Consider the following 72,089-nt stretch of genomic DNA (forward strand, 5'->3'; position numbering starts at 1 on the left):
GCCAAGCTGTGGCAGAGCAGGCGATGCAGAAACCCTCTCCATAACAACTCAGAAAAGGCTGAGACAGGCCTTCATGACAGCTTTGACATCGGATGCCTTCATGACAGCTTTGACATCGGATGCCTTCATGACAGCTTTGACATCGGATGCCTTCATGACAGCTTTGACATCGGATGCCTTCATGACAGCTTTGACATCGGATGCCTTCATGACAGCTTTGACATCGGATGCCTTCATGACAGCTTTGACATCGGATGCCTTCATGACAGCTTTGACATCGGATGCGTTCATGACAGCTTTGACATCGGATGCGTTCATGACAGCTTTGACATCGGATGCGTTCATGACAGCTTTGACATCGGATGCGTTCATGACAGCTTTGACATCGGATGCCTTCATGACAGCTTTGGCATCGGATGCCTTCATGACAGCTTTGACATCGGATGCCTTCATGACAGCTTTGACATCGGATGCCTTCATGACAGCTTTGACATCGGATGCGTTCATGACAGCTTTGACATCGGATGCCTTCATGACAGCTTTGACATCGGATGCGTTCATGACAGCTTTGACATCGGATGCCTTCATGACAGCTTTGACATCGGATGCCTTCATGACAGCTTTGACATCGGATGCCTTCATGACAGCTTTGACATCGGATGCGTTCATGACAGCTTTGACATCGGATGCCTTCATGACAGCTTTGACATCGGATGCCTTCATGACAGCTTTGACATCGGATGCCTTCATGACAGCTTTGACATCGGATGCCTTCATGACAGCTTTGACATCGGATGCCTTCATGACAGCTTTGACATCGGATGCCTTCATGACAGCTTTGACATCGGATGCCTTCATGACAGCTTTGACATTGGATGCGTTCATGACAGCTTTGATATTGGATGCGTTCATGACAGCGTATGACAGTGGATACATTCATGACAGTGGATACATTCATGACAGCGTAGGACAGTGGATACATTCATGACAGCGTAGGACAGTGGATGCATTCATGACAGCGTAGGACAGTGGATGCATTCATGACAGCGTAGGACAGCAGATGCATTCATGACAGTGTAGGACAGTGGATGCATTCATGACAGTGTAGGAGAGTGGATGCATTCATGACAGCTTTGACATCGGATGCGTTCATGACAGCTTTGATATTGGATGCATTCATGACAGTGTAGGACATTGGATGCATTCATGACAGCGTATGACAGTGGATACATTCATGACAGTGGATACATTCATGACAGCGTAGGACAGTGGATGCATTCATGACAGCGTAGGACAGTGGATGCATTCATGACAGCGTAGGACAGCAGATGCATTCATGACAGTGTAGGACAGTGGATGCATTCATGACAGTGTAGGAGAGTGGATGCATTCATGACAGTGTAGGACATTGGATGCATTCATGACAGTGTAGGACAGTGGATGCATTCATGACAGTGGGTGCATTTATGACAGCGTAGGACAGTGGATGCATTCATGACAGCGTAGGACAGCGGATGCATTCATGACAGTGTAGGACAGTGGATGCATTCATGACAGCGTAGGACAGTGGATGCATTCATGACAGTGTAGGACATTGGATGCATTCATGACAGTGTAGGACATTGGATGCATTCATGACAGTGTAGGACAGTGGGTGCATTTATGACAGCGTAGGACAGTGGATGCATTCAGGACAGTGGATGCATTCAGGACAGTGGATACATTCAGGACAGCGTAGGACAGTGGATGCATTCATGACAGTGGATGCATTCATGACAGCGTAGAACAGTGGACGCATTCATGACAGCGTAGAACAGTGGATGCATTCATGACAGCGTAGGACAGTGGATGCATTCATGACAGCATGGGACAGTGGATGCATTCATGACAGCGTAGGACAGTGGATGCATTCATGACAGCATAGGACAGTGGATGCATTCGTGACAGTGGATGCATTCATGACAGCGTAGGACAGCGGATGCATTCATGACAGCGTAGAACAGTGGATGCATTCATGACAGCATAGGACAGTGGATGCATTCATGACAGCGTAGGACAGCGGATGCATTCATGACAGCGTAGGACAGCGGATGCATTCATGACAGCGTAGGACAGTGGATTCTTGATGCAGTTGCAACCACAGGTTAATAACACTCATCTCTGTAACGACACTGAGCAATACAGTAGCGTACCTGTCTCTGTCTACCCAGGGTTAGTGAATATGTCAGCTCTCTGGAGCACAGCCATTTCAGCGACGGAAGCTCCCAGGCCACCATGACCATCACCCAAGCCCAGCAGGCCGTAGATCTGGGGCTGGATTTGTAAGGCAAGGCCAGTCCGGACAGAGAGCTGGACCTGAGCAGCCAGCCGGTCATTCAGCCCCAGTCCATCCAGGAGCTGCTGAGGGAGAGCAGCAGGGGGAAAGACCTGGACCGCAGCCTGATGACGGGGACCAGTGCAGTACCGTATTATAGGCTACAGGACTGTAATGTTTTGTCCACGGTCTCTAAATCACATACTCGGTTTCATATTGTGATTTCTGTTTCATTGACTTTCATGTCTGAATAGCAATATAAAACAATGTAGTTGCTGTTGAGGAATGCTACTAGGCTGAAAAACAAATGTTGTAATTTAAGTCAGTAACAAAACAGCCAGCCATGTAAAGAAAGTAGCCACCAGGTGGCAGTGTGGATCAAGCGCAGCTCAAATACTTGAAAGTATTTGACTGTATTTGACCCAGGCCAGTACTGCTGCATTTACACATGCAGGCCAAATCTGATATTTTTCCACTAATTGGTCTTTTGACCAATCACATAAGATCTCTTCATTTCAGATCTTTTTTAGAGGTGATCTAATTTGTCAAAAGATCAGGATTGTCTGCATGTGTAAACGCAGTACTGCTACTATTGATTGTACAAAGAGTCACATGGTCATGCAGCATGTTCTCTTCTGGACATAGGCCATGATGGATGAGCTATGATGGTTGAGAGAATGCCAAGCTGTCATCAAGGCAAAGTGTGGCTACTTTGAAATATATAAAATATATTTTGATTTGTTTAACACTTATTTGGTTACTACATGATTCCTTATGTGTTATTTCATAGTTTTGATGTTTTCACTATTATTCTACAATGTAGCAAATATTAAAAATAAAGAAAAGCCCTTGAATGAGTAGGTGTGTCCAAACGTTTGACTGTTACTGGGCTTCTTTTAGTGAAAATAATAAAACCCCTTTTATCTAGCAGATGTTCCACTGTCCTAATAGTCCCACAGATTTCCAATTGGCTTGTGGTGATTCCATTCTGCTGTTTGAAGAATACATTGACAATCATTTGCTCTTCACTATGTGTCCTTTTTTGCAGGTTATTTGAGGACTCCGTCTATAAGCTGAACCTGGTTGGCCTGGTGGGTTTCCTGCACCAGCTGAGGAAGGCATCTCAGTCCCAGCTCTTTGAATCAGTCACTGAGACAGGAGACTATTCCTTAGCCATGTCAGGTACCAAACACAACACGCTGTCATTCCCTACAGACCCAGGTCAAAACCCTGGGTCAAATTAGCCCAGTACAACGGAACAGTCCCAAAAGTGGTAATCAAAAGTTAGACACAGGTCTGATCCACAATGTTCATGGAAAAATTCCCTTTTACAGGAGCATTGAACCATTATGTTGCCTTTGTCTTTGTAGGAGAGGCCAAGGCCACCATGGACAGGTGTAGCGCCCTGCACCTGTTCCGCCTGGGGGAAGCCATGCTGCGGATCGTGAGGAACCACACCTGGTGGAGGTAGGAACAACACACCGGTAGAAGCACAACACCTGGGTAGGAGAAACACACAGGTAGGAGCACCACACCTGGGTAGGAGCACCACACCTGGGTAGGAGAAACACACAGGTAGGAGCACCACACCTGGTGGAGGTAGGAACAACCTGGGTAGGAGAAACACACAGGTAGGAGCACCACACCTGGTGGTGGTAGGAACAACACACAGGTAGGAGCATCACACCTGGTGGCGGTAGGAACAACACACAGGTAGGAGAAACACACGGGTAGGAGCAACACACCTGGTGGAGGTAGGAGCACCACACCTGGGTAGGAGCAACACACAGGTAGGAGAACCACACCTGGTGGAGGTAGGAGCACCACACCTGGGTAGGAGAAACACACCTAGTGGAGGTAGGAGCACCACACCTGGGTAGGAGAAACACACCTGGTGGAGGTAGGAGCAACACACCTAGTGGAGGTAGGAGCACCACACCTGGGTAGGAGAAACACACCTGGTGGAGGTAGGAGCTCAGGGACTGCGTCTCAACTGTGTGGCCTCCTTTGCTTATGTCCTCTCCTCCACGATCACTGATCTGGCGTGGCATAACAGGTTACTCTTTCTGCAGATTAAATTAGACATATATTGTTCTGAGTTCTGTTCATCTCTCTGTCATTTCCGAGGCTGCCTGCCACAAAGAGCACCATGTATCCAAGAAGGCTGTGTCCTTCATCCATGATGTTCTGATGGAGGTTCTGACCAGCTGGGCAGAGCTTCCTCACTTCCACTTTAACGAGGCACTCTTCAGACCCTTCCAACACATCATGCAGCTGGAGCTGTGTGACGAGGACGTGCAGGATCAGGTTAGTTGTCTCCCACACACACAAGGCCTCCTTAATACCCTCTTATAATTAGTTGACCCGGTAGTTAAGGTCCTACTGTTTGTCTGTCAGGTGGTCACGTCCATAGGGGAGCTGGTAGAGATGCGTTCCGCTCAGATCCAGTCTGGCTGGAGACCTCTATTCAGTGCCCTGAGGACCGTGCATGGGACAGACATGAAAGACTACCTGATAGGAGAATACTCCATGGGTATGTATGTCTGACAGGCAGCCTAGTCATAGAGTTTATTACATCTCAATGTTTCTGTGTATTATTGTATTCCCTAATGTACTGCACTGGTAACATATTTCTGTTGTCACATACTGTTTCTCTGGGTTGTCTGTGGAGTTATGTTGGAGCCTTGTCTCCTCTCTCTAAGGAGGTTCCTGTCTCTTTATCGAGGTTGTTTTCTGCATTGTCTCTAATGCAGGGAAGTCTCAGGCACCTGTGTTTGATGTCTTTGAAGCGTTTATCAACACAGACAACATTCAGGTGTTCGCCAACGCAGCAACTGACTACATCATGTGCTTTATCAACTTTGTCAAAGGTTTAGGTAAGTCAGGTAAATTAGATGGTTACATTATTTTCTCTGTGGGTGTGTAATACTATTGTCATGATCATCACATTTCTAGATGGAGACATTGAATGTTCATGTTATTTGGTAAGATATAATGGAAAAACAATTCAACCAGTTTTTGTTCAGTGGGACGGCCCCAGATCCTGGTTGTTCCTCTGTTCATATCCTTCATATCTCTGTGCTCCTATGGATATTGGCTATGAGCATCTGATCAACCTGATGCCGAAGGACCTCTTCAAGCTGCTGGTGGCCTGTGTGGCTGAATCTGCTGAGACTATATATATATATTATTATATATATTTTTTTATTTTTTATTTTACCTTTATTTAACCAGGCAAGTCAGTTAAGAACAAATTCTTATTTTCAATGACGGCCTAGGAACAGTGGGTTAACTGCCTGTTCAGGAGCAGAACGACAGATTTGCACCTTGTCAGCTCGGGGGTTTGAACTTGCAACCTTCCGGTTACTAGTCCAATGCTCTAACCACTAGGCTACCCCTATAATTATTTTTTTTCCTTTTCTCCCCATGTCAGATTATATTTTCCATTTTTTTATTCTAATGGAATGGAGTAGAACAGCAAACACACACACATGGCCACTGCGCCTGCTACTCCTCTCCATTTCCATATGAAATAGCCATTGGGTGCTGTTCAGGAGAGGGAGTTGAATGGAACAGCACTTCCCCTTAGTGACGGTTCCCTCTGCTCTATACAATATATATATCTGTTTATTTTATGTGATAAAAGGCTCATACAATCCAAATATTTTTTTAATGTTTTCTTTCACAGTGATAGCCCTCTTGTGTTATCCATCAAAATGATCTCCAGCATCCTATCTGACTGTGTGTCTATTCTAGTACATGTGAAAGATGATACTACAACAATAAAAGACAGAAAACGTATGCTCTTTCTTTCTCTTTTCTTCCACCAGATCGACTGTGTTATATTCTCCTATATTCAATTAACATTTCCACAAACTTCAGAATGTTTCCATTCAAATGATACCAAGAATATGCATATCCTTGCCTCTGGGGCTGAGCTACAGGCAGTTAGATTAGGATATGTCTTCAGGTGGAAATTGAGAACAAAGGGATGCAGCCATAACAGGTTTTAAATTCATGTCAGTTCTTAAACATTTGCAGAGTCTTCTGAAGGAAAATGTTTTTTTTTCTGCCCTGGGATAATCGATGTTCTAGTGGACACTTACATGGCCATTTTCCCCCTATGGAGTGGAATACTGCTGGGTAACCTTACAAGATATTGTAATGTGACCAACACAACATTGCAATCAGTGAAATCACAGGACACCAACTGCTATGTGGAACAGTGGTTCTGGATAATGAAGCATTCCATTTTGCAAAAGAAGAAATTCCTCCATCCAGCTGAATTCATTTGAAAATGCATGCCACCCTCCAAGGAAGGTATAGGGAGCACATAATAAAATATGATCTGCCAGAATCACCGTTCACTAAATCCCCCTACCACAACAAGCCGTTGGACCAGGAAGAGGAGCAGTGGGCCAAGAGACAAAGAAAATACTCACCTCAAGTGCAGGTCAAAGTATTTCCAGCCTCCCAGACAATTACCTGAGCCAAAGAAGGGTAAAAAGAAACCAGCAGGGAAGGCACACCACAAGAATATATGAAAGCAGGGATGAGGCAACATCACTCCAAGACAACGAGGCTACAGGCCAGGTATGTTTTTTTTATGTTAAAGGATTGTGATAGTTTGTTTTCAGTTCATGTTTAAGCAGACAATAACTCTTCTAAATGTGTTTAATTTGCATATTGCAGGTCACAGCTCTGTGGCGAAATAATTGTGAGGTGGTGGTTGCTGTCGTGAGGTCCTCTTTCCTTCTCCATCATTCAGAGTTTAAACCTCTGCAGCCCCACAAATGGCTTGTGGGTGAGGTAATAAATACCAGTCATAACATGACAATAACAACAATGCTGTCATTGATTTCTTGAATGTGAACCAGAACCACTGGAAGTTCATTGTGAGTCAAATCCTTTTTCCAAAATTGATTTAGGTACATTTTTGTGAAGAGGTATGAGGGTTGTGATATGGGTGATTTAATAGTAAAATCATTTAAGGGATCAATACGTTCCTTCCCCAGTATCTGCATGAACCAACAGGCCAAGTGTTTTTGGTTGACCCTGCTGGACAAAAAGAGAAGGAGGAATTGGAACACGCTGCATTCAAATTCAGGTCTTAGTTATTCCATTGTACTGGATCTAATACATATGAGCATTTTACATAAGTGTTATAATGTTTTATGACATACTGTGAAAAACTCTTGGCTGCTGGCTCTGTCACTTTCAGACATGCGCAAAGCAGACTGAAAGGGGAAAGGTAGCTATTGACTTGGTTATGCAATATGGGTGTATATCGACTGCAGACTTCTTAGGTGTGTAATTGACATGACCAAGGAGCTATTGAAATTAAACTATCAAATTACACCAGATGATTTCACAGTACACAAACAAGAGTGTGCAATATAGAAGGCTAGTCCGTGGACATTCTAGTTTGAGTCCAGTAGGTCACATGACCAAAGAGCTATTGAAAATTTACATTTGGAAAAATTCATGTAAAACCATGTGAGATGAAAATGGACAAACTAAAGGGTGTGCAATGTGTAGGCCCACTGAGTGGACATTCTGAAACTTGTTTGAAGTCAGTAGGTTACATGACCAAGGAGCTATTGAAATGTTAAAGTTTTAAAAATTAATGTAAAATCGAGTGAGATGAAAATGGACAAACTAAGGTGTGTGCAATATATAAGGGTAGTCAGTGTACATTCTGAACCTTGTTTGAAGTCAGTAGATTACATGACCAAGGAGCTATTGAAATGTTAGTTTTAAAAATTAATGTAAAATCGAGTGAGATGAAAATGGACAAACTAAGGTGTGTGCAATATATAAGGGTAGTCAGTGTACATTTTGAACCTTGTTTGAAGTCAGTAGGTTACATGACCAAGGAGCTATTGAAATGTTAGTTTTAAAAATTAATGTAAAATCGAGTGAGATGAAAATGGACAAACTAAGGTGTGTGCAATATATAAGGGTACAGTGTACATTCTGAACCTTGTTTTAAGTCAGTAGGTCACATGACCAAGGACTTATTGAAATGTTAAAGTTTGAAAAATTCATGTAGAAATGTGTGATATGAAAATGAACAAACTAAAGGGTGTGCAATGTGTAGGCCCACTGAGTGTTCATTATGAACCTTGTTTGAAGTCAGTAGGTCATACGGCCAAAGAGCTTTTGAAATTCAAAAAAGTAAATACATAATTTAAAATAGTGTGAGATGTAAATCGACTAAATGTTTTTGGTCCCTAACTGCTGTTGGAGGACGTAAGGAAACCTACAGGCGAATATCCAACCTGAAACTGTCTTTACCTCGGTTTCCCCATGACAGTCAGACTCTGTGCTGGCTGTTTTTGTTTCCCGCCGAAAGACAGATCATGATTTGGCCAGATTACAAAACAGATGCAGCCGGAGACAGTCAAACATCCTGACCCTGGCTGTTAGCCCAGTTAAACCCTTAATTTGGGGGTTAACATTTCCATACATCAGCAATAGTTCGGGGCTCTTCCAATGCTCCATCCATCCTACGCTTCAAACACGAGTCTTGTTAGCTACAGTAGCTAGCTGGATAGCTAGCTCGCTTTAAAGCTAACGTTAGGTCAATTAAATACCGGTCGTTCGGAATACGTTAGCTGCGAGTTGCTGTATTTTGGTTAGTGCTCTTACATTTAAACAATGTAAATGGAACATTAACTTACCATATCATAAACGTTCAAAATGATCATTTCGTTTGCCATCAGGAATTTCTTCGGGTTCTGATACACTTTCGCCAGTTTTCTTTTTCGATCCACACACTCTAACTAGTTATTTTTACTTATTTGTTGCGCTGGTTTTACCTAGTTAGCTAGCTTCCTAACTACTAGGTTAATAGTACAAATAGGCAAATTATACCTTCAGTTCAGCAAGTAGTTCACAAGAGTCCCGCATCCGAAAGCTTTGTGCAATTTTCTCCATAAGCAAACAGCTGTGCAAGGCAGTCGGCTGGCTGGCAATATAGCTACAGTACTGACTGGGGACAGTTTGCGATGATATAGAGTTGTTAGTGAGCGTGCATCTTTTCTGCGTGAAATTGCCATTCAAACATCAAAATGAAATATCTTCTATTAACTATTTTCGAAGTTGAATATTATTTCCCCACAAAAATATCCAACTGAAAATGTACACAATTCTCAGATAACGGGTGACCACTGTCGTGCTGTAGTGAAGCGCTTTGTAACGATCCATCGAGTCGTTTAATCAACCTGGAAATCGCTGATTTCACAGCTATCCATTAATCAACCTAACATTTATAATACATTATATGAAGACTGAGAAACGTCATCAAATAGCTATTGCTTTAAATAATCCATCTAATCTATCAAAATAGTAATGAATGACAACTGAAGGTTAGACATAACTGCTCAGCTTTGGTTTATATTCTCCTTGGTTGATTATACCATTTTTGAAAAAGCACCAAGAAATCAAGACAAAAAGTTCAAAGTTAAACATTACTTTTGGGATTGGTTCTTAAACATCTTATTTCAATTCCATTAACTGCAGAGACATGTTGGAGACCATAACAATCTATAAAATACATGACTCAAAAATGCATAACTGATATTAAACATAAAATTACAAACAGTAAGATTTAAATAAAACCACTTTTAGTGAAAGTATTTGAATTACCTATTCATATTTATGCCTTTTGGTTGCCAGCAGATTCCTGAAAATAGTCACATATCGACAGTAACTGTAGCCCAGTATACAGAGTGAGAAAAGGGTAAAAACAATGGCCACATATGTAGTTAGATGCTGATACTTCCTGTAATGAAAAAGAATGCAAAGATAGTTGGTGCGCAATTGACCTAGAACATTTAAGCAATGCTGAAAAGCAATATGTCAGGTTATTTATCATAGCCATTTGCCCCATAACTTACGGAATTGTAATGCCATAGGTCTGGACTGCAAACACAGCATGAAGGTCACAGAAGCTGAGAAGAGAAAATAGATGAAGCTGGTTGAAGGCAGTGTTCCATTTTATTTTAATCTTTGGTATAGAAAAATTAATTTTAACAGGACCTGCTGAAAAGCAACGACAGACATGAGGATAAAATGTGTTTGACAGCTGCCACCTTGTGGCCGCCACCTGTTACTACAATAAATTATCAGCAGGGACCAATGACTTTCTAGGCATGGACACATGTTAGTCACACAAACAAGTCCACTCAACAATGTCACCTAAATACATTTCTGAGGTGTATACTACAAAGCGGGATCAATGACTTAGCCAGCTTACTTGCCAAAACATTCTGATATAATGTTAATTTGAAAGATAAGCTTGAAATGTGATTAATCGAATTGATTCAACAACCAAAAACATATCTAAGATTCCAACACCATCATTAAGTTTGCCGACAACACGACGGTGGTAAGCCTGATCACCAATGATGATGAGGCAGCCTATAGGGAGGATGTCAGAGACCTGGCAGTGTGGTGCCAGGACAACCTCTCCCTCAACGTGGGCAAGACAAAGAAATGATTGTGGACTACAGAAAACTGAGGGCCAAACACGCCCCCATTTACATTGACGGGGCTGTAGTGGAGCGGGTCGAGAGCTTCAAGTTCCTCAGTGTCCACATCACTAAGGATCTATCATGGTACAAACTCACCAACAGTTGTTAAGATGGCACGTCAACATCTCTTCCCTCTCAGGAGGCTGAAAAGATTTGTCATGGGCCTTGAGATCCTCAAACAGTTTTGTAGCTGCACCATTGAGAGCATCTTGACTGGCTACATCAATGCTTGGTATGGCAACTGCTCGGCATCCAAACGCAAGGCGCTACAGAGGGTACTGCGTATGCCCCAGTACCTCCCTAGGGTCAAACTCCCTGCCATGCAGGACCTCTATACCAGGCGGTGTAAGAGGAAGGTCCTAAAAATAGACTGATCTCTCTGCTACCACATGGCAAGCGGTACAGATGCGCCAAATCTGGGACCAAAATGCACCTGAGCAGCTTCTACCCCCAATCTGTGAGACCGCTGAACAGTTAATCAAATAGCTACCCAGACAATTTACACTGACCCCCTTTATTATTTATCTTAATTATTTTGCACTGTCTTGATGCAGTCACTCGACTCTACCCACACACTCACATACTACACTGACACTCCCAACACACACATGCTTATTGACGCCACACTCACATAAGACACTTTCACACACGCTGCTGCTACTCAGTTTATTCTACATTGAACTAAAATAAACACAACATGTAAAGTGTTGTTTCACGAGCTGAAATAAAAGATCCCAGAAATGTTCCATACTCACAAAAAGCTTACTTCTCTCAAACAAAGTTGTTTACATCCGTTAGTGAGAATTTCTACTTTGCCAAGATAATCCATCCACCTGACAGGTGGAGCATATCAAGAAGCTGATTAAACATGATCATTACACAGGTGCACCTTGTGCTGGGGACAATATAAGGCCACTCTAAAATGTACAGTTTTGTCACACAACACAATACCACAGTTGACAAGTTGAGGGAACGTGCAATTGGCATGCTGACTTCAGCAATGTCCACCAGAGCTGTTGCCAGAATTGAATGTTCATTTCTCTACCATAAACTGAAAATGTCCCAGTTCTTCCATGGCCTGCATACTAGCCAAACATGTCACCCATTGAGCATGTTTGGGATGCTCTGGATCGTTGTGTATGACACCGTGTTCCATTTCCCGCCAATATCCAGCAACTTCGCACAGGCATTGATGAGGAGTAGGACAACATTCCAAAGGCCACGAATCAACAGCCTGAACAACTCTAGATGGAGATGTGTTCACACCAGATACTGAGGTTTTCTGATCCACGTCCCTAATTTTTTTAAAGGTCTCTGTGACCAACAGATGCATATCTATTCCCAGTCATGTGAAATCCATTGTTTCGGGCATAATGAATTTATTTAAATTGACTGATTTCCTTGAACTGTAACTCAGTAAAATCTTTGAAATTGCGGGATGTTGCGTTTATATTTTTGTCAGTGTATATTCTGATGGCCTAGTCACTTTTACCCCTACACACGTGTTCATACTGTATTACCTCAATTACCCTGCACATTGACTCAGTCCTGGTACTCCTTGTATATAGCCTTGTTATGGTGTAACTATTTCCTTCTTTATTAAGCAAATATTTGTCTTACTTTTTAACTCTGCATTGTTGGGAATGGGCTCTTAAGTAAGAATTATACTGTGAAGTCTACACCGGTTGTATTTGGAGCATGTGACCAATAAAATTAGATTTGTGTGCGTTTGTTTCGGTTCAAAGGGGATGGAGTAAGTTATTTGTTCTGCAACCACTGGGGTGGTCCCAATAAAACCACAGGACAGTGGCAGGGTTGGAATGCATTCCACAAATTAAATTCTCTCTCCTTGTAAATTCAATTTAATTAAATTCAAATTCCAGGTCAGTCTTTGAATTCAGAGATCATTAAATTCCTCTCAATTCCAATGTCAGGTAAATTCCCACAACTCTATTCCCAATTCAACATTATCCCCCAACAATTGCACAAATTATAATTCAATTCCCCTCAGGGTTTCAGGCTGATCATGCCACCGTTCAGCCTAGCTATACTGGAATTATATACCGGTAAATGCAATTTGAAATTATTATTATTATTTAAATCCTGCAGTCAACTTTTAAAACTAAGTCCATTAATTCCATTGACTGGGAAATGTACAAATATCAAATTCCAATTCAATAGATTAAATGTTTTTATAATACTAATTCAAACAGTCCAAACAGTCTAATTCCAATTCCATAACTTGAAGGTTGTTGACATTTAAAATGTAATTCAACATAAATTCTCCACTTGATGAGTGAATTTCAAATGAAATTGGAATTGACCCCAACCCTGGACAGTGGTCATTCACCTGTAATTGGGGTCCAGTATCTTGACATTAAACACATAGGTAGCACTGTCCACCTGGGAAAATGTCAGAAAGTTTTTGGAGCTTCTGTTCATTATTTCATAAGGCTGGTCCAGGTTCCCCAACTTGCCAGGGCTGACCTTAAAACAAGTCCTATAGCTCTGGAACGGGGATAAGAAGAATATACGTTTATAGAACAACGTTTCTGGCATTGCGGCATTCTGGGATTCAGGTAGAAATGTATACAGATCATGAGAACCACAGTATATAAAGAGTACAGCTCTGTACCTCCGGACCCCAGGCCTCCTCCAGGCTTTTCCCCCCAGTCAGCATGGAGATCCAGGTCTGAGATTCACGGAGACAGGCAACCTGAAGGAGCCCCAGTGAGCATACCGGTAAGGAAAAGTCAAACCCGCCCCAAACACACTCCAAGTTGACTTATTTGATAGAGGAGTATAAAGTGTACCTGGCGCATGGTTGCATTAAAAGAATAGTCCTTCCGACCAAATCTGTCCCATACTATGAAGTTGGCGTCGACGTTTCTAACATAGTTGTCTCCATCGTACCTGAATACATAAAAAAATTTAATCACGCATAGAAATATGTGAACCAATAAGAATTTCTCTGATAGTTTTAGTCATTCCTGTTAATGTATAATTTTATTTTTTTGACTTACAGGTCAATGCTTGGGAGAAATGGATTTTTATAGTGCGTTTTGAGTAGACATCCAAATTTCTCCCAGTCGTAATGCACAACCTATAACAATAATAAATGCATAATCAATGATGAAGGCAATTTAACTTTTATAAAAAATGACATACCTTACTGTAAACATCACATTTAACTACAACACTAAAATGTCAAAATGTTAATACTCAAACTATTTCCATTTCTAGCCTCAGGTGCAATATTAGCTATAGTAGTTACAGTACATATCTATACTAGCAAACAGGAACATTTAGTAAGGTGTATTTCTGACAACCGCAAACTAAATTACTTACTATATCGTCTTGTTGTGGATCTCTGAGTACAGACCTAAGATGAAAGAGAATGTTTTAATGCAGAGAACTGATACTAATAGAAGACAATACAGTCCCTCAACATCCTTGATTACCCTAAAATGGTGTAGTTGGTGAGGCTGTACATCTCGCAAGGCATTCCCCAAGGCCTGGAAATAACAAGAAGGCATCACTACAATGTGGTCCTTTGTAGCTCAGTTGGTAGAGCATGGTGCTTGTGACGCCAGGATAGTGCCTTTGATTCCCGGGAGCACCAATATGTAAAATGCATGCATGACTGTAGGTCACTTTGGGTAAAAGCATGAACGTTTATCAGTTAAAGAATAGATCAGTCACACTAACTCTGTCTAGAGAATATAAATCTTACAGAATAGTTTCCACTTACCTAGCAACACGGATATGTCTATTTGGTGGGCAGCCAACATTAAAATGAGATATCTGTCAACAATATGAGAGTTGGTAAATAACAATGTGCTACAGTAAAATATAGATGCAGTAACTGTTGAATATGTTTGAAAAATTGTTACCCGACTCATTGGCAAATTACAAGTGTTCCCAATCTGGTTGGGTACTAGTTCCAGGGTAACAATGCCACTTGTTTTTTTTCTGTGAGGTAAATTAACAGTTTATGTGAATATATATTCCCAAAACTGATAAATTAAGCCTTTGAATGAACATCAATCACAAATTGACAAACAAAAAGGACTGACGTCAAATGTGTGTAACTCGTTGCATCACTGTAATCCACTTTCTGGCTGATTATAAATGTCTGAAAAATCAGATAAAAGCATCAAATAAGTCTTCAGAAATGTAGATACGGTAACTCGTCATGTATCCATTTCACTGTGCATTAGCAAAGTTCAGCAGAACAAAACATGCTACAAATCTGTCGAAAGGAAATCTGTAAAGAGCAGCACTGTATATGACATAATCAATACAGTAACAGCCTCACCGTGTTCACTGTGTCCACACTGTTCACACCCTCAAAGTGAGACTTCTGCTCAATATAAAGCAGGTCCGCATTGTTGCTGAGGAACTTCACGTGCACACCTTTTCCCTCTGGGTAGACTATCTGAGCCCACAGAACCATCTGGTCTCCCTTATCCATGTTATAGGAAATGGTGTTCATACTGTGCTCAAAGGAGATGAAGGGACAGTCATGGTAGCTGCCCTTCATGGCGCTCTTAGTCTCCATCATCATGGGGTACTTCTGGACATGCAGCCCCTCAGGTGTCAGGGTGAGCATGTTGATCTGCTCTTTCTGGTTGAGGTAGAGGACCATGCGACTGTCCGGCTCCATCCACTTGTGCAAGCGCACCACCTCGTGCATGCCCACTTTACAGTAGAACAGGATATTGTTCTCCATCTTCACCAGCATATTCCAGGAGTGATCTGAGGCAGAAAATAAAAGAAGATGCACACCAATAAAATGTACAACTACACACAAAAAAAAAAAGAAGTGTTATCTGGAACTTTTGGTTCCAAGTAGAACTGTTTTTTGGGTTCCATGTAGAAGCCTTTCCAAACTAATGAAATCTTCTTCTACTTCTCTGCTATTCAAATCTGAAATAATATCAGAATTATTTGGTACCGATCAAACGTTACAGCTGTTTAAGTAACCGCATCAACAAAATGTACTCACATTTTTATAAATAACTGAAATTTTGACCACTTTCCCAATAGGTTTGACAAAAAGTGAGAGGGGATGAAATCTTCATCTACTTCTCTGCTATTCCAATCTGTCAGCGGAACAAAAATATCTGCAACGTATCTCACGATACAGTTGTTTTAGTAACTGGAGTTTTTCCTAGCCACTTTATAAATAAATCTGATTAACACATTTTCCAACTTTTTCCCAAACTGCCACCGTTTTGACCACTTCCAACAATTCAGAAAAAATGTAGAGGGTATGAAATCTTCCTCTACTTCTTTGCTATTGACATCTGGCGTATGAAAAAAAACAATCTTATACCAATAAAAAATTTCAGGTGTTTGTAGTTTAGTGATGAAAAATAAGCTAGATAGCGTCAGTTAACAGCTCTGTTATGTCTCATCATTGAGTACGTTTACATGCACAGTAATAATTTGATATTAAACTGATTACAACAGTAGGCAGATTATGCAATAGTCATGTAAACACTTTACTCTGCTTATCTTTATGGGCATAAGGTCAAAATCGAAGTAAGCATGCGCTGATTAAAACAACTGGTTTTCTGAGCAATCTTTCGAATTATTAGGACATGTAACACCTTAAATAGGCATTCCAGCTGTGTATTTGATCTGCCAATGTGCTAGCACAAGCCCAGCGGGCCTCCCTCTTTAGCGTGAGTAAGTTCAGAACAACTGAATGTTTGGGGTCACTTAGAAATGTCCTTGTTTTTGAAAGAAAAGCACATTTTTTGTCCATTAAAATTACATCAAATTTAACATAAATAGTGTAGACAATGTTAATGTTGTAAATGACTATTGTAGCTGGAAACGCCTGATTTTTTAAATGAAATGTCTGCATAGGCGTACAGAGGCCCATTATCAGCAATCATCACTCCTGTGTTCCAATGGCATGTTGTGTTAGTGGCATTAGGTAGCCTGATTTCAGATGTGTCCATGTAAACACGATTATTAGGGAAATCATTCTTCTTATAAATCTGACTATCCACAATAATCTCTTTATTGTGTACATGTAACCGTACTCATTGAGCAGCTGAAACATTACTCTTGCTATGGATACTCACACATAGGTAGATAAAAAGGTTACAGCTGTTTGTCAAGAGTTTAGTGTCGAAAAGCAGGTACTGTAGCTAACATCAGCTAAGAGCACTCTCGTATCGCATCATTGAGCAGCACAAATCGAGCCATTGCAATGGATACCAATGCATTCAATTGCAATGCAATTCAATAGACTAGAATGTTACAAAAAAAAACAAATTGAGACCCATCTCCTCTTTCACCGCTTAAGCTATTAACTCCAAATCAACGGTGAGATGTTTAGACGGATCCTACTCAGGATTGCTTGTTGTCAAAAGACTTTTGATACTACAGTATATATCATTTTTGAACTATAACCATTAAATGTGCATAAATTAAGATGGGTTTGAATGAGAACCATAGGAATACAGAGGTAGCAATTCAAAATGGTCCTGCTCATTGGCCAATTAAGCTACAAGACCAACTTTAAAACATTCAGGCTATCAAATTCTTTAAGACATTTACAAACTATAACTAAATAAATGTGCATACATTTGTAAACAAGAAGTCAACAGTAATTCTTGAACCGTTCAAGCTAGGGACACCAAGCCAACTTTCACAGGTTCAGGTTATCCTAACTTCAAAATCTTTACAACTTTTATCAACTAACTACATACAGTGCATTTGGAAAGTATTCAAACCCCTTGACCTTTTCATTTTTTTGTTCCGTTATGGCCATATTATAACATTTATTAAATTCATGTTGTTTTCCTCATCAATCTACCCCATAATGACAATGCGAGACCACACCGCGGCCTCCATCAATCTTAAATTTGGAACCACAAAGACTCTTCGCCCGGCCAAACTGAGCAATCATGGGAGAAGGGTCTTGGTCAGGGAAGTGACTAAGAACCCGATTGTCATTCTGACAGCTTCAGAGTTCTTCTGTGGAGATGGGAGAACCTTCCAGAAGGACAACCATCTCTGCAGCACTCCACCAATCAAGCCTTTATGGTAGAGTGGGCAGTCGGGAAACCACTCCTCAGAAAAAAAAGGCACACGACAGCCCACTTGATGTTTGCCAAAAGGCACCTAAAGGACTCTGACGAAACCAAGATTGAACTCTTTGGCCAGATTGCTATGCTTCACGTCTGGAAAAAACTTGGCACCATCCCTACAGTGAAACATGGTGGTGGCAGCATGTACAGAGAGATCCTTGATGAAAACCTGCTTCAGAGCGCTCAGGACTTCAGATTGGGGCGAAGGTTCACCTTCCAACAGGACAACAACCCTAAGCACACAGCCAAGACAATGCAGGATTGGCTTTGGGACATGTCTCTGAATGTCCTTGAGTGACCCAGCCAGAGCCTGGACTTGAACACGATAGAACATCTCTGGAGAAAACTGAAAGTATCTGTGCAAACTCTCCAAATACAGGTGTGCCAAGCTTGTAGCGTCATACCCAAGAAGACTCAAGGCTGTAATCGCTGGCAAAGGTGCTTCAACAAAGAACTGAGTAAATGGCCTGAATACTTATGTTAATGTGATATTTCAGTTATTATTTTTATTTGCTGTTTTTGCTTTGTCATTATGGGCTATTGTGTGTAGACCGATGAGGGAAAAACGATTTAATCCATTTTAGAATAAGGCTGTAACGTAACAAAATGTGGAAAAAGTCAAGGGGTCTGAATACTTTCCGAATGCACTGTACATTTGCATTAAATAACACCAACATTAGGTAGCCTAGTGGTTAGAGCTTTGGGCTCCCTGAGCTGACAAGGTAAAGAAATCTGTTGTCCCTGAGCAAGGCAGTTAACCCGCTGTTCCTCGGGCGCGGCGACATGTATGTCGATTTAAGGCAGCCCCCCGCACCTCTCTGATTCAGAAGGGTTGTGTTAAATGCGGAAGAGACATTTTAGTTGAAGGCATTCAATTGTACAACTGACTAGGTATCCCCTTTCCCTAACTCTTGAACCATTCAAGCAAGAGACACCAAACCAACTTACATATGTTCAGGCTATCCTAACTTTTCATCTACCTACTTTTTCCAACTATATCTAGTCCCCACCTTTACTACTGCAGACACTACCACTACTATAACGTTTTTCAAAACTTAACATAGTTTAAAACTGCTTTGCTTTAATTAAATAGTCAAGTAAAACTTCTACCATTACTACAAAAATATTTTTAAATAAGTAACGCAAGTTCCAGCAATTGTACTACCATATGTACAATTACCATATAGTTATTATTATCATTCTGCACGCTACTCATCTTATGTCACGCCTACTCCCGCACTCGACGTCACCGGTCTACGAACCACCGGTCCTGGCAACCATCACTACGCACACCTGGACTTCATCATCACCTTGATTACATTCACATTCCGTACACTTCTCATGTTTTGTTTATCTGCATTCTTCATTATTAAACTCACCTTCTGCACCTGCTTCCTGACTCCCGGCATATATGTGACATCTTACACAGTTTAAGCTAAAAACACTGTTCAAACTTCAAAACTTGTAAAATGGTCTGGAATAGTGCCTTCATTTAATGTTTTGATATTTTTTTTTTATATTTTACCATCTTCATTCACTGTAAAGGGATTTTTTCAACAGTCTAAAGCTCCCCACTGTGACATCATGACTTCCAACATTCACTGTAAACAATGTGACTTTTTACAAAAATCAGCTACTTTGACCACTTTCCAAACAAGCTAGACAAAAACTTAGAGGGTATGACATCTTGGTCTACTTCTCTGCTATTCAAATTTGGAATCGGGAACAGAATTATCTTCTACATGACAAAAGATATAAAAACAATTAACCGCATCAACAACTTTTCCTCAACTTTTAACTAAACTACTTGGTCTACTTCTCTGGTCTCTCGAATGGTATGAACTTCTTATTCGCTACAGAAGTGATACATCCTAACCGTTGAGTTAGCAGCGGTCGCTGTAAACGTGGGCTAGGAGAGGACAGACAGAGTATTCCGTCTACCACACAACGACGACACTACAACGTATCCAATTCACCACCAGAGACACTCTTCAAAGGACAAAGGACTCTGTTGGGCAACACGGCCTTCCATCTACGACCAACCTACCGAAGCGCAGCTCAGAGTAAATATTCATTGCATTTTCCTTTTCCAAATGGGCGGTAATTTAGAATGCATAAGATTCTGTATTTACGATAGAGTAGCTGCCTACGGCCCGATAGAGACATCGCTTCTCCCTTTGTTCTTCAGTCTTCCCGCTCTTTCACTCAAACCCAACCCCCGTTCTTTGTGTAAGCAGCTGTCACATCTGTTCCGTCCTCTAGGGACGTTTTCCTTTCTGACAATTTGTAATCAATGTATGATTCATTCTGTGTATATGTAATTCTGTGTGATTAGTTAGGTATTTAGTAAATAAATAATTAAACCCAATTTTGTATTGCTGATTCAACTTGTTAGCCAGGGTTCGTGAAGATAACCAAGAATTTACAACTTTCAGATGAGACTGAAATAAGGTGACGATTAATATTGACTGCTATTGATGTAAAATATTACTAGGTCTTTAAGAGATTATTCGGGAGATAACGGCTCTATAAATATTATTTTGTGGTGCCCCGACTTTCTAGTTAATTACATTTACATGATTAGCTCAATCAGGTAATATTAATTACAGAGAAAGTATTTTATAGAATAGCATGTCATATCACTTAATCCGGCATAGCCAAAGACACGACACATCCATATTCCTTTATCACACCAATCAGTCCAACTTAACCTCCTTTCATCCCTCCATTCACCAGTTCTTCCACTACCACAAAAATACTAATACTAAAGCAATTTTTCTTCATGGAAAATTACCAGCTATACTGAATAAAAATATAAACGCAACATGTTAAGTGTTGGTCCCATGTTTCATGAGCTGAAATAAAGATCCCAGAAATGTTCCATAAGCACAAAAAGCTTATTTCTCAAATATTTTCCGTACAAAAATCCCTGTTAGTGAGCATTTCTCCTTTGCCATGATAATCCTTCCACCTGACAGGTGTGGCATATCAAGAAGCTGATTAAACAGCATGATCATTACACAGGTGCACCTTGTGCTGGGGACAATATAAGGTCACTAAAATGTGCAGTTTTGTCACACAACACAATGCACACACGCACGTTTTGAGTCAGGGTGCAATTGGAATCCTCTGCAGGAATGTCCACCAGAGCTGTTGCCAGAGAATGAAATGTTAATTTCTCTACCATAAGCCGCCTCCAGCCTCATGTCATGTCAATCTCTTTGCGTTCTGACGGAGGTCAAACATTGTTAATGGGGCTGTCCGCAACAATGCGTTGGAGTTAGCTAGCTATCTAATTACAAAGCTAACCCCTTTGCTAGACAGCTTAGCTAAGAAATTGCCAGCACCTAGCTTCCACTTTCCAGCTAATTATTTCACATTCAACTGACCAAGGAATCCAATAATATTGGCAATGTGTCTCCATTCAGCATTTTTAGCATGGAGGTCCCAGTAGCAATCAGCGCTTTGGTCGAACAGGGCAGGGAACCCAGACAGCGAAAAATACCTTCTCCATGCTGCAAACCTTTCTGCAGCCTCGCGAAGCAAATGTGTCAAGTTCCAGTTCCCGCAAATATCCAGCAACTTCGCGCAGCCATTGAAGAGGAGTGGGACAACATTCTACAGGTCACAATCAACAGCCTGATCAACTCTATGCGAAGATGTGTTGCGCTGCATGAGGCAAATGGTGGTCATACCAGATACTGACTGGTTTTCTGATCCACCCCCCTACGTTTTGTTAAAACATCTGTGACCAACAGATGCATATCTGTACACCCAGGCATGAGAAATCCATAGATTAGGGCCTGATTAATTCATTTTAATTGACTGATTTCCTTATATGAACAAACTCAGTCAAATCTTTGAAATTGTTGCATGTTGCATTTATATTTTTGTTTAGTGTAGTTTAAATAAAAAATAAAAAAACTTAGTCCAATAGAATCACAGCAGGTCTTTGAATTGACCAAAAATATTCAGGAGATCTTACCCAAGGTCACTTGGTGAATCTTACTGCCAAAGGCTGCAGCACTGAGATGTGATGCATTGAAGGGTCTGATCTCACCCCACTCGTTGTCATTGTGAAAGCTATAGAGGATGGTCTCTTTGTTCCACAGCAGCAGGGATGCATCGGCTGATTCCAGGAAGCGCATTTCAAATGGACCTTTAGGGATGTCCTTCAGCTTAAACTTGGTCATGAATGTGCTGGTTATCCAACTAGGGACCAGTTCATTGTAACTGGTGAGGAAGTTGCGTGAGATAGCGCCTGGGACAGAGTACATCACCAGAGTGGCCAGGGAGGCCGGGTGGGAACCGAATGATGCTGTTAAATAGGTGACTCTTGGAGGAACCTTCAACACAATTTTTAGGAAATTATCCCTACCCGGGTTTTTTAATTTCTTTGGACCCACAAGCAACAAATTGTCTTTCCACACAATTAAAGAGCTCAGTTCCACATCCTGAAAATGCAGAAGAAAATGCATTGAGAAACAATATATGACTTTGTCTTATTTGGACTAAACCTACGTTATTTACAAGTGAATAAATGTGGAGATGGAAGGACTACACCTTTGATTTTCATATTTAATTCGATTTTCACATTTAACCACATTGAATCCCTTTGGGAGGAGCTGATGCTTACCTGAACAGGGTAGTTACTAGCGCAGCACGTTCTTTGATAGAGGCCCATCACTCCACTCGTGGGAAGTTGGGGATGTTCTGTCAGCACACGATCCTGGTTGTCCCTCCAGTAGAGGGCGCCATCTATTCTAAATATGATGCCGTCCTCAAGAAGAGCAGCTTGGTCCACAGTGAAATATCCCTTGGGAGGGACAGGCAAAGTTCCTGGGTTCACCTTCAGCTCCTCAGAGGTGAGGAAAGCATTCTTGGTTATGAGGGCGCCTGTGTCGGAGAGGAGCAGGCCGCGGTAGAGCTCACAGGTGCCCCACACCAGGGATAAAGGGCTTCCTGGGGCCAGACGCAAAGACACCTCCCTCTCCCCATTGGGCTCTGCAGGTTCTGGCCAGTAGAATGTGTGCTGACCGTCTATGACAAAGCGATGCTGGAAACTGATTGGCTGACCATAAATGTGAAAATCGTTGAATCTTTCATCACCAGGAATGACTGCTTCCCAGTACCTATAGTAGAGGGTATATATTGTGTATTATTTGTACGTCAGAATTTGTTTTTTATGATATGGCTTAGGGTGGTATGCTTACCCATCTTTCTGGAAATGCCCCAAGTGAGTCTGCTTAGATTTTAACTTGATCACTGGGTACTGTCCGTTATTGTAGAAGTGCTTAGTGATATATCTGGATTGCTGAGGGACAAGAATGCAACTGAAAATCGTAGGTACAATTTAGATACTTTTGATGAATTTCTGACAGAGATGACGATGCCAGAACTGGTCTCACCGTTGAGGGTACAAGTGCAGTGTTGTTAATTTCAGCAGGGTCTGCTTGCTCTGGATCAATGATCCACATTCTCACTTTCTGATAGAAAAACAGACAATTTACATTGCTGAAAAGGTTAATGATCTTCCTGTTAAGCTGCCATTTATTACTAAATCTTTGTGTTGTAAAATACATTTTACCTTGGAGCTTGTTTCTGCTGAACCTCTAAAGGAGAACAATTTAAAACGGACATTATTAAAACACACAAAAGCTAGAATCCATATTCTACAAAAATACAGAGAATAGTATTTTACCTGTCAATAGGCACTACAGCATACCAGATAAAACTGAAAAATGAATCACTGATGAAAAGATATCGTGCCTCTTCTTCCTCTGGTGACTGTTCAAATCATGCAATAGAAAGTATTACAAATAAATATTTTTTTGGAACCATTCAGTTCAATTTTTTGTTAACATTCAGTTCAAATGAAGAAGGTACTTACAGACACCAATGGCTTTACCATTTGGAAACCAGGAGAAGTGCATTTCATGATGGCATTTGGGGAGCTAAGTGGAGTTCACAATAAAAACAATAGTGCCAGATAGAAGTCAAGCCAATGAAGGTATCCTTTAAAACCAATGAGGGACTGTAAACTATTGTTCAATAATTACATACACTACATCTGCAGATGCCAAATGGTGACTGTTTCATCATATTTTTCCTTTACCTTTTGTTGTTGACATTACAACACTCTGGATACTCCCATTCAACAAAGTCAGATCCATCGTACTTAAGGAAAACCTAAATATAAAACTAGTTTTAAACACACTGAAGTCTGAGTAGCTATTACAACCTTATACTTGGGGTTATAATATGAAAAGTGTGTGTAACTAATTTGATATATTTAACAATAATCAAATATATATTCATTCCAAGCATTGGCATATTCTTCCCATGCACCTGAATTGTTTTAATTAATTGTTAATGGAACCAATCTAGTATCCTGTTGGCTATAGCTAGCATGCATTAGCGTTAGCTAGTGTCTTTGCTAATAGTTAGAAGTTAAGAGTACTTACCGCATTTTGTAGTGTAAATAAGTTTTCATCCTCCAAAATATTATTGTATCTGTAAAATAAATGAGTGTATTATATTTACATGAACACATTGTTATCTACTTGATACTCTCCTTTTTGTAAGCTTAGTTAGCTTGCTAAAAAGATACGAAAAGGCTACGTGAACTTGCTAATAACGTTCGCCCATGTATTCTAGCTGGATAATTTATTTTGGGAAGAATGGGTAGTTAGTTTAATTACCTCCATACTCCAACGATTAATTCGATTTTCAGAAGTACAAGGAGAGACAGAAAAAAAGGTAACCCCCTCATCCTGTCTAGCTTGATATTTAGCCACTTGCAAGCTCACAGAGGCGGATAAAAGAATTTGGCTCGCTCTTTTTTGTGCGTTGTGGCTGCGTTCCAGACAGCCAAACTAATTATGGGTGCTTTCGTAAATTCACTCTGATTCTATCTATTCCGATTTCAGAGCGCCCTCATCTGAGTGTGCCAGAGCACAGAATAAAACAGATGAATTTACAAATACACAACACCCGTCGAATGTGACCTGTGTACGTTAACGTCGGGGGAAAAAACGTTATGAAATTATTGCCAGCATCAGTTAGTCTCCAACGCTTTAGATAACATGAAAACAGCCTAACCAGCTCTGCTAAAGCGAGTAAAATGGTCAGAGTGAGGTGTTATCTCATTTGTGTCTGGAAGTAGCTAGCCAATTTAACCAGTTAGCTTGGGAGTTTGACTGCTGTTGTGAGGTCAGAACGCTCGGATCAACCCTACTCATCGGCCAGAGCTTCCGGTGTGCGCTCTGAACGCTCCTAGAGCGACCGCTCTAGATTTACAAACTGACAATCTGACAACGTTCAGATTTTGTGAACGCCGAGAGAGCACTCTGCGAGCACTCTGGCACTCCACAGGGAATTTACAAACACACCATATTATGCAGTCACGTGATGGAGTTTATGGAACGTTAGAAATCATTCTGTATTGGTACAGATCTGAGACTAATCACTTTGTATATGTCAAATACAAATAATATAGTGATGGGCATTCAGTTTTTTGTGGAGCCTGATATGTTTTTCTCTGTTCGCCTAAAATATACGTTAATTTGGCTCCCAAACATTATGGCCCCCACATATCCCATACGAGAAATCAAATGCTGTTGTCCGGTGTTATGGTGTTTGTACGCTTGTGGCTAGATGGAATACACTTCCATCTCGATGTGTCGGGGACAACGCAGGGCCGGAGCATTAATCCAATCCCCTCACATCCTGGCTGTTGTTGTCGATTAATGGAGCTAGGGGCGTGTCTGTTTAAAATAAACTGTATTTCAGACCGCGCGCAGGGCTGGGTTGTAACCACTACTACCAAAGCAAGACTGCAGCGAAGAACGAGACGGACATGTCGGATAGCCGGAGAAAAGATGCTGAGCAAAACGGTGCAGCCCATAGCACTAGTATAGAGCCACACGTGGCCAGACCAAATGTTGGCAACAGGGTGACTGTAGTGCTAGGGGCTCAATGGGGCGACGAGGGCAAAGGGAAAGTTGTGGACCTGCTCGCTCAGGACGCCGATATTGTTTGCAGATGCCAGGTAAATTACAGAGCCACTTTACCGTCTGAATGGGCTAAACGTATGCTAGCTAATACGCTTGCCGAAGGACATGTAATTGTAAATAATGTAGCTAACATTATCTAGCTAGTTATATAACTAAGTTAACAAGTTAGCGAGCCAAGGTTGTGACAGTCAGTGTGTTGCAAAAAAAAAACTAACCTCAAAGGCTTAATTGTTGTGCCAGAGATTCTTATCCCTCTCCGGTGTTGTGTTTTAATTAACGTTAGCTAAATCTGTATTTGTTGTAATTCCAAAACGTATTAACTAGCAAACACTAGCTCGTGAATTTGTGTTTGTGCAACTTGCTTTGCTAGTTAGCCGCCTAAGCTAGTGTTGGCTGGTTAGTTAGCTAAGTCTGTTTTTGTAATTGGGTGATTCTCACGAAACCTTGGTTTCAAAGATTTCAAATAAGAAATCTTTAAAAATACTTGCATCAACAAATTTCCCTTTTATGCATTAATAACAAGGTCTGAAGTGTTTGAGCATTAATTTTTACAACATTTACTGAAAATGTAACACATTTTTGAACATATTTTCCAAAACAAGTCCTTAAAAATCTACCGCAATGGTCTGAACGTCAAGACCAATAGGAAAGCTAATCCATTAATTGTATTTTATTTTATTAACAGTCATGCACAGTTACTTGAAACTCTGAAATAATATATATTTTTAAATATTTTTTGTTGTTTTTGACTGATCTCATTACTACAACACCTTCCGCAATCTACAACCTAATTACCCGTTGTGGTAATTTTACATACTTTTTTGAAATTATGTTGATTTCGGTAATGAGAATAAGTATTTACGACTGAGGTATGGTTAAAAACATAACATTTAATGTAGGAAATAAATGAGATAATATTGGCACCATCATGAATTCAAGTTCAATCAATTTAATTTTGCAGTGCTTCAAAAGTACATAGGCTAAAAACAAAGAACCTATACAAAAACATTAACAGCACATGTCATTGTCACTACACACACAGGCCTGTACAGTGTCCCTTGGGGATGATGTTTCTATGACCCCAAGTGGGTGCAGCTTCTTTAAAGTAAAGCCAAACTTTTCATGCGTTTGCAAGCACATGTTTCTGTCTGACTCTTCGCTGGCCAATCCAAAATGGCTTAAGTTTAAAGAATTGAGCCTTGGAAAGGTTGTTCCTTTGGATTCTCAGACACACATCTTCTGAATATTTGCCATAGTGTCTCTTAGGGCTCTCTTATGGAATATCTGGCCCTTTTTCTGACTATCTCTGGATTTCCCATTTATTACAGTGGAGACTTCATCTTGATGAAGGAAGTGGCTAACAAGTTTGTGCATTAGTCTTCTCTGGTTGTTATTGGGTCATTTTCACTGACTTTGTAGTTTTCTTCTGGACCTCTGCCTTCCATGTTGACAATTACCTGCTTCCTCTTGGCCATCATCTCAAGTCTTTTCAGTCTTTAGGTTGAACATCTCTTTGGTCCTCTCCAGCAGATTCTCTTCTGTGTAGTGCAACTGACCTCAATTTTGATAATTTTCTTTCTTCTGTTCCTCTTTTTGGGTGATTCATTTGGGGTAGATGTCTTCATTGGTCCTGGTATCTGTAGAGATGTCTCTTATTTTAGGAGTTGATGGCAGGGCCATTCACCTGCTGAGGTGAGAATGGCTGTTCTCTTGGAGGCTGTGTCTTCTTGACGATTTTGAACAACTTCTTAATTTTGCTTCTTGAACATGTTGAAGTCTATCAACTTCCTCACTTGATGGTGTTATGGCCAAAACAGCTTTTAGCTGTTTCTTTCTTCTGTAATACCTTTGAATTTCCCGCCACTGTTTTTTCTTTTCATGTTGCTTTGTCAGATCTTGAGTTTACAATGTTGCTTTCGTTTTTGATATCTGAAATGGAAAGGAAGCATGACATGAAAGGAGCATGTATCAAAACATGGGGAAAATCTTACTGTTAAGGAAATGTCATCCTATACTAGACTGAATGGCTTACTGTGTGTCTGTCTGTGTACACATCCTATAGTAGGGACTGAATGATTTACAGACTGTGGACATCCTATAGTATAAACTAAATGGCTTACTGATTGTGTGGTGGATGTGTGCACGCATGTGTAGACTTTCTAACACTGTAGGGTATTGACTCCCTATAGACACTGAGGGCATAGGCTTCCTATAGACTATATATGCTAATTATGCTTGCTATAACCTCTCCAACCCCTAACCTCTATCTCCTTCCTTCTGTACTCTTCCAGCAGTTCTGGGTTGGTGTAAACTATTTATCTAAATTGTCAGCCTAGTCTTCTGTAAAGCTTCTTTTTTTTTTTGTCACTTGCTGACTGTCAGCAATTAAACAGGACATAAAGCAAAATATCAACAGTAAATATTTAAATTAATAGTAATTTATATTTTAAAAGTCTGATTACATTTTCATTACCGAAACAGAAGTTTTCTCTACCGCAACTGGCCTTAAATTGCAGCGGTAAGTGAGAATGGCGCCGGTGGAGATGGCCGGCGTTTTACAGTCTCCTAACCAATTGTGCTATGTGTTTTTTTGGGGGGGGTGATATTTTTAAGTTATTTTGTACATAATGTTTCTGCAACCGTATTTTACGGAAGAAAATAGCTTCTGGATATCAGGACAGCGATCACTCACCTCGGATTAGACAAAGATAGCTTCTTCAACAACAACAACAAGCAGGACTCAAACAATATTCTCCAAACACCCCACAGGGCAGACATCCCAATTATGTGCAAAAGGAAGCGACGCAGAGGACGAAGAGCCGGATGCCTCGTCCGGACCCGCAGAAGGCAACTAGGAATGCTGCCGTTACCGTCAATATTACTCGCCAACGTGCAATCATTGGACAATAAACTAGACGAGGTAAGATCACGAATATCCTACCAACGGGACATCAAAAACTGTAATATCCTATGCTTTACAGATTCGTGGCTGAATGACGACATGGATATTCAGCTAGCGGGAGACATGCTGCACCTGCAGGATAGAACAGCACACTCCGGTAAGACGAGGGGGTTCGGTCTGTGCATATTTGTAAACAACAGCTGGTGCACGAAATCTGAGAATCTCTAGATTTTGCTTGCCTGAAGTAGAGTATATTGTGATAACTTGCAGGCCACACTGCTTGCCTAGAGTTCTCTGCAATACTGGCGGTTTATTTACCACCACAGACGGATGCTGGTATAAAGACCGCACTCAGTCAGGTATGAGGAAATAAGCAAACAGGAAACCACTCACCCAGAGGTGGCGCTCCTAGTGGCCAGAGACTTTAATGCAGGTAAACTTAAATCAGTTCTACCAAATCTCTATCAACATGTTAAATGTGCAACCAGAGGGAAAAAATCTAGATCACCTCTACTCCACACAGAGACGTGTACAAAGCTCTCCCTCGCCCTCCATTTGGTAAATCCGACCACAACTATATCCTCCTGATTCCTGCTTACAAGCAAAAATTAAAGCAGGAAGCACCAGTGACTCAGGCTATGAAAAAAGGTCAGATGCTAAACTACAGGACTGCTTTGCTATCACAGACTGGGATATGTTCTGGGATTCTACTGATGACATTGAGGAATACACCACCAGTCACTGGCTTTTTCAATAAGTACATTGAGGACGTCATCCCCACAATGACTGTACGTACATACCCCAACCAGAAGCCATGGATTACAGGCAACATTTGCACTGAGCTAAAGTGTAGAGTTGCCTCTTTCAAGGTGCGGGACTATAACCCGGAAGCTTACAAGAAATCCCGCCCAAACAGATCCACAGATGATGCAATCTTTATTGTACTCCACACTGCCCTTTCCCACCTGGACAACAGGAACACCTACATGAGAATGCTATTCACTGACGACAGCTTAGCATTCAACACCATAGTACCGTCAAAGCTCATCACTAAGCTAAGGATCCTGGGACTAAACACCACCCTCTGCAACTGGATCCTGGACTTCCTGACAGGCCGCCCCCAGGTGGTGAGGTTAGGTAACAACACATGCCAGGCTGATGCTCAATATTGGAGCTCCCCAGGGGTTCATGCTCATTCCCCTCCTGTACTCCCTGTTCACCCACGACTGCATGGCCAGGCATGGCTCCAACACCATCATTAAGTTTTCAGATGACACAACAGTGGTAGGCCTGATCACCGACAACGACGAGACAGCCTATAGGGAGGAGGTCAGATTCCTGGCCGGGTGGTGCCAGAATAACAACCTATCCCTCAACGTAACCGACTAAGGAGATTGTGGACTACAGGAAAAGGAGCACCGAGCACGTCCCCATTCTCATCGACGGGGCTGTAGTTGAGCAGGTTGAGGGCTTCAAATTCCTTGGTGTCCACAACAACAACACTAGATTGGTCCAAACAAACCAAGACAGTCGTGAAGAGGGCACGACAAAGCCTATTCCTCCTCAGGAAACTAAAAAGATTTTGCATGGGTCCTGAGATCCTCAAAAGGTTCTACAGCTGCAACATCGAGAGCATCCTGACCAGTTGCATCACTGCCTGGTACGACAATTGCTTGGCCTCCGACCGCAAGGCACTTCAGATGGTAGTACGTACGGCCCAGTACATCACTGGGGCAAAGCTGCCTGCCATCCAGGACCTCTACACCAGGTGACGTCAGAGGAAGGCCCTAAAAATTGTCAAAGACCCCAGCCACTCCAGTCATAGACTGTTCTCTCTACTTCCGCATGGCAAGCGGTACCGGAGTGCCAAGTCTAGGACAAAAAGGCTTCTCAACAGTTTTTACCCCCAAGCCATAAGACTCCTGAACAGGTAACCAAATGGTTACCCGGACTATTTTACCCCAACTCTTTTACGCTGCTGCTACTCTCTTTATCTTTTATGCATAGTCACTTTAACTATACAATCATGTACATACTTCCTAAATTGGCCCGACCAACCAGTGCTCCCGCACTTTGGCTAACCGGGCTATCTGCATTGTGTCCCACCACCCACCAAACCCCTCTTTTTACGCTTCTGCTACTCTCTGTTCATCATACACAGTGGGGCAAAAAAGTATTTAGTCAGCCAACAATTGTGCAAGTTCTCCCACTTAAAAAGATGAGAGGCCTGTAATTTTCATCATAGGTACACTTCAACTATGACAGACAAAATGAGAAAAAAAAATCCAGACAATCACATTGTAGGATTTTTAATGATTTTTTTTTTGCAAATTATGGTGGAAAACTTGTCATTAACCAAATACTTATTTATCTCAATACTTTGTCATTGCCAACAAAGGGTATATAACAGAGGTCAAACGTTTTCTGTAAGTCTTCACAAGGTTTTCACACACTGTTGCTGGTATTTTGGCCCATTCCTCCATGCAGATCTCCTCTAGAGCAGTGATGTTTTGGGGCTGTTGCTGGGCAACACGGACTTTCAACTCCCTCCAAAGATTTTCTATGGGGTTGAGATCTGGAGACTGGCTAGGCCACTCCAGGACCTTGAAATGCTTCTTACGAAGCCACTCCTTCGTTGCCCGGGCGGTGTGTTTGGGATCATTGTCATGCTGAAAGACCCAGCCATGTTTCATCTTCAATGCCCTTGCTGATGGAAGGAGGTTTTCACTCTATCTCACGATACATGGCCCCATTCATTCTTTCCTTTACACGGATCAGTCGTCCTGGTCCCTTTGCAGAAAAACAGCCCCAAAGCATGATGTTGCCACCCCCATGCTTCACAGTACACCATACCGTGTTCTTTGGATGCAACTCAGCATTCTTTGTCCTCAACACGACGAGTTGCGTTTTTACCAAAAAGTTATATTTTGGTTTTATCTGACCATATGACATTCTCCCAATCTTCTGGATCATCCAAATGCTCTCTAGCAAACTTCAGACGGGCCTGGACATGTACTGGCTTAAGCAGGGGGACACGTCTGGCACTGCAGGATTTGAGTCCCTGGCGGCGTAGTGTGTTACTGATGGTGGGCTTTGTTACTTTGTTCCCAGCTCTCTGCAGGTCATTCACTAGGTCCCCCCGTGTGGTTCTGGGATTTTTGCTCACCGTTCTTGTGGTCATTTTGACCCCACGGGGTGAGATCTTGCGTGGCGCCCCAGATCGAAGGAGATTATCAGTGGTCTTGTATGTCTTCCATTTCCTAATAATTGCTCCCACAGTTGATTTCTTCAAACCAAGCTGCTTACCTATTGCAGATTCAGTCTTCCCAGCCTGGTGCAGGTCTACAATTTTGTTTCTGGTGTCCTTTGACAGCTCTTTGGTCTTGGCCATAGTGGAGTTTGGAGTGTGACTGTTTGAGGTTGTGGAAAGGTGTCTTTTATACTGATAACAAGTTCAAACGGGTGCCATTAATACAGGTAACGAGTGGAGGACAGAGGAGCCTCTTAAAGAAAAAGTTACAGGTCCGTGAGAGCCAGAAATCTTGCTTGTTTGTAGGTGACCAAATACTTATTTTGCAAATAAATTCATAAAAAATCCTACAGTGGGATTTTCTGGATTTTTTTTCTCATTTTGTCTGTCATAGTTGAAGTGTACCTATGATGAAAATTACAGGCCTCTCTCATCTTTAAGTGGGAGAACTTGCACAATTGGTGGCTGACTAAATACTTTTTTGCCCCACTGTATGCATAGTCACTTTAACAATATCTACATGTACATACTACCTCAATAAGCCTGTCTAACAGGTGTCTGTATATAGCCTTGCTACTATTTTTTTCAAATGTCTTTTTACTGTTTTATTTCTTTACTTACCTACACACACACACACCTTTTTTTTCGCACCATTGGTTAGATCCTGTAAGTAAGCATTTCGCTGTGGTACCTGTGGTATTTGGCGCACGTGACAAACTTTGATTTGATTTGAATGGTGTTGCGAAGGTTGAGGAACGAAGGTTGAGGAACCCGTACTCAATTAAAGCTACACTCTTTGTGAATCCAGCCAACATGTCAGATTTTAAAATGCTTTTTGGCGAAAGCATTAAGAAGCTATTATCTGATGATGGCACAATGTCAATAAAGAGGGTAGCATATTTCAAACCTGCAGGCGCTACACAAAACGCTGAAATAAAATATAAAACATGCATTACCTTTGACGAGCTTCTTTTGTTGGCACTCCAATATGTCCCATAAACATCACAATTGGTCCGTTTTTTCCGATTAATTCCGTCCATATATACCCAAAATGTCCATTTATAAAGCGTGTTTGATCCAGAAAAAAAACAGCTTACAAAAACGTCACTACAAAACATTTCAAAAGTTGCCTATAAACTTTGCCAAAATATTTAAACTACTTTTGTAATACAACTTTAGGTATTTTTAAACGTTAATAATCGATCAAATTGTAGACGTGGCAATCTGTATTCAATACAGCAAGTAAACAAACCATGCTCCTTTTTTACGTCTTGCGCAACTCTCAATAGTGTAACGTTGTTCCAGGATGTGCTGCTTCTTTGTTGCACAAATGAATAACCTCAACCAAATTCCAACGACTGACATCCAGTGGAAGTGGTAGGAACTGAAAAATGGTTCCTATCAAATATCCCTTGGCAAAGACAACTGAGGGAGCAGTCAGAGGCAAAAAAAAATTAAACAAATCAGAACAGTTAGTCCTCGGTTTTGCCTGCTACATAAGTTCTGTTATACTCACAGACATGATTCAAACAGTTTTAGAAACTTCAGAGTGTTTTCTATCCAAATCTATGAATAATAATAATAATAATAATAATAATAGATGCATATCTTATATTCCTGGCATGAGTAGCAGGAAGTTGAAATTGGGCACGCTATTTATCCAAAAGTGAAAATGCTGCCCCCTATACCTTAAAAGGTTTTAACTGGAGAAATATAGAGATCTGCTTACCTGGTAGCCATCTTGAAGGTACTGGCAGTTGTGTTGCTTCATTCAAAATCAAACTTTATTTAAAATTATCGGTGTGTAAAGTCCTTCAAATGTTCAGACACTTAATTTTTCCAATATTTGTTTTCATTATTATACATGAATATTCAGTTAATTTGTTTTCAAATTACATCTAGTAGAACATCCATTTATTTTTACCAAAAATTATAAATTCCTATGTTGAAATTTCTCTTTGTGCAAGGTAGAGAACACTTGTCTTTATTATATTTTGTTATAGTTCTAAATGACATGTTTTAGTTTTAAAATCATTACTGCCATGGTATTTTAATGGTTTCATGAATGGCCCAATTGGTAAACTAACGTTAGTTAAATTGGTGTGGTTAGCTACTCGAGCAACCCAATAGACATTCAGCAGACAATTTAACTCTGCACTGTATTGCTAATGTCACATTGAATTCTAAAGCATCATAGCGCTGGGAAGAGACAAGTGTTGACACAAACTGGTGCGCCTGGCACCTACTACCGTACCCCTTTCAAAGGCACTTAAATGTGTTCTCTTGCCCATTCACCCTCTGAATTGCACATATACACAATCCATGTCTCAAAGGTTAATGAAAGATTTTTAATCCGTCTCCTGTGCTTCATCTACAAGTGATATCAATAGGGGATCATAGACTTACCAGGTGAAAGCTGTCATTGAAAGAGCATGTTTTATGCACGGTGCATGCAGGGAGTACCAGATCAATGTGCAGGGTTGAGGTATTTAAGGTAGATATGCACATGAAGGCATGGTAAAGTGACTAGGCATCAGGATCGATCATAAGGTATTTGAGGTAGATGCAGTGCATTCAGAAAGTATTCAGACCTGTTGCCGTTTTCCACATTTTGTTAGGTTACTGCCATTTCTAAGATTGATTAGAGGAAAACAACTTAATCTACACACAATACCCTATAATGACAAAGCAAAAACAGGTTTTTAGACATTTTTGCACATTTACATGACATAATTCAGGCTCTTTACTCAGTACTTTGCTGAAGTGCCTTTTGTAGCAATTACATACTCGAGTCTTCTTGGGTATGATGCTTCAAGCTTGGCACACCTGTATTTGGGAGTTTCTCCCATACTTCTCTGCAGGTCCTCTCAAGCTCTGTCAGGTTGGATGGGGACAGCTATTTTCAGGTCTCGCCAGAGATGTTCAAGTCCGGTCTAGCTGGGCCACTCAAGGATAGTCAGACTTGTCCCGAACCCACTCCTGCATTGTCTTGGCTGTGTGCTTCAGGTCATTGTCCTGTTAGACTGGGGTGGAGGTTCACCTTCTGAGGTCCAGAGTGCTCTGGAGCAGGTTTTCATCAAGGACCTCTCAGTACTTTGCTCTGTTCATCTTTGCCTTGATCCTGACTAGTCTCCCAGTCCCGCTGCTGAAAAACAGCCCCACTGCATGATTCTGCCACCACCATGCTTCACTGTAGGGATGGTGCCAGGTTTACTCCAGATGTGACACTTGGCATTCAGGCCAAAGAGTTCAATCTTGGTTTCATCAGACCAGATAATCTTCTTTCTCAATGTCAGTCTTTAGGTGCCTTTTTGGCAAACTCCCGAGCGTGATGCCATGTGCCTTTTTACTGAGGAGTAGCTTCCGTCTGGCCACTCTACCATAAAGGCCTGATGGGTGGTCCTGCAGCGCCGGTGTCCTTTTGGAAGATTCTCCCATCTCCACAGAGGAGCTCTGTCAGATTGACCATCTCGTTCTTGGTCACCTTCCTGACCAAGGCCCTTCTCCCCCGATTGCCCTGCCCAGTTTGACTGGGCGTCCAGCTCTAGGAAGAGTCTTGGTGGTTTCAAACTTCTTCCATTTTAAGAATGATGGATGCCACTGTTCTTCAGGACCTTCAATGCTGCAGAAATGTTTTGGTACTCTTCCCCAATCAGTTTAATTTACCACAGGGGTACTTCAAGTTGTAGAAGCATCTCAAGGATTAATGGAAACAGGAAGTGCCTGAGCTCAATTTGGAGTCTCATAAATCTACTCAAAAATCTACACCCGTTTTTCGCTTGAACTTTTTTATTTTTTACTTTACTTTTCCTCGATCTTATCGCTGCAACTTTCCAGCGGGCTCGAGAGGCAAGTCATGCTTCCTCAAACATGACCCACCAAACCTTGCTTCTCCCCCCGTATGCCAATGAAACCCTCCCCAACCCGGACGATGCTGGTCCAATTGTGCACCGCCCAATGGGAGTCACGGACTGTTGTGACACATCCTGGAATTGAACCCGGGTCTCTAGTGACGCCTTAAGCAATGCAGTGCCTTAGACAGCTGCGCAAATTGGGAGGTCCGATTTAATCCATTTTAGGGTAAGGTTGTAATGTAACGGAAATTTTAAAGGGGTCGGAATACGTTCCGAATGCACTATGTTCTTTTTAGAGGCCAATTGGCTCTAGAATCAATGTAACATGGAAATATGGCTGTGTGGGAACCCTATAAAGGTGTGTAATAATTTAACCATTTTTTGTTTTTGACAATTCATTCTCGCCGATATGAGATACTTTTCTTATGTTTCTGAAACCCTACCGTAAGCGATGCATGTCAACGTTTAGAGCATCTTCTGGCCAGGGGAGTTTTATTATCGTCAATAGGCGCTAGGTTGTCAGTGTCTGAATGGGCTCTTCTGATATCTGTGTCTGAGTTCCAGGGTCAGAGACTAGAGGCCAAACCACATTATCTGTACTATTATCAAACTGTACAAATATGGGTGAAATGTTGACGTGCTTCTGCTGTATGTCCAATATTAAGTCGTGAAAAGCAAGGCTATAGCCTTAAACATTGCTTATGGTGGTGTGGTGATTTGTTTCATAATGTTGGATGTCTTGTCTCTCTGACTCTCCCTCTGTGTCCCTCTCTGCAGGGTGGTAACAATGCAGGACACACAGTGGTGGTGGACTCTGTCGAGTATGACTTCCACCTTCTACCCAGCGGCATTATCAACCCTAAGGTTACTGCTTTCATTGGTGAGTAGAACTCCGCCTCTGCTCCCCTATTTACTGGAATGAGGACTGAACAGGAAAAATGGCTGATTTCACAAGAATTGAGCTATGAAGAAATGCTAATGGTTTACTATGGTCAGTTCTCTAGTCTTTGGTTCATACAGCTTTCTGTTTATTGAATCTCCTGTGCAGTTTGCATCCACACTTTCATATGCTAGCAGCTAAAATTAATGACTTCTCCCCTCTCCCCAATCTAGCCAATCTGTATTATATTCTAATATTTACAGTTTTGTCTGATGCCACACAATGTGATTGCCTTGACTGGGAGCCACCTCGCATTTTTCTGCAGTAACATTTCGCTAATGGGCTGACTGTCTTGTCCAATGGTCACCAACTGGTCGATCATGATCGGCTTGGCGATCAGGATAAAGCCTTGTGTTCCTTTTTATAAATAATAATAATATATAAAAATAATTATATAAAAATAATAATAATGTATAATAATAGTTATGAATAATAATATATATATATATATATATATATATATATATATATATATATATATATATATAAAAAATTAATTATATTTATTATTATTATAATATATATCCTTCCCAAAGGGTCGATACAGATGTAACACAGACATGGCTTCCCCCGTGGTGGCATTCATACCATCATTCTTGCTAAGCAGGGAACTAAGTGATATGAGCCTTCAATGGTTTCTCCCCTTCAGTACTGTCACATGCAATTGTTTCCCCTGCACTCAGCCCCTCCCAAACGTCATTAGTTACAAAGAGACATGAGGGGTGCCATAATGTTCCTATACTTTTCAGTATAACAATGTTCCAAGTTTAACCCTGAATCCAAAACTTTGTTCATGGGTGTAACAACATGAATTTGTGCATGAGGCAGAAATAATGCGGTGCGACTAGAGTTTCGCCATCAGCTAGAAGACAGTGTCCCTTTTTGGTGTCAGTGGAGGGAAGTGAGAGCGGAGGGATGTTGAGAGACGGATCCTCAGTCTGCTGCTCTCTCCCTCCTCTGAGACTGACCATCAGATGCAGGCACCATCAGCCCAGTAAAATAAAATGCCAATTATTTAAATGTATGCTCACTCAGCTGTGCCTCACAAGTAATACAACAATGGATCTATTACCAGTGTGATCATATAGGCGACCTCAAATTTTTAAATATATATTTTTTTTAATGTCCCGAACAACAATGCATTGGCAGGTAAATTCATGCAAAGCCAGTATGTGGTGATAATGTATTGGGTCTATAGCTTACTGCACAAACCTCATTACTACAGTATTGTTTTGAATTGGTTAATGATGTGTAGGCTTACATTTTTTTTAAGTCATGTTACTAAAAAATCAGAGCAGGAGGTTTCGGCATGCATATTGACTCAAAGGTTGGTGACCACTGGTCTAGTCTATTTTGGTGACACGTAACAAAGATGTCCGCTGGCTCTTAACCACGACTCGTCAGCAGTTGAACATATAGAATGTTAACTTGCACACTGTCTACTATTGCTCTCTAGTTTAACTCTACAGGCAGGCTTTCAGAGGGCAAAAAAGAATCCAGAGCAGTGTTTGCCATGAGGAAAAAGTCATCTTGAATAAGACTTTCTATGTGCAGAAAAGGATATTATGGCACGCTCCTCATTAATGTGTGGCCTTAATGATTGCTCAGTGGAAGAGCAGACCTGTTTTTCTAAGATCAACTTTTATTGACTAAGTATGTGTATTTAGCTCTTCATGGGAAAGTACTTTTGTTCACTTCCCTGTTTGGTTACTGATGCATCACTTTCTCCACATCTTCCATGTTGCCTGTGTCTGTTCCGCAGGTAATGGGGTAGTGATCCACCTGCCTGGCCTCTTTGAGGAGGCTGAGAAGAATATGCGCAAAGGCAAAAGTGAGTATGAAGGTGCTATCCTGTTTTAATATTCCCTTTTACCCTGATGCCTGGAAGATTGCCGTATTGCTTAAAGGGGCTACTGTCAGATGTCTTGTGTGTTTTCAGGTCTGGTGGGCTGGGACAAGAGGCTGATCATTTCAGACCGAGCACACATTGGTAAGCCCTGCCTCAGGCTTTTCTTCAAGGGCCTTTACATTACAACTTCAGCTGCATTATAAGCTCTATTTATTTAAAAAAATAAATGTTTTTTTTTAACTAGGCTAGTCAGTTAAGAACAAATTCTTATTTACAATGACTGCCTACCCCGGCCAAACACGGACAATGCCGGGCCAATTGTGTGCTGCCCTATGGGACTCTGCCATGATGCAGCCTGGATTCGAACCAGGTACTGCAGTGATGCCTCTTGCACTGAGATGCAGTGTCTTAGACCACTGTGCCACTCGGGAGCCCCATACTCTATACTAAAGGTGTCAAACTAATCTTGTCCCGGGGGCCGCATTCGGTCGTCAACGACGTTTGGAGGACTGGACTGAATGTGTTATTTTATTGCTGTCCATCCATTCCATGCCATCATTTTGGGAATTTTCTATGCTCCCTGACTGTCTAGCTTTCATGTCAGTGATTTATTAGCTAGATACAGTCAATAAACTGTATGAATGTGGGTCCATTTCTACACAGTTTTTATTTGGTTTTAGTCATTTTAAAGTATCTTGAGTTTGTTCCACTTGCTGGCCTGGATTGGATCCCCTCACAACGTTTGACACCCCTGCTCTCTATACTCTACTATATAGAACGTTACAGGACTACAGTTCATGGGAATAATGAGTTAGCTTTATCTCTTTTCCGTCAATGTTTTTATTTTCATCATAAATGCATTCCAATTGTCACATTTTGAAAAGCAGAGCTTATCATACTTTATCCCGTAGGGGACGGCACACAATTGGCCCAGCGCCGTCCGGGTTTGGCCGGGGTAGGCCGTCATTGTAAATAAGAATTTGTTCTTATCTGGCTTGCCTAGTTACTTTTTTTTTTTAAATCAAAAGTTGGGCTATTAGTTAGTGAATACCACTGCCAGGGTCTGTGCAAAGCTGGTGCCCAGAAGAGATCCAAAAATGCTGTGTGACTTGGAGGCTTTCATGGAGAACGTGTTTCTGTTATTTGGGGGAGGGGGGGGTGAAGGTGGCCAATTGATTAGCTTAGCTGTTTAAGGAACCTTTTGTATTTTGTACATAAAGTACATTTACATCTGAGTTATTTAGCAGATTCTTTTATCCAGAGTGACTTAGTGCATTCTTAAGATGGCTAGGTGGGACAACCACATATCAGTCATGGTAAGTTGATTTTTCCTCAAAGTAGCTATAAGGAGGGGTTGATTTGACCAAAGATGCACTCCGAAGACCTGTTTTAAATCAAATGTTCCATAAATCTTGTTCACTCTGACTTAAGCTTTTTTGTTGTTGTGAAAAGTAGAATGTCCTAGACTCTTAGACTTTTATTAGGCTACATTGTTCAGTCCCGTCCCCCCCCCCCCCCCTTAGCCCAACCTTGGTCCATTTTATTCTATGAAGAGGTGTGGAGAAATTACTGAATTGTTTGTTGCATTATCTGTCCTTTGAGCCTGTTTGGTTTACCCTTTAAGTGGTAAACTCTACTCACTAGACTTGTTGTTCAGAGAGCCTTTAGATGTTTTGTCCGTGTGCTCAGTGTCAGAAGTGCCAAACTGTCCAGTCAGAGCAGCGAGAAATTCCCCAAAAAGGACCCTACTTATAAACCGCTTTTGCTCAGTAGTGCCTTAGCTTTAGGGACTATAGGGCCCAACAAAATTCTGAAATGCATAGTGGGGAATCGACTACATTTATTGAACATGTATTAGTTTGCCCAAGTTTATCATAAGACATGAACAAAATGAATCAGTGATTTGTATTTCCTGCAACTTTCTGAAGAGACAATGAGAATTCCCTGTCTATGTGCAGTGGGCTTGTTTACCACGTTGTGTAGCCGTTGGCGACGATGTTAATAAAGTCTTCTGGTAGCTGGAAAGGCTTTCCTAAAAACCTTCTCAATTAAATATTAACTACAAAGTAGCCTATGCTTACCTGGCAGAATGATATCATTATTTTTATCCATCCAGTAAATATTTGTTTTGCAAACTACCATCACATGTGCGCTACAAAACACCCCTAAAAACAGCCTCTTGCTGGTGCACAGTGGAATTAAAGGGTAACTAAGCAAAACAAATTAAACAATTCCCTCAGACCTCAAAAGTAATCTCCTGATGTGGTTTAAGCATTGCTGTGTACTTAGAAAAAATCTATCAAAAAAGTGAGTTTTGAGGGCAAAAAAACAAACTAAATGGAGAAAATGCAGATTTTATACAATACTGTAGTCCCAAAAGCGGCCTTGATTTTATATGGCCCCTGTGAGAAAGAGGGGTCATTTCTGACTGGAAGAGAGCAACAGACACTACTGCTCACTTCCCTTCATGGATTTTAAAATGAAGGGTTGGTGTTAGAACTGTTGTGGATTCTCCAACCAATCCAATGCCTTTAAATGGGTGTCGAGTGCACAAGGGAACACTTCCGGGGAGATAATTGGGATACTACGCTAGGTTTTAGTGAGGAGCAGAGAAGCGGGGGTGAGGTGACCAGGATTGTGAGTTTGCCCTTCTCTACCTCCTCCCACAGTGTTTGATTTCCATCAAGCGGTCGACGGTGTGCAAGAGCAGCAGAGACAAGAGCAAGCGGGCAAGAAGTAAGAACCCCGCCACCTGTCATTCTCCTGGTTTATGGCTCAAGAATGGTTCAGCTTGCAGCAGTGCTGTAAAACATCATTTTGGGGGGTTGAATGTGTATTATATTAGCCCTTCCATGCGTCCAGCCTTGTAAGATGAAACAACCGTAACTGGCTCCAGCTTGAAGCAGAGCTGAAAAACAAGATTCCCTTCCTATGGCGGATACGCAGTATAAACCTTTTCAGCATAAAGTCTAGCTACCATAAGTACTGGAACAACCTCAACTGACTGAAGTCTCCAAAGATGTCAAATATGAAATATCCCAACGTTGTTCTCTGCACCGGTGTTGTGGAGCGGTTTTAACAGTTTTGCCTTGTGCATTCTGCCTGAAAGAATTGGCTGTGATTAGCCAAATTTCTCTCATACTGTAGTCTGGGGTTTATTCCATATTTAGGAACAGCAAACAAATCCTACACTAATGTAGCTATTGCAGGTTCCTGTTTGTTACCAGTTAGTCATGGAGCTATTGCAGGTTACTACTGTTACCTGTTAGTCATGTGATGGAGACACCCAATCTGGTTCTGAGAAGAGGTTAGGAAGGACAGCTTAGACACAGGACAGCACTCTGATATACAGGGCATTTTAAGCTTTTGTTCAGGATCAAAATAAGCATACTGTCCTGATTTTGAGTTCTTGTGTAAAACAGTCGGCAATGTTTGAACTTGCTCAACAGCTATGTATTGTACCAGTTTTCTCCCATGGGTAGTAAAAGGGCAACTCATTATAGGCTTATATTACCAGTTATGGTGTTGAAATTCCACAAGGCTTTACAACTTCACTCTTACCTCAGAGAACAGAAGCTTAGATTAGATCTCCTGCAGTAACAGCATGACTTGTTCCAGGAGTCTCGTGGTGGACGTGTTATTTTTGTCTTGCTGGAGGGTTTCGTACTCATGATACCCTTCAGAAGACCACTTATATCTTCACTGATAAGGTCTTTCTCACATGAGAAGTCATCCCCACATCAGACCAGGGACGTTACGTCACCAGACATCCCCTAGCAGCACCATGTGACTGTGATGATGCTCTCCAACCCTCACGGCAGCGCCATTGTTTCAGTCAGCAGCAGGCGATGTTCCAGACCCATAAACACTACTTAGAATAGTAGCTACTTCCCTACAACTCCATCACGTCTGACCTTACACAGTCACACACAAATACATGTTGAAGGACCGGTGTGTGTGGTTGATGTCGAGGCAGTGACTCCGTATTGTTCCCTGTATTCCTCACCCAGCCTCGGAACAACGAAAAAGGGGATTGGCCCAGTGTACTCAGCCAAAGCAGCCCGCAGCGGCCTCCGGATATGTGACCTCATGTCTGACTTCACGCAGTTCTCTGAAAGGTGAGGGTGTGGCCTTAGCCATTATTGGCCATATGAGGACATCTTCCTGTTAGAGTACAACTAGCTCTGGTAAGATTCAAATGGAACTGTATTGACGTCTATCCTCTGTAGATTTAAAGTCTTAGCCTCGCAGTATCAGTCTATGTACCCGACCCTGGTGATTGACATCGATGGAGAGTTGTGCAAGTTGAAGGTCAGAATCAGGTCCTCCATATCAGTTGAATAAACAGATCACTGGATACATTGTCCTTCCTACATTTCAGTGTATTTTTAGGGTTACGTGTGTGTGGTGTTCTTGTCCAGGATTACGTGGAGAAGTTAAAGCATATGGTGAAAGATGGCATCTTCTACATGTACGAGGCCCTACATGGACCTCCCAAAAAGATCCTGGTAGAAGGAGCCAATGCCGCCCTCTTAGATATTGACTTTGGTGAGTATCCCCCACTATATCATAATGTCAATTAACCCCTTTCACTGTGTCAATTAACCCCCATTGAACTGGTCAAGCTAACAAACGGATGGTCTTCAAGAAGTGGGCTGGAAATTCAAGCCATTTTTACTGGTGAGTTAACTCTACTGAAACAGTTGTATCGGAGCTGTCATAAGTATTGGAACAACCTGTTCACTGCTCCGAACACCAGAGAGCACTCTTATACCGTGCATGACTCTGAGCTATGCTGTCTAGTGTCACTTTCAGATATTTCTGTCACAAAGCATGCCGTAGTCCATAAACACAACTGCTGAAGGAGAGGGTTGCTATTTACTGACGATCACCATTTTCTTTTTCCTTGACACAATGGTAGTAGGTGAAAGGAGGTATCATATGGCTTTGCTAATGTTTTGCATAAAGGAGAATGTTTTTTGTTTTTGCACCTGTGCAGACATTTATGGGTGGGATTTCTCAACCCCTCTGATCTGAAAGGCCCATTAACCTGGACTGGAAAATCCACCTCTGTTTAAGCACATCTGACAGGGAGATTGTTTGCATGTCATGTTAAGACTGAAGCATTTAGTTTCCTTTACTTGTATTACAAGCTATAGTACCAGTCAAAAGTTTGGACACACCTACTCATTCAAGAGTTTTTATTTTTACTATTTTCTACATTGTAGAATAATAGTGAAGACATCAACTATGAAATAACACATGGAATCGTGTAGTAACCAAAAACGGTTAAACAAATCAAATATATTTGAGATTCTTCAAATAGCCCTTTGCCTTGATAGCTTTGCACACTCTTGGCATTCTCTCAACTAGCTTCATAAGGAATGCATTTCAATTAACAGGTGTACCTTGTGAATTTGCGGAATTTCTTTCCTTAATGCATTTGAGCCAATCAGTTGTTGTGACAAGGTAGGGGTGGTATACTGACGATATCCCTGTTTGGTAAAAGACCAAGTCCATATTATGGCAAGAACAGCTCAAATTAACAAAGAAATGACAGTCCATCATTCATTTAAAACATGAAGGTCAGTCAATCTGGAAAATTTCGAGCGCTATGATGAAACTGTCTCTCATGAGGACCGCCACAGGAATGGAAGACACTGTTACCTCTGCTGGAGAGGATACGTTCATTAGAGTTACCAGCCTCAGAAATTACAGCCCAAATAAATGTTTCATAGAGTTCTAGTAACAAACACATCTCAACATCAACTGTTCAGAGGAGACTGTGCTAATCAGGCCTTCATGGTTGAATTGCTGCCAAGAAACCACTACTAAAGCACATACACCAATAAGAAAAAAAGACTTGCTTGGGCCAGGAAACACGTGCAATGGACATTAGTCCGGTGGAAATCTGTCCTTTTGGTCTGATGAGTCCAAATTTCAGATTTTTGCTTCTAACCGCCGTGTCTTTGTGAGACGCGAAGTAGGTGAACGGATGATCTCTGCATGTGTGGTTCCCACCGTGAAGCTTGGAGGAGGCGGTGTGGGGGTGCTTTGCTGGTGACACTGGGATTTATTTAGAATTCAAGGGATACTTAACCAGCATGGCTACCACAGCATTCTGCAGCGATACACCTTCCCATCTGGTTTGCGCATTGTGAGGCTATCATTTGTTTTTCAACTGGACAATGACCCAACACACCTCCAGGCTGTGTAAGGGCTATTTGATCAAGAAGGAGAGTGATGGAGTGCTGCATCTGATGACCTGGCCTCCACAATCACCCGACCTCAACCCAGTTGGGATGAGTTGGACCACAGTGTGAAGGAAAAGCAGTCAACAAGTGCTCCGCATATGTGGGAACTCCTTCAAGACTGACAAAGCATTCCAGGTAAAGCTGGTTGAGCGCATGCCAAAAGTGTACAACGCTGTCAGGGCAAAAAGGGTGGCTACTTTGAAGAATCTCAAATATAAAATACATTTTTGATTTGTTTAACACTTTTGTTTTGGTTCCCACATGATTCCATCTGTGTTTCAAAGTTTTGATGTCTTCACTATTCGGCAATGTAGAAAATACTGGTACTGTATGTTAATACAGTCATTGTGCTATGATAATCATCTGCTGTAACTTGACTGCAGCACCAATGCATTGTCATGTCTTATCTGAGGAAGACAGAGAAGGAAATAAGATGGTGTTTTATCCCTTTGGCATGTTCGTTTCAGGAACGTACCCTTTCGTGACCTCGTCTAACTGCACAGTAGGCGGGGTGTGCACGGGCCTAGGCATGCCGCCTCAGAACGTGGGTGAGGTGTACGGCGTGGTCAAGGCCTACACCACCCGGGTTGGCATCGGAGCCTTTCCCTCTGAGCAGTTCAATGTAAGAATGTCAGCCTGTCTACCTTGAGGGAAGCCAGGCCTTAATGTCTTTGACCGCTGCAGGCTACAGTCATATTTGTTCACATGGCTGTGTTTCCTGCTCTCTGTATCCAGTGTGAGTAGACTGTAGTGTCAATGTGTGGCATAGTTGCTGATTGAGTCATCAGAGTTCTGAAATCCAGTGTGTATTCTGTGAACATCACAGGCAGAGGCATGCGACTGTGTGGGTGTCGAAAACAGTTTTGGGAACAATAGTTGGTTGTGAAATAATCCATAGAATAACAGAACTACCAGTTTCTTCACCTGGACAGGACAGAGAATGGCGACATTTTAAAACTTGACATGGCCATGGTTTACGTCGTCAGCGATCTTAAAGTGATTATTGAGTGCGTCTTTCCTTCTTGAAGGACGTTGGGGAGCTCCTGCAGACGAGGGGGAAAGAAGTGGGTGTGACCACGGGCCGTAAAAGGAGATGCGGTTGGCTGGACCTCGTGCTCATCAAATATGCCCACATGATTAACGGCTTCACTGCGTGAGTTCCCACTCCCTCAACTCTGTACTGTTCATCACCACACCTCCCACTTTTTACCTACGGTCTCAGTATACTTGAATAGACCTTATCAGCGTTGTACAGATCCTGCATTTGGGTGTTGGTAACATGCCTGCTAACCTCCCAATGTTCTGTTGTCCTCCTGTTCAGCTTAGCTCTCACCAAGCTAGACATTATGGATGTGCTCCCTGAGATCAAAGTTGGTGTGTCATACTCTGTGGATGGTGAAAATATACCTCATTTTCCAGGTAGGCTGGATGAAGTGAACCAGATAATGGAGCATATTAAATGCCTAATTGCATTATTCCCCCCAAAAACAATGTTTTATTGTCACATAAATGTGAAATGTGTTTTACATGGTCGGCCATAGTAGTATTTGTATTTAATAAGGATCCCCATTTAGTTCCTGCCAAATCAGCAGCTACTCTTCCTGGGGTCCAGCAACATTAAGGCAGTTAACACATTTAATACATTACATTTCACAACACATTGTGTTCTCTCAGGCCACTACTCTACTATCACATCTACAATCACTATATATGTGTGTGTGTAGATTGCGTGTCTTATCATGTGTGTCTCTTCACAGTCCACGAGGTTCCATAAGGCGTATTGTAATTTTTGTTCAATCTGCTTATGCTGCTTGCATCAGTTACCTGATGTGGAATAGAGTTCCATGTAGTCATGGCTATTTGTAGTACTGTGCACCTCCCATAGTCTGTTCTGGACTTGGGGACTGTGAAGAGACCTCAGGGGGCATGTCTTGTGGGGTATGCTGGGTGTCGGCGCTGTGTGCTAGTAGTTTAAACAGACACCTCGGTGCTTTCGACATGTCAATACCTCTGACTTCATCACTAGTTGTTTTTGTGAATCTCTCTTCCACTTTGAGCCAGGAGAGATTGACATGCATATTATTGTTAGCTCTGTGTACATCCAAGGGCCAGCCGTGCTGCCCTGTTCTGAGCCAATTGCAATTTTCCTTAGTCCCTCTTTGTGGCACCTGACCACATGACTGAAAAGTAGTCCAGGTGTGACAACTAGGGCATGTAGGGCCTGCCTTGTTGATAGTGTAAAGAAGGCAGAGCTGTGCATTTATTATGGACATGTCTCTTCCCATCTTAGCTACTTTTGTATCAATATCTTTTGACCATGACTGTTTACAATCTAGGGTTACTCCAAGCAGTTTAGTCACCTCAACTTGCTTAATATATGGTGCTCCTGGAACCAATTAGGGGTAAGTGCCTTGCTCGAGCGCACAGACTGATTTTTCACCTTGTCAGCTCGGGTATTTGAACTAGTAACCTTTCGGTCACTGGCCCAACGCTCTAACCGCTAGGCTACCTGCCAATACCCCGCTCAGCTGCCACCAAGTCTGATCTTAAGACGTTTATGGTAGCCAATGGCCTGACATTGTCCCCACCTCTCCCCAGCCAACCAGGAAGTCTTACAAAGTGTTGAGGTTCAGTATGCCACCCTGCCAGGTTGGAACAGTGACACCTCTGCCATCAGAACGTTTGATGAGCTGCCAGAGAACGCCCAGAAATATGTCCTCTACATTGAGGAGCACCTCGGTGTGCCCGGTAAGAACCCCCCCCCCCCCCCCCCCCTCCTTACCACCTTCATGTCCAGTTGTAGAGGTCATAGGTATATCTGGGGACATTTGGTGTTTTTATTGGTAAAGCTTTTCAATAACTCCTCTTCACCCGCAGTGAAATGGATTGGAGTCGGAAAATCTCGGGAGTCCATGATCCAGATCTTCTAAGAGCTTCTCCTCCAGACCACACCCTCAGTCCCCTCTCCCTACCTCCAGATGGCTGCCTGGTTCCAGGGGCCTGTGGCCTGGGAAGGTGGTCTCTGCTGCATGACCCCCCCCCCCCCCCATTGGAGACTCTCTGCCCCTCTGGTTGTTAAGATGGAAGTACACTTCAGTTGCTTGACAGCCTATACCTGTTACTCCCCATGTATGGCTTGTGAGAAAGCCCCATCCATCTTCTGGCCTTTCTGGATCTGCTCTTCTGCCACACTTGCACTACATACACACTCCTATCCATTCAATATCCCCATATTCAAGCCAATGTCAGACTGTTCAGTATGACCATGTGTACAGAGCTGCAGTGGAACTTGGTTGATTCATTAACAGATATTTTGTGGCTGTACTGTGATGAAATCACTTGTGCCCGTTTGTGTAGATGTATTCTTTATACCTAGCATGAGCCCATGGCCATGAAACAGCCCTCTAGCAACTACAGATTCCACGTGTTCTGCATAGACAATGGTTCCTGACAATACCAGTCTCTGTTTTCAAATTGCAGAAAATGTAGAATCTGTTTGTTACAAAGACCTTGTTCCCAGCAACATAGCTGGAACGAAGCCATTATGCAAGAAAATATATTTAGGTTCCATTACGATCTTAAATGGGCCTTTTGGAGGTGTCGCAATCAAACAACCTCTTCATTTCCCCAGTTGACTAGAAATGTTGTCTCATTTCAAAGCAGTAAAAAGTTGTACTACTAAACAGTGAGCAGTTTAGGTCAGTTAGCATGTTGATGGGTCATCTTGCTATCAAACTCCACATTTGAAATGATGCATGAATGCAATCCTAAATTTAAGCTCCAACGCAAACACGATGTAGATATGCTAAACTCTAGTCTCAGGACTTCTACACGATCATATCAGTATATTTTATTTCTAGGACTAGGTATGGTTGATTCTGTTCTGCTACTATTAGACGTGTGGGTGTTTCTGCAGATGTAGTGTATTAGACAGCAGATTGTCTCCTGACTCAGTGACCACTGTAACATGTGTTTCCCGTTTGTATATTAGTGATTGAACTAGAACTATCTAAATATTTAACATTTAAAGACATTAAATGATCTTGCCTGTTTTACATATGGATTGAATATATAAACCTCTGAATGGCTCAATTATGAAATAAAATAGTTACGGGGAGAGGCATGTGTTCAAGTTCAACCTTGTACATGAGGTGCCTATTCATGTAGAATGGGAAATTGCTCAACAATTAGTTTGCCTTTTATCTGCAGGTCTCTACAGAGATGGGTGTAGACTGCTGTGAAAGAAGGGCTTTCTACATTGGTGGTTGAGTGGGTTCTCTGTTTTATATATGGACGTGTCAGACCCCTTCCCCTTTTCCACAGGAATGGGGTCTTTTTGTTACAGCCTTATTCTAATAAGGATTCAATGTTTTCCTCATCAATCTACACACAATAACCCATCATGACTGCGTGAACACAGGTTATTAGAAATGTTTGCGCATTTATACAAAATAAATACCTTCTCTACATAAGTGTTCAGTCCCTTTGCTATGAGACTCCAAATTGAGCTCAGGTGCATCCTGTTTCCATTGATCACCCTTGAGATGTTTCTACAACTTGATTGGAGTCCACCTGTGGTAAATTCAATTGATTGGACAGAGCTTGAGAGGATCTGCAGGGAAGAATCTCTCCAAATAGAGGTGCCAACCTTGTAGCGTCATACCCAAGAAGACTCGAGGCTGTAATGGCTGCCAAAGGTGCTTCAACAAAGTACTTACGTAAATACTTACGTAAATGTAATATTTACAGTTCTAAACCTGTTGCTTTGTCATTATGGGGCATTGTGTAGCTTGATGAGGGGGGGGTCCTATAAATCAGTTTTTAGAATAGGGCTTTAAAGTAACAATGTTGAGGCGTCTGAATACTTTCCGAATGCACTGTAGGTACGGTGTCGGGTACATTCTTACATAACTGCTCTACTGAAAACGGTGATCTCTTAGCTTATGTTCACTGGTAAAGTCTGTTTCGTTGTTCCATGTGGATTTTATGATATCAGACTGTTATTTTAGTGGCCTTAAATGTTAACCTGGGCCTTGTATGTCAGAGGTATTCAGACAACTTTCTTTTCTACCTTGAGGCTCGTCTGGAAATGAGTGGATAGGTCAAAAGAAGGCTACACCAAAGCTTTCACCTACACTACGGTGATGTCCTCAAGGAAGGAAGGGTGTATATTATAAATAGTCAAAACAGGGTCCAGGTCTTACCCCCCCCCCCCCCGTGTAGTGTCTTGAAGGTGGCTTAGTATTGTGTTCTCTATCCCACCACATCAGCTCAACATGGCATGCTTAACATTGTTGTTTGAGTGGGATCCAAACAAATTTGTCAGTTATTTAGGCTTTGAGGAGCAATGTGTAAAATGAATTGACAACGAGCCTCCTTCAGCCAAAAACAAATGTGTGGGGTGCAAAAGGAGTTTTTGATGCTTTGAGACAAAGGGATGAAATGTAGAGTACAGTGGATCCTGATCCAGGTGAAATCCAGATTTAGTTAATCCAGATTTAGTTAATGTTTGCTGTACAGTGTGTTTTCGTCCTAGCACTACCTTCCAAAGTCACCAAACTCAGTAATAATATTAATTAGTGCCATTTTAAAAGAAACATTCATTGGCTTGATGACTAGGTTTTAATCTAACTCCACTTTTTATCCTGTTTTCATTTGAACATTGCACATGTTAACATATTTGGTCTTTTGTTTTTGAAACCATTTACCTACTTTCAGTTCTGCAATGTGTTGCTGCTTTGTTAACTCTATAAGTGTGTGTATATATGAAATCCAATCTGATCGTCATCTTATTGTAGCTGGGTGTTCAATGTTTTTTTTTCGACTGGAGTTTTATCAAGTGTCATTTGTACAGTACTGGTCTTACATTTTTTTTAAATTACAAAGTAATTTCAATATTAAACAACTTGTTAATACAACCCTAGAACAAGATTCCAACTAATAAATTAAACATGAGAAATATCAGTTTTTTTTACATTTCAAATTCATCAATGTCTGTTCTAGGGGGGTCAAATGTTTTCTGTTTCTCAACTGTCTTTGAAGAGCAGCTTAACTCTCATGGCACCCCCCCAACACCACCAGGGTCAGAATCCGCCAAGCTATCTGTCTCCCCTAGCTATCTTAACACAACTACATTAATTGTTAGAATTGCCTGTGTACTTTGTTACAGGGCCACCAGAGGGAGTTGTTTACCTTTGAATAGTCTCATTTGTACCGCTAGGAATACATGGTACTGGCTGAGAATTAAAATACTACTCTGAACAAAAAGATACATGCAACAATTTCTAAGAATTGACTCAGTTTATATAAGGAAATCAGTCAAATAAATAAATGAGATCTTTATGGATTTCACATGACTGGGAAAACAAATGATTCTGTTGATCAGACTGTTTGTGTCCTATGAATGTTGTCCCACAATGGCTGTGCGACATTGCTGGATATTGGCATAAACTGGAACACACTGCTGTACATGTTGATCCAGAGCTTCCCAAACAGGCTCAATGGGTGACATATCTGGTGAGTATGCAGACCACAGAAGAATTTGAACATTTTCAGCTTCAAGGAATTGTGTACAGATCCTTGCAACATGGAGCTGGGCATTATCATGCTGAAACATGAGGTGATGGCGGCGGATTAATGGCACAACAATGGGCCTAAGGATCAAATGGTATCTGCATTCAAAGCGTATGCCTGCCCGTACCATAGCCCCACCGCCACCATGGGGCACTCTGTTCACAACATTGACATCAGCAAACCGCTGGCCCACACACGCTGTCTGCCATCTGCCCAGTACAGTTGAAATAGTAATTAATCTGTGATGAGCACACTTCTCGGGCGTGCTAATGGCCATCGAAGGTGAGCATTTGTCCACTAAAGTCGGTTCAAGACACTGGTGAGGACGACAAGCATGCAGGCGAGCTTCCCTGAGACTGTTTCTGACATTTGTGCAGAAATTCTTAGGTTTTGCAAACCCACAGTTTCATAAGCTGTCTGGGTGGCTCGTCTGACTGTCCCGCAGGTGAGGAAAATGGATGTAGAGTTCCTAAGCTGGCGTGGTTACACATGGTCTGCGGTTGTGAGGCTGCTTGGACGTACTGCCAAATTCTAAAACAACAGGCGGCTTATGTTAGAGAAATGAACATTCTCTGGCAACAGCTCTGGTGTACATTTCTGCAGGCAGCATGGCAATTGCATGGCCCCTCAACTTGAGACATCTGTGGCATTGTGATAACTGCAAAATGTAGTGGGCTTTTGTCCCCAGCATAAGGTGCACCTGTATAATGATCATGCTGTTTAATCAGTTTATTGATATGCCACACCTGTCAGGTGGATGGATTATCTTGGAAATGAGAAATGCTCACTAATGGGGATGAAAACAAATTGCACAAAATATGAGAGAAATTAGCTTTTATGGACATTTCTGGGATCTTTTATTTTAAAGTGTTGTGTTTACAATGCATTTGGAATGTATTCAGACCCCTTGAATTTTTCACATTTTGTTATGTTACAGCCATTTTCTAAAACTGATTAAATTGTTTTTTCCCCCTCATCAATCTACACACTACCCCCATAATGACAAAGCAAATTTATAAAAATGTAAAAAAATGAATTGGCATTTACGTAAGTATTCAGAAACTTTACTCAGTACTTTGTTGAAGCACCTTTGGCAGTAATTACAGCCTCGTTTTCTTGGGTATGACGCTACAAGGTTGGCACCTCTATTTGGAGAGATTCTTCCCTGCAGATCCTCTCAAGCTCTGTCAGGTTGGATGGATGGGAGCGTCGCTGCACAGCTATTTTCAGGTCTCTCCAGAGATGTTCAATCAGGTTTAAGTCCGGGCTCTGGCTGGGCCACTCAGGGACATTGAGACTTGTCCCGAAGCCACTCCTGCGTTGTCTTGGCTGTGTGCTTAGGGTCGGTGTCCTATTGGAAGGCGAACCTGGAGTCTGGAGGTCCTGCGTGCTCTGGAGCAGGTTTTCATCAAGGATCTCTCTGTACTTTGCTGCGTTCATTTTTGCCTCGATCCTGATTAGTCTCCCAGTCCCTGCCACTGAAAGACATGTCCACAGCATGATGCTGCCACCACCGTGCTTCACCGTATGGATGGTGCCAGGTTTCCATGCCTTGGCACAATCCTGTCTCGGAGCTCTACGGACAATTATTTCGACCTAATGGCCTGGTTTTTGCACTGTCAGCTGTGGGACCTTATATAGACAGGTGTGTGCCTTTCCAGATAATGTTCAATCAATTGAATTTACCACAGGTGGACTCCAAGTTGCATCAACATCTCAAGGATGATCAAAGAAAACAGGATGCACCTGAGCTCAATCTCGAGTCTCATAGCAAAGGGTCTGAATACTTATTTGCATAAGGTATTTGTTTTATTTATTTTAATTTTTTGCCTGTTTTCGCTTGGCCATTATAGGGTATTGTGTGTAGATTGTGTGTTGAGCTTTTATTTAATGCAGTTTAGAATAAGGCTGTAATGGAAAAAATATGGAAAAAGTTAAGGGGTCCAAATACCTACCAAATACTTTTTTTTTGTCCAGTGTATTTGGTCGACCTTATGACTCCTGGCTCATTTCCCTTGTTTTGCCAAGCTTCCTCTGATAGTTGACTACATCTAAGTAAAACCACATTTATTCCAGTCATGGTCGAAGCTGAAGGATGATGAAACTCAACCATTGTTTGTGATTCCAGGGAAATAGATAAGAACAGCTGATCATTGCCCACAAATATACCAAATGCCACTTGACAAGCATGTATGTATCCCCTTCATAAAACAAGCAGCTGGATTGTATGAGCAGTCCCAGGTAGACCACATCACACAGTGGCCTGGCCAAGGCTATTGCTTCTCTTTCCGGTTTGGATGTTAAGTATTTGCGTCTAACCTCAGTGTTGCGGCCACTGTCCAGGGCTCTCCACTTTGTTTGCCCTTCATATTTAAATCCTCTTTTATGGCCTCTGTTTGCCAGCAACCACTGTATTATACTAGAGAGGAAAGGAAATTCTATAGACATCCAAATAAATGCTGCAGGAACCAGGCATGCCTCTCACCTGCAGCCTGGACACACAGAACACGGTAGAAGCATTGGGGATGTACTCTAGAGTAGACAGCTCCTACATGAATGTGGTTTGAGGTTACGACCTCCACACTTTGGACTACATCCATTCCCACCACATCCCCTTGATGTAAAAAGCACACTCATCCAGGAACAGGGTTGGGGAGTAATTGATTACATGAAATCAGTTACTTGTAATTTGATTACAAAAAAAACGAATCAGTTAGGTTACCAGCTAAAATATTGTCATCAGATTACAGATACTTTTGAAAAACTAGATTATTACTTATTTAATTACTTTTAAATTCAGAAAGGATGTTGGCAAAATTTTTAAGTTTGTTTCACCTGAGCAAGTCTGACCTCAAGTCAGCGACACCTATGATCAAAGTTTATTGGTTGCGTACACAGATTTGCAGATGTTTTCGCAGGTGCAGGGAAATGCTTGTGTTTCTAGCTCCAACAGTGCTGTAACACCTAACATGACTAGAATACAATATACAGTGCCTTCGGAAAGTATTCAGACCCCTTGACTGTTATGCAACAGCCTATTCTAAATTGGATTAAATTAATAAAAATCCTCAGCAATCTACACACAATACCCCACAATGACAAAGTGAAAACAGGTTTTTAGACATTTTAGCAAATTTATAAAAATGTAAGAACAGAAATACCTGATTTACATAATTATTCAGACCCTTTGCTATGAGACTCAAGATTGAGCTCAGGTGCATCTTGTTTCCATTGATCACCCTTGAGATGTTTCTACAACTTGATTGGAGTCCACCTGTGGTAAATTCAATTGATTGGACATGATTTGGAAAGCCACACACCTGCCTATATAAGGTCCCACAGTTGACAGTGCAAGTCAGAGCAAAAACCAAGCCATGAAGTCGAAGGAATTGTCTGTAGAGCTCTGAGACAGGATTGTGTCAAGGCACAGATCTGGGGAAGGGTACTAAAACATTTATGCAGCATTGAAGGTCCCCAAGAACACAGGGGCCTCCATCATTCTTAAATGGAAGAAGTTTTGAATCACCAAGACTCTTCCTAGAGCTGGCCGACCGGCCAAACTGAGCAATCGGGGGAGAAGGGCCTTGGTCAGGGAGGTGAACAAGAACCCAATGGTCACTCTGACAGAGCTCCTGAGTTCCTCTGTGGAGATGGTTGTCCTTCTGGAAGGTTCTCCCATCTCTGCAGCACTCTACCAATCAGGCCTTTATGGTAGAGTGGCCAGACAGAAGCCACTCTTCAGTAAAAGGCACATGACAGCCCAGTTGGAGTTTGCCAAAAGGCACGTAAAGACTCTCAGACCATGAGAAACAAGATTATCTGGTCTGATGAAACCAATATTTAACTATTGGCCTGAATGCCAAGCGACACGTCTAGAGAAACCTGACACATTCCCTACGGTGAAGCATGGTGGTGGCAGCATCATGCTGTGGGGCTGTTTTTCAGCGGGAGGGACTGGCAGACTAGCCAGGATCGAGGCAAAGATAAACTGCAAAGTACAGAGAGCCTTGATGAAAACCTGCTCCAGAGTGCTCAGGACCTCAGACCGGGGCAAAGATTCACCTTCCAACAGGACAACGACCCTAAGCACACAGCCAAGACAAAGCAGGAGTGGCTTCGGGACAAGTCTTTGAATGTGCTTGAGTGGCACAGCTAGAGCCCGGACTTAAACCAGATTGACATCCATCCTGACAGAGCTTGAGAGGATCTGCAGAGAACAATGGGAGAAACTCCCCAAACAGAGGTTTGCCAAGCTTGTAGCATTAAACCCAAGAAGACTTGTACCAACAACAAAGTACAGAGTAAAGGTTCTGAATACTTATCTAAATGTAGTATTTCCTTTTTTATTTCCTTTTTTTTATTTGAAAAATATTTCTAATATTGTTTTTGCTTTGTCATTATGGGATATTGTGTGTAGCCTAAAAATTTTTGTAAAAAGTGAAGGGGTCTGAATACTTTTCGAAGGCACTGTATACATATGAAGTGGTCACAACAGCTCAGTTGTAGCTCAGTTAGAGTATTGTGCTTGCAACGCCAGGGTTGTGGGTTTGATTCCCATGGGGGACCAGTATGAAAAAATGTATGCACTCACTACTATAAGTCGTTCTAGATAAGAGCTTTTGCTTAATGACTAAAATGTAAGTGGGTAAAACAGTATGTAAACATTATTAAAGTGACCAGTGTTTAATGACTATGTCCATAGGGCAGTAGTCTCTAAGGTGCAGGGTAGAGTACCGGGTGTTAGCTGACTAGTGACAGTGACTAATGTTCAACGCAGGGTACTGGGCACAGGCCGGCTAGTGGTGACTGTTTAAGAGTCTGATGACACACCAAATGCGTTTGATGGATCCTTTTTATCATCTTCTAATGGATCTTAAGGGGAAAGAAATCAGATTAGGTTACTGAGTTTGGGGAATCCAAAATTACGTTACTGATTACAATTTCGGACAGGTAACTAGTAACTAATAGATTACATTTAGATAGTAACTTACCCAACTCCCCTGCTCTGAATGCACTCTGGCCAGGTGCTCTGGTCAGCACACGGATTGGGAAGCTAGGTCATAAATGAGCCATTGCCGGGGCGGCGAGTGGGCAAGCTGGTAGACCTGCAGCCTGAGCCATACCAGAAGTGCCAGGTGACCCATAACAGCCTCATTAGAGCAGATGTGAGGCTGATGCTGATGCTGTGGCTGTCTACTGTGTTGCTGTCTCTGCCCTCCCCTTCCTCTGCACCTTCCATTGGCCTGAGAAGCCCAGCAGCTGTTCACCAAAGGGGGGCCTAGGCCAATGCCTGCCTGATCCCTGAATCTCACTGATGGGGGTAGGGAGGCAGCAGATGGGGTCGGTCAGAGGAGGGGTTGGCCTGGCTGGGGTGAGGTGTGTTGGAAGGGGGAATTTACGAGGGGGTAGTAGTAGTGGTTGTTGCTCAGACTGGGTTGAAAGAGTTAGTTGGTTGGACGTATGAAGGGGGGAGTATGGGTCTCAGCAGGTTCTCAGCTACAGTAGGATCTAAGCAGGGTCTCAGCTGGGGTCTCAGCTGGGGTCTCAGCAGGGTCTCGGCTAGGGTCTCAACAGGGTCTCGGCTAGGGTCTCAACAGGGTCGCAGCTAGGGTCCAGGCAGGGTCTCAGCTAAGGTTTCAGCAGGTTCTCAGCTACAGTAGGGTCTCAGCAAGGTCTCAGCTGGGGTCTCAGCAGGGTCTCAGCTGGGGTCTCAGCTGGGCTCTCAGTCTCAGTAGGTTCTCAGCTACAGTAGGGTCTCAGCAGGTTCTCAGCTAGGGTCTCAGCAGAGTCTCAGCTAGGGTCTCAGCAGGGTCTCAGCTAGGGTCTCAGCTAGGGTCTCAGTTAGGGCCTCAGCAGGGTCTCAGCAGGGTCTCAGCTGGGGTCTCAGCAGGGTCTCAGCTAGAGTCTCAGCAGGGTCTCAGCTAGGGTCTCAGCTAGGGCCTCAGCAGGGTCTCAGCTAGGGTCTCAGCAGAGTCTCAGCTGGGGTCTCAGCAGGTTCTCCGCTACAGCAGGGTCTAAGCGGGGTCTCAGCTAGGGTCTCAGCAGAGTCTCAGCACGGTCTCAGCTGGGGTCTCAGCTAGGCTCTCAGCAGAGTCTCAGCACGGTCTCAGCTGGGGCCTCAGCTCGGGCCTCAGCAGGGTCTCAGCTGGGGTCTCAGTTACAGTAGGGTCTAAGCAGGGTCTCAGCTAGGGTCTCAGCAGGGTCTCAGCTAGGGCCTCTGCTTGGGTCTCAGCTGGGGTCTCTGCTTGGGTCTCAGCTAGTGTCTCAGCAGGGTCTCAGCTGGGGTCTCAGCAGGGTCTCAGCTATGCTCTCAGCAGAGTCTCAGCAGGTTCTAAACTACAGCAGGTTCTCAGCTGCAGTAGGGTCTCAGCAGGGTCTCTGCTTGGGTCTCAGCTAGGGTCTCAGCAGGGTCTCAGCTAGGGTCTCAGCAGGGTCTCAACAGGGTCTCAGCTGGGTCTCAGCAGGGTCTCAGCTGGGGTCTCAGCTAGGGTCTCAATTAGGGTCTCAGCAGGGTCTCAATTGGGGTCTCAGCTAGGGTCTCAGCTAGCGTCTCAGCTAGGGTCTCAGTAGGTTCTCAGCTACAGTAGGGTCTCAGCAGGTTCTCAGCTAGGGTCTCAGCAGGGTCTCTGCTGGGGCCTCAGCAGGGTCTCAGCAGGGTCTCAGCTGGGGTCTCAGCAGGGTCTCAGCTAGGGTCTCAGCTGGGGCCTCAGCAGGGTCTCGGCTAGGGTCTCAGCAGAGTCTCAGCTGGGATCTCAGCAGGTTCTCCGCTACAGCAGGGTCCAAGCGGGGTCTCAGCTAGGGTCTCAGCAGAGTCTCAGCACGGTCTCAGCTGGGGTCTCAGCTAGGGTCTCAGCAGAGTCTCAGCAGGGTCTCAGCTGGGGTCTCAGCTAGGGTCTCAGCTCGGGTCTCAGCAGGGTCTCAGCTAGGGTCTCAGCAGAGTCTCAACTAGGGTCTCAGCTAGGGTCTCAGCTAGGGTCTCAGCTAGGTCTCAGCTAGGGTCTCAACAGGGTCTCAGCTAGGGTCTCAGCTAGGGTCTCAGCTAGGGTCTCAACAGGGTCTCAGCTGGGGTCTCAGCAGGGTCTCAGCTAGGTTCCAGGCAGGGTCTCATCAGGGTCTCAGCTAGGGTCTCAGCAGGTTCTCAGCTAGGGCCTCAGCAGGGTCTCACCAGGGGTCTCAGCTGGGTTCTCATCAGGGTCTCAGCTAGGGTCTCAGCTAGGGTCTCAGCAGGGTCTCAGCTAGGGCCTCAGCAAGGTCTCAGCTAGTGTCTCGGCAGAGTCTCAGCCGGGATCTCAGCAGGGTCTCAGCTAGGGCCTCAGCAGGGTCTCAGCTAGGGTCTCAGCAGAGTCTCAGCGGGGGCTCAGGAGGTTCTCAGCTACAGCAGGGTCTAATTGGGGTCTCAGCAGGGTCTCAGCAGGTTCTCAGCTACAGTAGGGTCTCAGCAGGGTCTCAGCTAGGGTCTCAGCAGGGTCTCAGCTGGGGTCTCAGCAGGGTCACAGCTAGGATCTCAGCTAGGTTATCAGCTACAGTAGGGTCTCAGCAGGGTTTCAGCTACAATAGGGTCTCAGCAGGGTCTCAGCTAGGGTCTCAGCAGAGTCTCATCTGGGGTCTCAGCTGGGGTCTCAGCAGAGTTTCAGCAGAGTCTCATCTGGGGTCTCAGCTGGGGTCTCAGCAGAGTCTCAGCAGGTTCTCAGCTACAGTAGGGTCTCAGCGGGGTCTCGGCTACAGTAGGTTCTCAGCAGGGTCTCGGCTAGGGTCCGGGCAGGGTCTCAGCTTGGGTCCAGGCAGGGTCTCAGCTTGGGTCTCAGCAGGGTCTCAGACAGTAAACACAAGGGCAAACGGCCTGGGAGTGAAAACGTTCGTTCTTTTTGAGTTTTTGTGACTTGTAGTTTCCATTAGTCATTAAACGTGTGTATCTGTTTGTTTTGTGTGGATGATAATGAGACAGATACATAGGTAATGATCATGGGCTTTCCATCTCTATGTATGTGGACAGGACAACAGTAGCTTTGAAACACTACCTGATGCAATCTCTGAAGTCAATATATACTATGTGAGTGTATAGAAAAAATGTTTCTATTTAACTACCAATTGGATATCATGAAATTGGGGAGAAGAGGGGCTTCTCCCCAATTTCATGATATCCAATTGGTAGTTACAGTCTTGTTCCGTTGCCTCAACTCCCCTACGGACTGTGAGGTGAAGGTCGAGAGCCATGCATCCTCCGAAACACGACTCTGCCAAGCCTCAGCTTGCAGGCGCCCGGCCCACCACAAGGAGTCGCTAGAGCGTGATGGGACAAGGACATCACGGCCGGCCAAACCCTCCCTTAACTCGGTACGACGATGGGCCAATTAGGCGCCACTTCATGGGTCTTCCGGTCACGGCCGGCTGTGACACAGCTTGGGATTGTAACCCGGGTCTGTAGTGACGCCTCAAGCACTGCAATGCAATGCCTTAGACCGCTGCGCCACTCGGGTAAATTGAATATATATATATTTTATGGTAAATAAAACAAACTGTACAACAAACAAACAACATTACAGATCCAGAACAAAAATCTGTTTTTCCAAAATTTTGCTGTTATCCAGATTGATTTACAATTAGTGCCTTGCCCCTCTAATCTCCATATATTGTGACTCAGGTTTTCATTGGCCAGAAACAGCACCCTGTCTTGAGTAACAGTAGCAACATGGCTGTTAGACTGGCTGCATGTGGATTGACATTTGCCGGCCCTGTGTCTCCAGAACGGACAAGTGTCGGCGCCAGTAGTGTCCAGATTCGTTCCGGCAGCTGCTGCGACCACACACCCCTCCCCCACCCCGACAGATGTAGTGTCACCACCCATCAGCTTTATGGCGCCTGGGCTGTTGTTAATTTAAATATTTGATTTGCCCTGTTTGGGCAAGGGGTTGAAAATAGCTGGCTGGCTTATCAGCATGACCTACAGAAGATACTTAGACAGTTGACTTGACTTGACACCATGGCAGGGTGTTTGACTTGACACCATGGCAGGGTGTTTGACTTGACACCATGGCAGGGTGTTTGACTTGACACCATGGCAGGGTGTTTGACTTGACACCATGGCAGGGTGTTTGACTTGACACCATGGCAGGGTGTTTGGGGAAAACAAATTGCCAAAGTCTTTGGAAGTCCATTTTGGAATGTTAGGAGGCTTGGAGGACATTTTTTAACATTAGGAGGCTTGGAGAACATTTTGTAACATTATGAGGCTTGGAGGACATTTTGTAACATTATGTGGCTTGGAGGCCATTTTGTAACATTATGAGACTTGGAGAACATTGGAACTTTTGGAGGATTGGAGAACATTGGAACTTTAGAAGGCTTGGAGGACATTTTGTAACATTTGGAGGCTTGGAGAACATTGGAACTTTAGAAGGCTTGGTGAACATTTTGTAACATTATGAGGCTTGGAAGACTTTGTGACATTATGTGGCTTGGAAGACATTTTGTAAAATGAGGCTTGGAGAACATTGGAAATTTAGAAGGCTTGGATGGTCATTTTGTAACATTTGGAGGCTTGGCGGACATTTTGGAACATTTGGAGGCTTGGAGGACATTTTGTAACATTAGGAGGCTTGGAGGACATTTTGGAACATTATGAGGCTTGGAGAACATTGGAACTTTAGAAGGCTTGGAGGACATATTGATATTGTGGGACAGGGGGAGGTGTAACACCCAATAGTCTGAATTTAGCATGTAATATCATCACATTTAGTACAATGATTAGTTTGTTCCAATAGTTTTAATTATTGTAATTCTTTGGGGGGGAGAAACAGGAAAAAGTCTCTGCACACTTCTCTTTTAATAGAGGCTAAGCTTTCAGTCAGTCGACCTTCAGAGCATATCTCCACAAACATTGTAAAATATATATATATATAATAATATGTCAATGTGAAGTTAATCAGCAGAGTGGATGTACAGTAACATTTGGATTAAGGTAATATAAAGGCCTGAATTCCACTGCCAATAATAGTCTTTATCAATTTATAGTGTGAAAATTCTCCTTCCATAACACTTGACTCTCAGTATATTTCTCTTCACATAATCCCCATTCACACCTTGTTCAAAATCCCTCAAACATCCTAAACAACTATGAAGGTGACCTCTAATCTTCGTTTGGCTGTTTTTCAAGGCATTATTGAAGTCTTTTAATTTACTCCGTATAGTATGCCATCAGAGAAAAGGTAGAAAGAGACTAAAGGCTGGACTTACAGCTAATCGCAGCCAAGAGGTAGAAAGAGACTAATGGCTGGGCTTACAGCTAATCACAGCCAATAGGTAGAAAGAGACTAAAGGCTGGGTTTACAGCTAATCACAGCCAAGAGGTAGAAAGAGACTAAAGGCTGGGTTTACAGCTAATCACAGCCAAGAGGTAGAAAGAGACTAAAGGCTGGGTTTACAGCTAATCACAGCCAAGAGGTAGAATTCCAGTGCTGATCTCGAGGAAAAACTTAATCCAGCTGGATTCAAAGTCTCTGAGGGAGTTGCGGAAAGCACCTTGTTCTACCATCTGGGACGGCAGACAACCCACAGCCCCATTAAGATGCCACATTAAGGGACTGCTGGTAATTGCAAGATACAGCAGAATGGAGTGCACCTAGCAATACATTTTAGTGTCAGAGAGAAAGAGAGGGGGTTCGAGGGGAGAAAAACTTAGTTAACACAGTGAAATTAATCTTGAAACGTAGCTTCTGAATACTGCCAAACAGATGCTAGTACACTTGTTTATTTTTTCTTCCCCCATATGGTTGCAGCTGAATGTTGGTATTGTTCACTTTGTCAGTGATCCTGAGAGATGTGGGAGCTCTAATGATAATGCAATGTGCAGATGTGTTCAGGGAAAGGGGGCCGTCGTTAACTCACACAGTCGGCTACAGTGCCCCGTTCCTCCTCACATCATGATAGATGCTGTCCAGCCTGCTCAGAGTTGACCTTCTGTAGGAAAAAACACTCCTCTGGGGCTTCCACATCACAGTTGTGCAGGTGTAACAGAGAGACTAAGACTGAGGCATGGGATTTGGTTCCAACTTTTCAGTTCTGAGTTGGAGTTGTTTGTTTAGTAAGTGATGATCCAAGGGGCATTACCATGGCATGGTTTCCCTGAGAGGACACTTTGCACGTCTGTTGCCAGAAGCGTCTAGTTAGACATGCTAATTGTCCCAAGCGGTGGACACTAGTGCATAGTAAGTTAAACTAGAGGAGTCTGAATAGGTCAACATTACCTATAGGAGGTGAAGGTTCAGCTCTGATTTCTTATTTTACACTATTGCAGCGATATCTATATATATCTTCCACTTCCAATGGAATGCTATGTACAAAGCACGTATAAGACCTAATGGACAACATGCATCGACGAGGTTGTAGTGGAGCAGGTCAAGAGTTTCAAGTTCCTTGGTGTCCACATCACCAACAAACTATCATGGTCCAAACACACCAAGACAGTTGTGAAAAGGGCACGACAACACCTTTTCCACCTCAGGAGACTGAAGAGATTTGCCATGGTTCCCCAGATCCTCAAAAAGTTATACAGCTGCACCATCGAGAGCATCCTGACGGGTTGCATCACTGCCTGGTATGGCAACTGCTCAGCCTCTGACCGCAAGGTGCTACAGAGGGTACCGCGTACGGCCCAGTACTTCACTGGGGCCAAGCTTCCTGCGATCCAGGACATACACTGTTGTTCAAAAGTTTGGGGTCCCTTAGAAATGTCCTTGTTTTTGAAAGAAAAGCACATTTTTTGTCCATTAAAATAACATCAAATTATTCAGAAATATAGTGTAGACATTGTTCATATTGTAAAGGACTATTGTAGCTGGAAACGGCAGATTTTTGTATGGAATATCTACATAGGCGTACAGAGGCCCATTATCAGCAACCATCACTCCTGTGTTCCAATGGCACGTTGTGTTAGCTAATCCAAGTTTATCATTTTAAAAGGCTAATTGATCATTAGAAAACCATTTTGCAATTATGTTAGCACAGCTGAAAACGGTTGTCCTGATTAAAGAAGGAATAAAACTGCCCTTTTTTAGACTAGTTGAGTATCTGGTTCATCAGCATTTGTGGGTTCGATTACAGGGTCAAAATGGCCAGAAACAAAAAACTTTCATCTGAAACGCGTCAGTCTATTCTTGTTCTGAGAAATGAAGGCTATTCCATGCGAGAAATTGCCAAGAAACTGAAGAGCTCGTACAACGCTGTGTACTACTCCCTTCAGAGAACAGCGCAAACTGGCCCTAACCAAAATAGAAAGAGTGGGAGGCCAACATCCCGGGGGCGCCTCTTCACTGTTGACGTTGAGACTGGTATTTTGCGGGTACTATTTAATGAAGCTGCCAGTTCAGGACTTGTGAGGTGTCTGTTTCTCAAACTAGACACTAATGTACTTGTCCTCTTGCTCAGTCTAATGTACTTGTCCTCTTGCTCAGTTGTGCACCGGGGCCTCTCACTGCTCATTTACAACATTAACAATGTTTACACTGTATTTCTGATCAATTTGATGCTATTTTAATGGACAAACATGCACTTTTCTTTTAAAAAAAGAGGAAATTTCTAAGTGACTCAACTTTTGAACAGTAGTGTATACAATAGGCGGCGTCAGAGGAAGGCCCAAAAAATTGTCATAGACTGTTCTCTCTGCTACCGCACGGGAAGACGTACTGGAGCACCAAGTGTAGGTCCAAAAGGCTCCTTAACAGCTTCTACTCCCAAGCCATAAGCCTGCTGAACAATTAATCATATGGCCACCTGGACTGTTTATTATTTATGCATAGTCACTTTACCCCAACCTACATGTACAAATTACCTCAACTAACCTGTACCCCGCACATTGACTTGGTACCGGTACCCTTTGTATATAGCCTTGTATTTGTTATTTTATTGTTAGTTTTTATTAAATGTTTTACTTTATTTAGTAAATATTTTCTTAACTCTTTCTTGAACTGCTTTGTTTGTAAGTAAGCATTTGGTGCATGTGACAAATACAATTTGATTTGATATACAGTACCTGTGTTGCACAATGCCAATGCAACCCGATATTGGACAAATCTCCCCATGTCACGTTTCAACAGCTCTCTTTGATATCCGACTGATAGTATTATGTTGCCTTAAATAAGACAGCAGAATGTGTTGCCTGTGCCAGGTCCCACAGGCTGGGCCCATGTCTTTCCCTCTCTAACCCAGATCAGGATGCAAGCATTAATCCTGGGAGAGGGCCTGGGGCCACCCCAGCACTGCTGCAGGTTGGTGGGGAGAGAGGGAGGCGACAGATGGGGCTTGCTACTCCAGAGCTAGGAGGGAGTGGAGAGGTTGGCATCTCAGGGTGAGAGAACACAGTGACACTCCTGTTCCTGCGCTAAACCAAGCTTGAACCACGCAGGCAGCATCCACACACGCTCAAACACTATGCAAGGATACATAGGCTACAGGAATTATGGGCTTACTTCTCGCACACAAGCATGCTACAGTCTGAATATACCACACCAAGTATCTCTGTTCGGTGTATCACAGTGCTACAGTCTGAATATCAAATCAAATCCAATTTTATTGGTCACACATATTTTGCAGACGTTATTGTGGGTGTAGCGAAATTGTGTTCCTAGCTCCAACAGTGCAGCAGTATCTAAAAATACACACAAATCTAAAAGCAAAAAAATGGAATTAAGAAATAGATAACTATTAGCATGAGCGATGCCGGAGTGGCATTGACAAAATACTTTAGAATAGAATACAGTATGTACGTCTGAGTAAAGCAGTAATGATGCGTTGGGCAGAGTGCACCACCCTCTGGAGAGCCCTGCGGTTGCGGGCGGTGCAGTTGCCATACCAGGCGGTGTTCCAGACGACTGTGTGGTCACGCTCTCCGAAGCCGATGTGAGTAAGACCTTTAAACAGGTCAACATTCACAAGGCCACAGGGCCAGACGGATTACCAGGACGTGTACTCCGAGCATGCCCTGACCAACTGGCAAGTGTCTTCACTGACATTTTCAACCTGTCCCTGACTGAGTATGTATTACCAACATGTTTGAAGCAGACCACCATAGTCCCGATGCCCAAGAACACTAAGGTAACCTGCCTAAATGACTACTGACCCATAGCACTCACGTCTGTAGCCATGAAGTGCTTTGAAAGGCTGGTCATGGCTCAGATCAACACCATTATTCCAAAAACCCAAGACCCACTCCAATTTGCATACCGCCGCAACAGATCCACAGATGATGCAATCTCTATTGCACCCAACACTGCCCTTTCCCACCTGGACAAAAGGAACACCTACAGTTGAAGTCGGAAGTTTACATACACTTAGGTTGGAGTCATTAAAACTTGTTTTTCAACCACTCCACACATTTCTTGTTAACAAACTATAGTTTTGGCAAGTCGGTAAGGACATCTACTTTGTGCATGACACAAGTAATTTTTTCAACAATTGTTTACAGACAGATTATTTCACTTATAATTCACTGTATCACAATTCCAGTCGGTTAGAAATGTACATAGACTAAGTTTACTGTGCCTTTAAACAGCTTGAAAAATTCCCGAAAATGACGTAATGGCTTTAGAAGCTGCTGATAGGCTAATTGACATCATTTGAGTCAATTGGAGGTGTACCTGTGGATGTATTTGAAGGCCTACCTTCAAACTCAGTGCCTCTTTGCTTGACATCATGGGAAAATCAAAAGAAATCAGGCAAGGCCTCAGAAAAAAATTGTAGACCCCACAAGTCTGGTTCATCCTTGGGAGCACTTTCCAAACACCTGAAGATACCACGTTCATCTGTACAAACAATAGTACTCAAGTATAAACACCATGAGACCATGCAGCCGTCATACCGCTCACGAAGGAGACGCGTTCTGTTTCCTAGAGATGAACGTACTTTGGTGCGAAAAGTGCAAATCAATCCCAGAGCAACAGCAAAGGACCTTGTGAAGATGCTGGAGAAAACAGGTACAAAAGTATCTATATCCACAGTAAAACGAGTCCTATATCGACATAACCTGAAAGGCCGCTCAGAAAGGAAGAAGCCACTGCTCCTAAACCGCCATAAAAAAGCCAGACTACGGTTTGCAACTGCACATGGGGACAAAGATCGTACTTTTTGGAGAAATGTCTTCTGGTCTGATGAAACAAAAATATAACTGTTTGGCTATAATGAAGGAATTTAGATGCACCTGTCTACTGTAGCTGTCACATTGCTAGTGATTTTAGGGCCAGGATGATACCAGTATCGCAATACTCCTTGGTAGTGTGGCAAGGAAGCAGACAAAGCGGATTTAACTCCTTTAGGAAAGCAGTCCTAATGTTGGAAACAGACATTATGATGTCATCCAGAGTCACGTGTTTATTTATCAAGCTGTAGCACACAATATATTACAGCAGGTTTTTAAAGGACTAAAGGGTTTGATCTGCTACGTGATTTCATTTTTGCCATGGACAAAATATTATCGTCCCAGTCCTAAGTGATCTGTAAAGGTATGGTGAATAATATGCGACGGGGAGGAAAGTTGGATTCCTCAACTCCCACAGCTGTCTGCCTGCTCCCTGGAGGCGCCCTCTGTCTTGGCTCGCCCACATATGGCTCTGTGTGGGGGTGTTGCCTTGTTCTCCGTGTGTGTGTGTGTCTGTGTGTGTGTGTGTGTTGCCTCCTGACTCACCTCTGCAGCAGGCAGGTGCCGGAGCGGTCTGGAACAGACTGACGCGTGCAGGGGGGCTTTCTCATGGCAGCCTGTCCAAACCTCTCTTCACACACACACACACACACACAGACACAGACACAGACACAGACACACACAGAACCGATCTGGAAGTAATCAGTGCCTCAACACCAAGGGCGTCCACAACACAACAGCTCTGATTGGTTAGGTAGAGATAGTCTGCCTACTCCACATTGACGTACATATGGCCTGAGTCTAAATACTGTATTACTTACTGTTTACTACAGAGTCTAAATACTGTACTACTTACTGTTTACTAATGAGTCTAAATACTGTATTACTTACTGTTTACTACAGAGTCTAAATACTGTACTACTTACTGTTTACTAATGAGTCTAAATACTGTATTACTTACTGTTTACTACGGAGTCTAAATACTGTACTACTTACTGTTTACTACAGTGTCTAAATACTGTATTACTTACTGTTTACTACAGAGTCTAAATACTGTATTACTTACTGTTTACTACAGAGTCTAAATACTGTATTACTTACTGTTTACTAATGAGTCTAAATACTGTATTACTTACTGTTTACTTATGAGTCTAAATACTGTATTATGTACTGTTTACTCCTGAGTCTAAATACTGTAATACATACTGTTTACTCCTGAGTCTAAATACTGTATTACGTACTGTTTACTTATGAGTCTAAATACTGTAATACATACTGTTTACTCCTGAGTCTAAATACTGTATTACGTACTGTTTACTAATGAGTCTAAATACTGTAATACATACTGTTTACTCCTGAGTCTATTACGTGTATTACGTACTGTTAACTGTGTGGTATTTAGTTTGTACTACTACAGTTGAAGTCGGAAGTTTACATACACTTAAGTTGGTGTCATTAAAACTCGTTTTTCACCACCCCACAAATTCCTTGTTAATTAACAAACTATAGTTTTGGCAAGTTGGTAAGGACATCTACTTTGTGCATGACACAAGTCAATTTTCCAACCAACTGTTTACAGACAGATTATTTCACTAATAATTCACTGTATCACAATTCCAGTGGGTTAGAAGTTTACATACGCTAAGTTCATTGTGCCTTTAAACAGCTGGGACAAATTCCAGAAAATGATGTCATGGCTTCAGAAGCTTCTGATTAAGCTAATTTACATAATTTGAGTCAATTGGAGGTGTACCTGTGGATGTATTTCAAGGTCTCCTTCAAACTCTGTGCCTCTTTGCTTAACATCATTGGAAGATCAAAAGAAAAGACCTCCACCAAGTCTGGTTCATCCTTGGGAGCAATTTCCAAACGCCTGAAGGTGCCACGTTCACCTGTACAAACAATAGTATGCAAGTATAAACACCATGGGACCACGCAGCCATCATACCGCTCGGGAAGGAGACGCGTTCTGTCTCCTAGAGATGAATGTACTTTGGTGCGAAAAGTGCAAATCAATCCCAGAACAACAGCAAAGGACCTTGTGAAGATGCTGGAGAAAACAGGTACAAAAGTATATATATCCACAGTAAAACGAGTCCTATATGGACATAACTTGAAAGGCCGCTCAGCAAGGAAGAAGCCACTGCTCCAAACCCACCATAAAAAAGCTAGACTACAGTTTGCAACTGCACATGGGGACAAAGATCGTACTTTTTGGAGAAATGTCTTCTGGTCTGATGAAAACAAATAGAACTGTTTGGCCATAATGACCATTGTTATGCTTGGAGGAAAAGGGGGAGGCTTGCAAACCTAAGAACACCATCCCAACCGTGAATCACGGGGGTGGCAGCATCATGTTGTGGGGGTGCTTTACTGTAGAAGGGACTGGTGCACTTCACAAAATAGTTGGCATCATGAGGTAGGAAAATGATGTGGATATATTGAAGCAACATCTCAAGACATCAGTCAGGAAGTTAAAGCTTGGTCGCAAATGGATCTTCCAAATGGACAATTACCCCAAGCATACTTCCAAAGTTGTGGAAAAATGGCCTAAGGACAACAAAGTCAAGGTATTGGAGTGGCCATGACAAAGCCCTGACCTCAATCCTATAGAACATTTGTGGGCAGAACTGAAAATGCCTGTGCGAGCAAGGAGGCGTACAAACCTGACTCAGATACACCAGCACTGTCAGGAGGAATGGGTCAAAATTCACCCAAATATTGTGGGAAACTTGTGGAAGGCTAACCGAAACATTTGAACCAAGTTAAACAATTTAAAGGCAATGTTACCAAATACTAATTGAGTGTGTGTAAACTTCTGACCCACTGGGAATGTGATGAAAGAAGTTAAAGCTAAAATAAATAATTCTCTCTACTATTATTCTGACATTTCACATTCTTAAAATAAAGTGGTGATCCTAACTGACCGAAACAGGAAATTATTAATAGGATTAAATGCCAGGAATTGTGAAAAACTGAGTTTAAAGGTATTTGGCTAAGGTGTATGTAAACTTCCGATTTCAACTGTATATCTAACAGTATTACATTCTGATACTACATTTGGATATTTTGGACATATTGCTTACAAAAAATGTATGCAATAAGCTAGGAATATCAACATATTACAGCCTCATCCATACTGACAAGGTGCTCCACAGTTGAATTACAGGATACTATGAATAATTTGGTACTCAAGTGTAAAAGCTAAATGTTTATGTTAACAAATATTGTATAATTACTGTGAAGTTATTCAGTGTTATATCCATTGGTACAGAAGTTTCCCATACTAACTTTCTCTCTCTGTCATAGGCATCGGTACAGCAGGTTTCCATACTAACTCTCTCTCTGTAATAGTATGGAAACCTGCTGTACCGATGGCTATGACAGAGAGAGAGAGTTAGTATGGAAACCTGCTGTACCGATGGCTATGACAGAGAGAGAGAGTTAGTATGGAAACCTGCTGTACCGATGGCTATGACAGAGAGAGAGAGTTAGTATGGAAACCTGCTGTACCGATGGCTATGACAGAGAGAGAGTTAGCAGGAGTAGAGCAGGTTTCCATACTATGATAGAGAGAGAGTTCGTATGGAAACATCCTGTACCGATGGCTATGACAGAGAGAGAGTTAGCAGGAGTACAGCAGGTTTCCATACTATGATAGAGAGAGAGTTCGTATGGAAACATGCTGTACCGATGGCTATGACAGAGAGAGAGTTAGCAGGAGTACAGCAGGTTTCCATACTATGACAGAGAGAGAGAGTTAGTATGGTAACCTGCTGTACCGATGGCTAACTCTCTCTCTCTCTGTCATAGTCATCTGTACAGCAGGTTTCCATACTATAACTCTCTCTCTGTCATAGTATTCTGTACAGCAGGCTTCCATACCTCTTACCATCCATACAGCCCACTGTTTAGTCTTATCGTCATTACAAGCCCACTCTTGCCTCTTACCATCCATTCAGCCTACTCTTTCCTCTTACCATCCATACAGCCCACTCTTTCCTCGTACCATCCATACAGCCCACTCTTTCCTCTTACCATCCATACAGCCCACACTTTCCTCTTACCATCCATACAGCCCACTCTTTTCTCTTACCATCCATACAGCCTACTCTTTCCTCTTACCATCCATACAGCCTACTCTTTCCTCTTACCATCCATACAGCCCAGTCTTTCCTCTTACCATCCATACAGCCCACTCTTTCCTCTTACCATCCATACAGCCCAGTCTTTCCTCTTACCATCCATACAGCCTACTCTTTCCTCTTACCATCCATACAGCCTACTCTTTCCTCTTACCATCCATACAGCCCAGTCTTTCCTCTTACCATCCATACAGCCCACTCTTTCCTCTTACCATCCATACAGCCCAGTCTTTCCTCTTACCATCCATACAGCCCAGTCTTTCCTCTTACCATCCATACAGCCCACTCTTTCCTCTTACCATCCATACAGCCCAGTCTTTCCTCTTACCATCCATACAGCCCACTCTTTCCTCTTACCATCCATACAGCCCACTCTTTCCTCTTACCATCCATACAGCCCACTCTTTCCTCTTACCATCCATACAGCCCACTCTTGCCTCTTACCATCCATTACAGCCCAGTCTTTCCTCTTACCATCCATTCAGCCTACTCTTTCCTCTTACCATCCATACAGCCCACTCTTTCCTCTTACCATCAATACAGCCCACTCTTTCCTCTTACCATCCATACAGCCCAGTCTTTCCTCTTACCATCCATACAGCCCACTCGTTCCTCTTACCATCCATACAGCCCACTCTTTCCTCTTACCATCCACACAGCCCACTCTTGCCTCTTACCATCCATTACAGCCCAGTCTTTCCTCTTACCATCCATTCAGCCTACTCTTTCCTCTTACCATCCATACAGCCTACTCTTTCCTCTTACCATCATTACAGCCCAGTCTTTCCTCTTACCATCCATTCAGCCTACTCTTTCCTCTTACCATCCATACAGCCCACTCTTTCCTCTTACCATCCATACAGCCCAGTCTTTCCTCTTACCATCCATACAGCCCAGTCTTTCCTCTTACCATCCATACAGCCCACACTTTCCTCTTACCATCCATACAGCCTAGTCTTTCTTAGTTGTGGAGCTACATTATTTTTTCCCACTCCTCGAAAGACTCACACAAAAGAGCTGTCGGGAGTGTGATCTCATACCATACAAGCCCCAAAAAAAGTTCCTGGGGGAGGGTGTGTGTGTGCGAGGGGTATGGTGTGTGTGTGTGAGGGGTATGGTCTGGGCCCCTCTAACAGAGACACTGACATTCAAGTTCGAGACAACTGCTTTGTCTGGGTGGAGACAAGGTGCTTGTTGCTAGCCTTCTGTCTTTGTATGCT

At 42.6% G+C, this 72,089-nt stretch overlaps 2 protein-coding genes across 5 annotated transcripts; one reads left to right on the top strand and one right to left on the bottom strand.

The window, feature by feature from the left end:
- Positions 1–9,721: 9,721 nt before the first annotated feature.
- LOC139381776 (cation channel sperm-associated auxiliary subunit epsilon-like) lies at positions 9,722–24,825 on the bottom strand. The gene is made up of 22 exons (XM_071125527.1): positions 24,662–24,825; positions 24,425–24,473; positions 24,076–24,149; positions 23,851–23,914; positions 23,662–23,747; positions 23,548–23,572; positions 23,369–23,446; positions 23,174–23,274; positions 22,597–23,092; positions 21,946–22,414; positions 15,170–15,609; positions 14,928–14,986; positions 14,745–14,823; positions 14,603–14,655; positions 14,313–14,366; positions 14,200–14,233; positions 13,875–13,954; positions 13,665–13,764; positions 13,487–13,567; positions 13,202–13,359; positions 10,216–10,269; positions 9,722–10,100 (listed from the first exon to the last, which is right to left on the bottom strand). The coding sequence occupies exons 1-22, from the start codon at positions 24,730–24,732 to the stop codon at positions 9,965–9,967; spliced, it is 2,841 nt and encodes a 946-aa protein (XP_070981628.1). The 5' UTR covers positions 24,733–24,825; the 3' UTR covers positions 9,722–9,964.
- A 954-nt stretch (positions 24,826–25,779) lies between these two features.
- Positions 25,780–51,305, top strand: LOC139381346 (adenylosuccinate synthetase isozyme 2-like). 4 transcript variants are annotated; one of them, XM_071124801.1, is made up of 13 exons: positions 25,780–26,010; positions 36,759–36,861; positions 38,684–38,752; positions 38,861–38,911; positions 41,440–41,506; positions 42,781–42,888; positions 43,000–43,081; positions 43,192–43,318; positions 45,492–45,646; positions 46,053–46,177; positions 46,346–46,443; positions 47,623–47,772; positions 47,902–51,305. In XM_071124801.1, exons 1-13 carry the CDS (start codon positions 25,819–25,821, stop codon positions 47,952–47,954), a joined length of 1,380 nt encoding a protein of 459 aa, XP_070980902.1. In that variant the 5' UTR covers positions 25,780–25,818; the 3' UTR covers positions 47,955–51,305. The 4 variants fall into 4 exon arrangements, 3 of the variants coding, with proteins under 3 accessions (XP_070980902.1, XP_070980903.1, XP_070980904.1); XR_011628545.1 differs by having other exon boundaries at positions 25,792–26,010; positions 46,351–46,443; positions 47,902–47,971; XM_071124802.1 differs by lacking the exon at positions 38,861–38,911 and having other exon boundaries at positions 25,792–26,010.
- The last annotated feature ends 20,784 nt before the right edge of the window (positions 51,306–72,089 follow it).

The sequence above is a fragment of the Oncorhynchus clarkii genome, chromosome 23 (genome assembly GCF_045791955.1).
Source record: "Oncorhynchus clarkii lewisi isolate Uvic-CL-2024 chromosome 23, UVic_Ocla_1.0, whole genome shotgun sequence".
NCBI classification, from domain to species: domain Eukaryota; kingdom Metazoa; phylum Chordata; class Actinopteri; order Salmoniformes; family Salmonidae; genus Oncorhynchus; species Oncorhynchus clarkii.

Coding starts and splice junctions, on each gene's coding strand:
- LOC139381776 (XM_071125527.1), bottom strand. CDS start 24,732: ATGAGGGGGTTACCTTTTTTTCTGTCTCTCCTTGTACTTCTGAAAATC. Junction 14,656..14,744: donor GTAATTTGCCAATGAGTCGG/GTAACAATTTTT, acceptor TATTGTTGACAG/ATATCTCATTTTAATGTTGG. Junction 13,955..14,199: donor ATCCACAACAAGACGATATA/GTAAGTAATTTA, acceptor TTATTGTTATAG/GTTGTGCATTACGACTGGGA.
- LOC139381346 (XM_071124801.1), top strand. CDS start 25,819: ATGTCGGATAGCCGGAGAAAAGATGCTGAGCAAAACGGTGCAGCCCAT. Junction 41,507..42,780: donor CAAGAGCAAGCGGGCAAGAA/GTAAGAACCCCG, acceptor TTCCTCACCCAG/CCTCGGAACAACGAAAAAGG. Junction 46,444..47,622: donor AAATATACCTCATTTTCCAG/GTAGGCTGGATG, acceptor ACCTCTCCCCAG/CCAACCAGGAAGTCTTACAA.